General features: G+C 38.1%; 2 protein-coding genes across 2 annotated transcripts; one reads left to right on the top strand and one right to left on the bottom strand.

Annotated features, from left to right (window-relative positions):
• Window positions 1-5875: 5875 nt before the first annotated feature.
• On the bottom strand, window positions 5876-8401 carry LOC149383169 (putative aarF domain-containing protein kinase At1g71810, chloroplastic). The gene is made up of 8 exons (XM_089629397.1): window positions 8287-8401; window positions 8177-8215; window positions 7501-7671; window positions 7229-7381; window positions 6968-7003; window positions 6767-6810; window positions 6400-6490; window positions 5876-6110 (listed from the first exon to the last, which is right to left on the bottom strand). Exons 3-8 carry the CDS (start codon window positions 7585-7587, stop codon window positions 5958-5960), a joined length of 564 nt encoding a protein of 187 aa, XP_089485523.1. The 5' UTR covers window positions 7588-7671; window positions 8177-8215; window positions 8287-8401; the 3' UTR covers window positions 5876-5957.
• A 19583-nt stretch (window positions 8402-27984) lies between these two features.
• Window positions 27985-28715, top strand: LOC149383168 (uncharacterized). The gene is made up of 2 exons (XM_089627699.1): window positions 27985-28489; window positions 28618-28715. The coding sequence occupies exons 1-2, from the start codon at window positions 27985-27987 to the stop codon at window positions 28713-28715; spliced, it is 603 nt and encodes a 200-aa protein (XP_089483825.1).
• Window positions 28716-60948: the final 32233 nt, after the last annotated feature.

The raw sequence follows: 60948 nt of genomic DNA, 5'->3' as shown, positions 1-60948 counted from the left end.
GCACTTACTCGAGAAAAGAGGACTTCGAAAAACCTAATCGGATAAAGAAGGACATCTCTAAAAGAGATAAAACCAAATACTGCGCATTTCACAATGACATGGGACACCGGACGGCTGACTGCTTCAACTTGAAAGAAGCTATAGAAGCTTTGATCCGAAGAGGATCTTTAAAGAAATTCAGATCAGATCAGCCTGAAGATGAAGAAAAAAGAGAAGTCTACGGGGATATATCTTTAATAGTCGGAGGGCCCCACGTAGGTGGCAATACTCAGAATGCCTAGAAATACTATGTCCGAGAAGCCCAAGCTGGCCATCGACAAATCCTCTTCAATGCTACTCAAAGACCGAACAAGATCATCAAGTCAAGCACATGGCCAATCACCTTCACGACCGAAGACGCTCGAAATGTGATGTACCCGCACAAAGAACCCATTGGTGATCTCGGCCCATATAGGTAATCAAAATGTCCACAGGATTCTGGTAGATACGAGAAGCGTAGTAGACGTCCTCTATGAAGAAACGTTCACAAGAATAGGACTCAAAGAAGACTTACTAGCCCTGTCCCCGGAGAATCTATATGGATTCACTGGCGACTTTATTCGGCCTCGAGGCACTATCTCGGTCCCAATAACTGTAGGAGAAAACCTGAGATCCAAGACTGCAAATCCCTTATGGGTAGTGGTCCCCAGCTCGTCATCTTTCAATGCAATCATCGGTAGGCCCACATTGCAAGCACTCAGAGCCATAACATCTGTGGAGTACCTAAAGATGAAAATCTCGACTAGCCAGGGAGTGGGCGAAGTTCAAGGAACCCAAGCGTTAGCAAGAAGCTGATAATGCTGATTTCGATCCACGTCTGCCGAGCCAAGATGCAATCAAACCCAGAGACGAGATTGAAGAAATCATGCCTGATCCAAATCAGCCGCTAAAAAAGCTCAGAATCGGGAAATATCTCGAGTCAAGTACGAAATTAAAACTTTCTAATCTATTGTCTAAGAATTTAGATATCTTTGCATGGTCTCAAGCTGATATGATATGGATAGATCTCGAGCTAACATGTCATAGGCTGAATATAGATCCCAAAGAAAGACCGATTATACAAAAGTGGAGAGCTCTAAATAATGAGAGATATGCTGGTTTAAAAGAAGAAGTAGACAAATTAGTCTTGAACAAATCAATTCGAGAAACAAAATATCCGAGCTGGGTAGCTAATCCCGTATTGATTAAGAAACCAAACGAAAAATGGCGAACTTGTGTAGATTTTACAGATCTTAACAAGCGTGTCCAAAAGATAGTTTCCCCATGCCGAGAATAGATCAACTGGTTGATGCCACAGCTGGACATGAAATCTTGAGTTTCATGGATGCATATTCAGACTACAACAAAATCCCAATGTATGGCCCAGACTAGGATTATACTGCCTTCATTACTGACCGATGACTTTACTGTTATACAATAATGCCTTTTGGTCTAAAAAATGCAGGTGCTACATACCAAAGATTGGTAAACAGTATGTTTGTAGACCTGCTCGGCAGTACGATGGAAGCATACATCGATGAACTGCTAGTGAAAATTCGCAAAATAAGTGAACATACCAAAGATCTAGACAAATCTTTTGAAATCTTAAAAAAGTATTGCATGAAGCTTAATCCTTTAAAATGTACTTTTGGTGTTTCTGCAGGGAAATTTCTCGGATATATCGTTCATGAAAGAGGAATAGAAGTAAATCCCGAGAAGATCAAGACATTACTTGATATGAAGCCCCCAGAAACATCAAGGTGGTGCAGAAGCTCACTGGGTGCATTGCAGCCCTACGTCGTTTCATCTCAAGATCCACAGACAGAAGCGTAAACTTCTTCAACACTTTGAGAGGATCTAATGAGTTCGAATGGACAGAGCAGTGCAATAAAGACTTCGAATCCTTAAAGGAACACCTCGCCGGGCCTTCGACCTTAAGAAAGGTATAAGATGGAGAGCCTCTCGACATCTACTTGGCGGTATCAAAATATGCTGTCAGCTCAGCCCTCATCAAGAATGAGGGAAATCATCAACTCCCGGTTTATTATACTTCTCGGCGTCTGAATGATGCCGAAGGAAGATATCTGGAGTTGGAAAAGCTTGCATACGCAGTGGTGAAAGCCTCAAGGAAGTTGAAGCATTACTTCCTGGCACATCCGATCACGATCTTCACCAATTTTCCACTCCGATAAGTCCTTCTGAAGCCAGACGCATCCGGTAGGCTCATGAAATGGTCGATCGAGTTAACTCAGTACGACATCCAGTTCAGGCCCCGACCAACAATCAAAGGTTAGGCCGTGGCAGATTTCATTGCCGAATTCACCTTTCGATTAATAGAGCACCCTTTATGGGGCATGCATGTAGACGGAGCGGCTAATGACAAAGGGGCGGGAGTCGGAATAACACTCACAGGACCAGACGGCGATAAGGTAAAAGTTGCTTTAAAATTTTTATTTCCCGCTTCAAATAATGAGGCCGAATACGAAGCCATGATACATGGCCTACAAATAGCCAAAGATTTAGAAATAAAAAAGCTAAAAGTCTACTCGGATTTTCAGTTAATAATCAATCAAATGAAAAACGAATTTCAAGCTAAAGGCGAAAATATGTCGCTCTATGCCGAGAAAGCTAAAAATCTCGCGAAGGAATTTGAGCTCTGTGAAATTACGTAGATTCCGAGAAGCCTGAATGAAGAAGCAGACGCATTGGCAAAGCTTGCCACTCAAGGATCAGCCTTTGAGCCCATACCGGTGATACAAGTCCAATAATCAAGCATCGCAGAAGAAAGTTTGGTCTTCCAGGTTCGAAGCTCGGAATCATGGTAAATGCCAATCTGGCAATTTCTAAAACATGGGATTCTCCCACAAGACAAGGCTGAGCTCGGAACCTAAAGTTCCGAGCAACACGCTATATCCTGGATAGAGAAACTTTATACAAGAGAGGCTTCACTAGTCCACTGCTAAGATGTTTAGATGAAGATAAAACAGAGTATGCGCTCCAGGAAATCCACGAGGGAATATGTGGAAGTCCAATAGGGGCAGACGCCTTGGCCTAGAAAATCATCCGACAAGGATTATTCTGGCCGACACTAAGAAATGATGCCCGGGAAAAAGTTCGAAAATGCATTAAATGCCAAAAGTTCTCAAACATTCCACGGCTCCCTCCGAATACCCTCGTCACACTCACATGTCCGGTACCATTCGCATAATGAGGGATTGACCTTATCGGAGCTCTACCGATAGGAAAAGGCGGATGCAGTCCGACAACAGTCCAATGGATTGGTGGAAGCAGTCAACAAAACATCAAACATGGTCTAAAGACAAAGTAGAACAACCACAAAGGAGAATGGGTGGAGATGCTCCCAAGAGTACTGTGGTCATACCGAACCACCGACCACTCCACAACTGGAGAAACGCCTTTCTATCTGGTGTACGGTTCAGACGCAGTTATACCACCAGACATCCTCATTCCGACACCCAGAAGGGAAAATTTCTCCTTGGAGGTAAACATTTCAAACCTAAACCTAAGTCTCGATCTATTAGAAGAAAGACGAGAAATGGCAAGACTCGAAAAATTAATTAATCATCGAAGAGTTGCTCGACCTTTTAACAGGAAAGTTTGACTCCTGAACTTTGAAATCGGTGACAAAGTCCTCAAAAAAGTTTTCCTCCACACAAAGAATTTGCAAGATGGAGTTCTCGGAGCCAACTGGGAATGACCATACATCATCAAAGAAAATTGTGGAAACGAAATTCATAAGTTAGACTGAGAAATGGAGAAAAATACCTGGAATGCCGAGCACTTAAGAAAGTTTTATGCTTAATTTTTATTCAAAGAGCGGCTTGGTCGCACTACATGTAATTAAAACATTAAAAAAAATGGCTTGGCCGTAATGCTTGTAATTCCGAAAAGCGGCTTGACCGCATAGCTCAATGAAATGGATTTTCAACTCATATTAGTTCTTTTACTATTTACTAATAAAAAGTAAAACAAGGGAAGAGCAAGATATATACATATAATGAAAAATCCTCATCTGTTGATCTCGGCCAGAGCTAATATTACCGACAACTACAAACAAAAACTGCTCGGAAAGCATCCCGAACCAGGTACATAAAAATACGTAAATAATGTCTCACTTTGTATAATCATAATAAAATTGCTTCACATATTTTTAATCCGGAATAAGATCGATTAGAGAAATATTTATAAGGATTCCCAAGTATAAGATAGAAGACAAAATACATTGTCGAACCAAAATAAGGCCCGACCACGAGCCAATAGTCAAAGACCCAAACAGGCCAAACAAAAAAAATATTATTACAAACCGGTCCAACCACATACCAATAGTTCAAAACCCTTTCGGGCCATATAAAAAAAGAAGAGTACATCCCCAACTTTAACTTCTTCATTGTTGCACCTCGGCCTTGGCTCCCCCCGCCACCTCTTCTGGAACGGTCTCGGTCGACTCCACGTCGGCATCAAAATCTGTGGTATCCAAGTTAGGATTCCACTTCCAAAGAAGTTCCCCACCGTAATTCATCCCGGCCGATAGAGGTCATCCCTCATATCCTTGTATTCCCGGGAGGCTTTGTAAGCCTCCACGTCCTCGGAAGCTGCGGCTTCTTCGGCTCCTAGGATCTCGGCACGAGTGGTTTCAAGCTAGGCGTTCTTAGTCCGAAGCTCGGCCTTGACTTTCCTCGCCTCAGCCTTGGCCGCTTCCTTCTCTTTAAGATGTTGCTCATTACGAGAACGGAGGGAAGCAAGATCGGACCCGACGGTGCCGGCTAGCCGAACCATACCGATGAAAGCCTATTAGAAAGATAAAAAAGTAATTAGTAAAATACATAAGAACATAATGACCGTAAACGCAAAAATGTGTTACCTTGGCAGAGAGCTCGGCATAGAGCGTCATGGCCTCCTTAGTGGTCTTCTCGCATTGGGACTCGACCTCCTCGGTGGTAACTCGTTCCTGAAGGAATGAGAATGCCAGAGCCAAGTGCACCTGAGCATAGGAAGGCTCCGGTGCATCATGTGAGACAACTTCCACAGGAGGCTCGGTCGGCTTTAGGGGGCTGAGAGCAGGGACCCTGGTTTTCTTCTCCGGAAGATCCCTGCCCTTGAAGGAAGAAGCCTTTCTCTTAGGGTTTCTAGAAACCTCTTCAGGGGCAGCTTTTCTTCCCATCTCTGAAAGGGACCAAGTAAACCTCACTAATAAGAAAATAAAGTAACACTAGTACAAAATAGACCTTTGAGTGCGACTTTTTTCGCACCCAAAAGTCAATTTTCGCACCCAAAGATATCTTTAGGTGCAACTTTGGGTGCGACATTTCCGCACCTAAAAGTCTTGGGTGCGAAAAGTCGCACCCAAAGGTCTTGACTTTCGGGTGCGACATTTCGGTGCGACTTTCCGCACCTAAAGTCGCACCTAAAATGTCACCAAAATCCGTGGAAAAGACGGGTAAAAGAGCATTGGGTGCGACAAAGTCGCACCTGATAGTCAAAAGTCGCACCCGATAGTCAGTTTTGGGGAAAAGAATAGTGCTTTAGACGTCGCTCTATTATAAAGTGACTTTAAATCTTTGAAAAATGTAATTGTTAACTGTGATTTAGTTGTCATCTGATTTGAAAGTGACTTTGATTCTTAATTTATTTATAAAATAAAATGCAATTAAATGACATTACTTGATTTAATTTAATGAAACCTGTTATAAGCAATTAAGCAATTAAAAATAAAAGGCTAAATGAAACTTGTTATATTGAATTGCTTGATTGAAAAATAAAAATTATACCTAAATGGTCCATAATACACATAATACACAGAATGAAAAATAAAAATTATACCTAAATATTATAGTTAGTGCAACCAACATCCTATATCTAACAAAACCGCTCCATTGAACAAGAACATCATTGTCCTTCATCGTCTCCCGAACAATATTTCAATTTTCGTCTTCAACTATGAGAACCTCTTCAGGTTTAGCCATGCGACAAATCATGAGCATTCTTAGCTTTGACATTGGTTCAGCATACAATAGCCGTCTCTTCTGCTGAAGTTGGTTCCCAAGACCTTCGGTCATTCCAGGAAGCGGCATCTGCTTTCTCAACACAAACAGAAGATTGAGTTAAGTAACTCTGCCTACGCTGTAAAAAACTAATGAAAAGTAATCTAGCACCAAAATCCATCTTAACCACAGCAAACGGAAACCACAATATCCTAATTCATCAATTTCTAAAATTCACATCATACTTTCACCAAACACCATTTAATACTATCTGAAATTATTATTCGATGAAAGCGATATTATTACCTACCTTGTGGAATCTACCGCATGAAAAATTATTCAAAATATATTGATGACATCAAATTTGAAAGGAAAGTACCTCGATCCATTCCATGATAAAGACACGCTGAGTTGTTTGTTGGGTGTACATTTCTGGAACCACGACATCTTGTAGATTTCCATAGAGCTCTCTGTTCAAGCACAATGGAGGGATTCAGAGAACATTGCTTAACATTGGTCACATATTTAATAAAAAAGTGATCATACTTATGTTGTAGGTAGAAATATATTTGAAATAAGAAAACCAGTGGATACAAACGTTTTGCTAAACCTAGTGCAACTAATCCTTTTTCCGGAACTTGAGAAGTTTCAGTTAATAAAGGGAGAACTTTAGTGAAAAATTAATTGATGGAGAAAACCAACAAAGAGAAAATCACAACAGAATCAACAGTCAAATGTGCCCTTACCTAAACTTGACTCCATTTTTGGCTTCTAGCCTGTAGTCCATCTCCTGCATTCAATTGGATTTACCTGTATTCAATTTAAAGTTCAAAGAATATACCTCATAAGAGAAGCTAAAGGAAACATGAGCACCAAAACTTAATTTCCGCTTCACTTTTTTCTCTATTTTAAACACTATTGATGGCATACAGATGAAAAGTATGTACCCGAAATAGACTCGATGCCCATTCGTCCACAACTGCCTGCAAACAAAAATTAATTTCAAGGTTCAGAACACAGAGCTACAAAATTTTATGCCAAAAATAAATGAAAAGAACCACCATTGTATCCATTTGATACAAAGTGAAGGACACATGATTAGAAACGGCGTTTGGTAACCACCACAATTAAACACGGATTTCATTCTTATCTAGATTTATGCTTCTACTTTATCGGCTCAGGTGGATCCTTTATGCATTTTACAACACCTGTAGATCAGTGTTCAATTTTCTAGCTTTCTTAGCCGCTCCTGCCAGAAAACGCAGTATAAATATATCCAGGGAAATGGCAGCTTGTACACCAGGTCTCTGCACTTTGACTGCAACAACCTTTCCATTTCGGCGGAGCCTAGCTTGATATACCTATCATACAAAGAGAGATAAATTTTACTAGCCACACCCTGAGCCTGTGACGTAATGAATAGATGACCCATACGTATATTATGATAGATATAAAATATTTTCAATAAATAAATAAAAACCTGGCCTAGCGATGCTGCTGCTACGGGTTCTGGTGAGATTTCCGAAAATACTTCCTCAATTGGCAAACCAAGTTCTTGTTCTATCATATTGAAAGCTACTTCAGTAGAAAAAGGAGATATTCGATCTTGCAGTAGCGAAAGCTCATCCAAATACGCCGGCGGTACTAAATCCTTCAGTGCAGAGTATATTAGGTACTTGTCAAGTTTGTCTTCCGTTATAAATTTAATTCCTTTCATATTGAGTACAAGCCTGAGCTAAATACTGTATAGAACATTCCAGCTTCTTATTCTTTTCACTCTTCCTCATATGTTATGAGGAAGAGTGAAAAGGTATAAATAAGGACCAGTTTTCAATTTCAAAATCCATAACATAATGAACATGTACACCAGCAAAGAAGAAGCAGCTCTAGACTCCTAATGAAAAAGACTATAGGTTTTTTTTCTTCCCCCTCCAGTAGCTTTCAGATTTGTAAAAGGAACTTTTCCAAATTCATTACAATACCGTTGGCACTAAACTCAAAGAACGAGTGAGCCTTACTCAAAAGAATATCAAAAAATGAGTAATCCCTATTCCATAGTTTGTTACAACAGGCCTAGTTTGAAGATTAACTCACAAATTAACAAGACAACAACATTTCTAGCTTAAAGACATCATAAAGCTTTAGCCATTACTTACCGCTCGAGACGAAATTGCCTGAGCAATCTTTATATATGCCTGCAGTTACAAGCATTGAAACTTCAGATTAGAACAACTAATACATATAATTCAACACCACATACACATACTTCAGCGACGAGCAGCGGTCGGCTCCTGAAAACGGCGGCGATTTTTGCGGCGTCGTAGCCGGCGAGAGAGTCGGTCTCCGACGCGCCGAGGGAGAAGAGGTAGCCGGACTTCTCCGTGAATGAGTCCCCATCGGCACGGAAGATTCGCGTCCGAAGAGCCGCGCGCAGCGGAAGACGGCGGCGATGGACTAGGGTTCAGGGCCTGGAAGTGGCGGGAAACCAGTGGAGTGTTGGGAGGAGAGTGGCCTAAAACAGCCAAAAATGAAAACTGGACATAATTCAAAAAAGATTTCACCTAAAACAGACAAGACGTACCTCAGTCAAACATTGAAGAGTGAGATTCCTATACGATGGAATAGGAAAAAACTTCAACAGTGTTTCAAGCTGCACCACACACACAGGAAAATCAGATACATTAATTTATGAACATCCTTCGCACGGTGTTTCCTCCGACAACAACCGCGTCGCTGCGACCACGCAACTCGAAAACTCTCAATGAACATCACAACCAAGCCAAAACCTCAGATTTCACTCCGAAATCAAAACCCCCAAATCAAACTCTTAACCCTAACTTTCGAAATTCTTGGCTGAGAATGAAATCTCCTTACCTTGCTCGCGAAATCAACTCCCGGACGTTACTTCTCTCGCTCTCCGGCGTCTCCTCGTGGGCGGCGCGCTCAGCAGCTCGCGGCGGCGCTCGCTTCTTCTCAGCCCGCGCGCGCGTCCAGTGGCCCGGTCTCGGTGGCTGTCGGCCTCGCTCTTCCTCCGCGGGCTCACTCCCTCGCTCTCTTCCTCTCTCTCGGTCTCTCGGTCTCCATCGGCCGATACTCTTCTCTCGGCTCTCTCTCTCTCTCTCATTCTCTCGGTCTCTCTCTTTCCCTTTTCTCTCTTCTTTTCTTTTCTTCTTTCTTTTTTCCTTTCCCGATTCTTTGGTGAAAACAAATAAGAGGGAATCCCTAAAAAAAAAAACAAACAAATAAGAGGGAACAAAATCCCGCTAAATTTTTAGACCAAATGTTTTGGACTTTTGGGTGCGACTTTGTCGCACCCAAAGGTATGATAAACTTTTGGGTGCGACTTTTCGCACCCAAATTTAAAAAAATCAACGAATTTTTTTTTGCGACTTTAGTGACATTTTGGTGCGAAAAGTCGCACCCGAAAGTAATTTTGGTGCGACTTTTAGGTGCGAAAAGTCGCACCCAAAAGTCATCCGCACCGAAAAACTGTATTTGTTGTAGTGTAATAAAAGCTCATAGAATATAACGCTACTTAGTCCGCTAAGGGCGGCCGTAAAACTTGTCGAGGAAATCCGGATCAAGAACGGTATACCAAGAACGATCTTGTTCGGACAGGTAAAAAAAAGTAGAATGATCCTCGAGCTCGTCCGGACCGTACATGGGCAGCTTGTTGGAATAGATCTAGGATTAAGAAAATATTTATCGCTTCTAGCAAGCGGCAGAATATAAAAAATTTCTTTAAAAACTCGTAAAACGTTTTTACAAACTAGACAAAGTGCATGAACATATAATTTAAAATTTTAAAACTACATTTAGTTTTTACTCGGTACCAACCTTGAATGGAGCTTAAACGTTGAGAAGCCTTAGAAAGGTTGAAACGCTTGTCTCCCCAATCAGCTCGCATCTCCCACTAGTCTTCTTTAACCTGTGAGCTTCTACCACTAGAGTCTTTAGAGTTTAGGTTGGATTTAGTGTGTGAGAACTTTTAAACACTATGAGTTAAGAACAAGTCTTTGAGCCAAAGAGCTAAAACAAAACACTAGGTCTAATGAGGACCTAGGTGCCAAAACAAAAAAACAAGAAGAGATTCTAGAGAGAGAGAAGCTACCAATCTAAAAAATTGTGTGTTGTGAATTGTGAATGAAGTGGGGTATTTATAGGAGGAGGATTACCTTCAAAAGGTAGTTTCCTCTTTTCTATTGAATATCACATATTCATGAGCACATTTTATTTCTTCTTCTCCATCCCATTTGCACGTCCAACCTAGTGCCATTAAGGCCTTGGATTTGTTTCCTCTTTTGCTTGCTTCTCTCTTGGCCGAAAATCCCATTGCTTCTGGAAGCAAATTTGTTTCCTCTTTTCCTTTTGACAAGTATCTTCATACATCAATGCACAAAATAAACTCCCTTTCTCTTTTATGATGGCCACGGTTTTGGGGCTCTAGAACAAGCTTCTAGATGTTTCTTTATTTGTTCATGACAATATAAGAAAGCCCATGTAGAATTTTCACATAAAATTCCATGAAATGAAATTTAATCCTCAAGGCTCAAATACCCTAATTGTGGCCGTGTGGAGTATTTCATTGTCATCATATGACAATGTCAAAAAACTTATTTATTGACATTCATACCATCTTATGTCCTCGTGGAAAAAATTACCCTTTAGACAATTTTCGTAAAACTTGTCTAGTTCAACATTTGAACTTGTTTTGACTTAGCTTCTAGTTTAACTAATCCTTCTCTAATGACTTGTGGTAGTGACCTCATGGATCCAAATGAACAAAGCTTGAGCTAGCATACTTTTTACAAACCTTTTACAAGTTCTAGCTTAATGTCAACTGACTCCACTAAAGAGTTGACATTAAAATCTCTCAGTTCAAATGAATATGTTTTCTACTCAAGAATTCTACTTAATGGTAATGAGTGGATCCACTGAATATTATCTATGTTTACCCTTCATGAATATCATCAGCTAGATGATATTTACAAAATTACAATTTTACCCTTCTAGCTGTTATTTTCTCAACTCCTTTGTCGCTTGTGAATAAGTTAGAAACAATGTATTGACGAGGAGCTAACAAGTCATATTGATTCATCAAAAAGTGGCATGACTAAATTTGGAAACTGGCCAGTTCATTTATTCACAGTCTAAGGAACAAAGCATTAAGTGATATACATTGCATTTCAACAATCTTGTACATGAATTCCATATCTATGAGATCTTCACAAAGTTACTCATGACATTTCATAACTTAGTACTTCACCAATAGGTCTTGTCTATATCACATAGTGAATATAGAACTCTGACTTTCTCAAATGAGAATACGTAAGCTATGAAATGACATGTCTCATTTCAGGATTAAGGTAAGCACGATGCAATTCATACTAGTGACTTCGAGACATAAGAGGTTAAATGGTTTGTTCTTATTCTGTCTCTAGAGGTGCACTGGTCAATTCAGTACCTTCAGAAGATACCTAGAAGAAGTATAGAGTCTCAAACTCTCAATGTCCCATAACCAGACATCATAGATTCTCCATGTTGTCAATGGTGCCCATAAGAAGAGTAGTAGTGTCTATTTATGTAAATTTGATGTCATATAGTCTTACGAAGACTCCTGCTTGTAATTGCTTATTCATTAATAAAAAGTTGAAACGTTCATTCAATCTTCCTTGTCTGAAGCTTTATGATAAAACCCTAGTCTTTTAGTCCATAAACAAACCTAACAACTTACGAAGAGACAAATGTAGATTTGCATGAACAAACTCTTCGTAGTTTGCTTAAAACGATATATTCGCAATCTTAGGGTCAAAGGACTATTGACCTCAGTATGATTGTTAGAAGAATCTATGATGTCTGGTTATGAGGCATTGAGAGTTGGGGACTCTATAGTTCTTCTAGGTATCTTCCGAAGGTACTGAATTGACCAGTGCACTTCTAGAGACAATATAAGAACAAACCATTTAACCTCTTATGTCTCGAAGTCACTATGTATGAATTGCATCATGCTTACCTTAATCCTGAAATGAGACATGCCATTTCACACCTTAGTATTCTCATTTGAGAAAGTCAAAGTTCGAACTCACTATGTGATTCCGAACAAGGCCTATTGGTGAAGTACTAAGTTGGGAGTCTGTCATGAGTAACTTTGTGAAGTTCTCATAGATATGGAATTCATGTACAAGATTGCTGAAATGCAATGTATGTCACCTCATGCTTTGTTCCTTGGAGTGTGAATAAATGAACTGGCCAGTGTCCAAATTGAGTCCTGACTCTTTTGGATGAAACAATGTGACTTGTTAGCTCCTCGTCAATACATTGTTTCTAACTTATTCACAAGCGACAAAGGAGTTGAGGAAATAACAGCTAGAAGGGTAAAATGGTAATTTAGTAAATCCCGACTAGCTGATGACATTCATGAAGGGTAAACATAGATAATATTCAGTGGATCCGCTCATCATAATTAGGTCGAATTCTTGAGTAGAAAACAAATTCATTTGAACCGAGAGATTTTCAGTGTCAGCTCTTTAGTGGAGTCAGTTGGCATTAAGCTAAACTTGGAAAATGTTTGTGAACTTTTGAGTCCAAGTTTTTAGCTCAAGCTTTGTTCATTTGGGTCCATGAGGTCACTGTCACGAATCACATCGATAGGAATAGTTAAACTGGAAGCTAAGTCAAAACAAGAACGAAAATAGTCAAAAGGGTATTTTTGTCTTTTGAGACATAGGATGAAATGAATGTCAATAAATTTTTTTGACATGGTCATTTGATGACAAGTTTCACTCGGCCAAAATAAGATTTATTGGGCCTTGTGGATTAATTTCATTTCATAAGAATTTTATTGAAAATTCTTAATGGGCCTTTTTCATGTTGTCATGAACAAGTGGAAAAGCTTCTAGAAGGCCTTTCTAGCATTAGAATAGGCGCCCACTACCCAAGAGGAAAGAGAGTTTATTTTGTGCATAAATGTATTTAGATACTTGCCAAAAGAAAAAGAGGAAACAAATTTGCATGTAGATGCACTAGGGTAATCGGCCAAGCAAGAGAGAGTCAAAGGCATGGAACAAAATAGGAAACAAATCCAAGGCTTATTGAAGCCTAGTTTGGCCGTGTGACTCAATAAAGGAAATAGGGAAATTAGCTCATGAATATGTGATATTCTATAGAAGAGGAAACTACCTTATTGAAGGTGAGACCTCTCCTATAAATAGGAGCCTCATTTCCTCACATTTCATTCATCCTAAGTTTAAGAGATTGAGAGACTCTCTCTCTAGAACTTGGCCGAAAATCCTCTCTCTCTCTCTCTAGTTTATTTTCGATTTTTTCTTGTCTTGGAACCTAGGTCCTCACTCGACCTAGTGTTTAGCTCTGCGACTTCGAGACTTGTTCTTAAGTCGTAGTGTTTAAAAGTGCCCACTCACTGATTCCTTCTTTTCGAGTGATTTAGTGATAGAAACTTTCGTGGTTGCTCGAGGTGCCGAGGAAAGAAAGAGAGACGTGCTGCGAGGGGAGACGAGCGTTGCAAACTTTCCACAAGCTTCTTCAAAGTTCAAGCTTCAAGAAAGGTTAGTAAACTTCTAGCTCATATTGGTTTTTAATTACATGTACTTGCACTTGTCTAGGTTAGTAAAAACTGTTTTACTTGTAAAAGAAAATTTTTAAAATTCCGCCGCTTACCGAAGCGTTAATTATTTTCTCAAACCCTAGATCGATTCCAACAAATGGTATCAGAGCTATGGTCAAAGATTAGCATGTACATGTTTTTAAAATTATGAGCTTGAAAATCGTTTTCGAAAGTTTACTAATTTTGTGACAAGTTAGAATTGTAATCTTAGTTTTTTTTTTAATTTAATGCTCTTGTCTTTAAATTAAAAAGCATGTTGTTTTTCTATGAGTTTGGGATGTTTTTAAAACACATTAGAATCAGTTCTAAAAGTTTTTAATTTTTTATATTGAAAAACGTGTTTTAAAGGTTTGAGAAATTTCGGTAAATTTTGTGACTAGTTACTTTGTCTTTCTAGTTTCTTTTATTTACCGTATTCGTTTTATGCTTGTTGTTATTTCTTTTATTCTATGTTATTACCCTGCTAATAAAACACAAATAAAAGCTTTAAACAACATCTTAAAACGTTCCGTTACACTTGATTCTTTTTCGCACCTAAAAAGGACCAAAGTTTTAATTTATTTCTTTTTCTTCGAGCTGGAGTAAACCCGCATTAAAAGTTGCATAACTCTCTGCTCAGAAATCGAAATTTAATGATTCTTGAATCAAATTAAAGCTCTGTCTGTCCTCTGTCCAATGCCACCGGTTTCGGCTCAAAAGGACATTGGAGCCGCCAGATATGGCGATTTTACTCCGAGGTGCGCGGCTGTCTGAAACTCCAGTTTTTTAGAAATCCGGATTTTTAAACCCCACTACCATGAGTTATAGAACTCTAATGAGAAAATTTTCTTGAGCAAAAATGTTTTTCATATGATTATAAACATGATGTGTAAGATTAAAATGTTTTGATTTTTGAAAGTTTAATTGAAATTGAATTTTTACAAAACTAGTTTGAATTTTGAAAAACCGTTTTCACTTTCAAACTTGAAAATATTTTGTCATCCAAATCAAATAAATTTTCAAAATGTTTTCAAAACTATATCTATATCACATATGTTCAAAATCTATATGCTCTTGAAAATTTGAGTGGGAGGTCTCTTTGTAGACAAGCCGAAAAATAAAAAGATGTGTAATCTCAAACTTTCAAGTGTTCGAGTGAGTTGAAGTTCACACTTCCCTCATGCACTTTCCCGAAATAGAAAATAGGAAAAGATCGAGTATGTACCTTGTGCATTTATGCACTAATACTACTCTGAACATGTCGATCTAGGATTCTCTTCTAGTTGTCTGCTCTGTCGCTCTCTAACTAGGAAATTTGTTTCCGAACTTATAAGAGTCGATGAACCAACTCCAAAAACTAAGTGGGAGGGTTATACTTGTTGTTTGTAACCCACGATCTCCAACACTAATGAAAAGTGCAAGTGTCGCCAGACTAAGAGTCACCCTCGTGGCCCTCTCTTAAATGAGAGTACTCAAGGGCGCTTTGCACTGATCATTGCTCAATGAGCTAAATCCGAAAGTGAGATAATGAGACAAGACCTCCCCTCGGCGGATTGTTTTTCAAAGTCAATCTTTTGGACTAAGTGGTTGGTTACACACTTAGACTCAATCCCTAGTAATCCTCCCTCGAGGCCCTACGAAAGGATGTGAGTGATCAAACCAATTTAAAAGGTGGCTAGTCAAAATTGGTGTATTGACATCTTGGCTTGGCATTAATGATGTGTCATTTACTTATAAATGGAGATTTTTTGCGGCCTTCCCTCGAAGGAGTAAATTATCGTTTGGTTTATAACACCTTTGGATTTTATCAAAGTCTTAATAAAACTTAAATCCTAAACCAAAGACTAATCATAAACTTGTTTCAACTTTTATAGGCAATATGTCTCCCAACTCTCTCTCTTTCGTCCTTTCCTCGAACAAACTCGAAAACGAAAACTACGTAGATTCGAAACGTAACCTCGACATAATACCTACCGTTAACAAGCACAAATGGGTACTCACCACCCCGAGTCCTCCTCTGACGAATGATGATTCAAACTCAAGAGGACAATGACGCCTTAGCGGCCTGGCTTCGATCCGATGAGATTGTGAGGTGCTATATCTTGGCATCTATGAACAATATGCTGAAAGAGTAACATCGTGACATCGAGACTGCCGCTGACATGCTCTACAATCTCCTTGAGATGTTTGAAGGGCAAAGGCGTCAAACAAGGCTACAAGCAGTCCGACAGTTTATGAACTGTCGCATGAAGGCTAGGACTCCTGTTAGGGACCATATGATGCTGATCATTAGTTACCTAAATGAAGTGGAAATCCTAGGATCTGAGATTGATGGGAAGAATATCATAGATATGATCTTAGAAACTCTCCCCGAGTCTCTTGATACCTTCATGCTGAACTACTCCATTACAAAGCTAAAGTACACTGTTACCGAGCTTATGAAGGAGCTTCACACTGCTGTAGGTCTCAATAAGAGAAAGAGGAATCAAGGAGAGGCACATGCTACTGAGCAAAAAGCCTCCGCCTCTGGAACTAAGAAGAGACCTCACAAGGCCGATAAAACGAACTGTCCTGCCTATCTCAAAGCAAAGGAACATAATATTGTACTAGTTACTGAAGCATGCTTAGTAGCTGATAATGTATCAACGTGGATTCTTGACTCCGCTGCTACTAACCATATTTGTTGTTCCTTGAATGGTTTCAAGAAAACCAAAAGCTTAGAGGAAGGCGAGTTCTGTTTCAAATGGGGTGATGGGAGCCTGGTGTCTGCGAAGGCTGTGGGATCCGTGACGCTGTCTTTTGAAGACCGCACTTTAAACTTGAATAATGTTTATTTTGTTCCTACCTTTGGGAAGAACTTAATATTCGTTGCTCGTCTTCGTGAGCAAGATTATTGTTTAAAGTTTATTAAGAATGGAATTCGCATTTCGTTTCCTGATAATTCTTTTGTCACTGATGCATGTATGAAGAATGCTCTTTTTTACATCTATCCCACTCAACCTTCTCTTTTAGACACCGAAATAGATAACGATCTAATTAGGGAGCCAAAGAGGATCAAACTTTCTGAATCCTCCGATCTAACAAAATCAACATACCTATGGCACTTAAGACTTGGTCATATCAGTCTAGATAGGATTAAGAGACTTGTGAGGGATGGTCCACTCCAAGCCTCTGCAATAGGTTCGCTACCTACTTGTGAATCCTGTATAGAAGGAAAAATGACTAAGCGACCTTTCTCCGATAAGGGTCGAAGAGCCACTGAGTTGCTGGAACTAATACATTATGATGTATGTGGTCCGCTCAACCAACAGGCACGTGGAGGATACGAATACTTCGTTACCTTCACTGATGATTACTCAAGATATGGGTTTGTCTATTTTCTTAAACACAAATCCGAGACCTTTAACGTATTTAAGGTCTTTAGGGCTTTAGTGGAAAAGCAAACTGGCAAAGTGATCAAAACCCTTCGATCTGATCGAGGTGGTGAGTATATGTCTGGAGAGTTCGATGACTTTCTTAAAGAAGAAGGTATCGCTTCTCAGCTTACTGCACCTGGCACACCTCAACAAAACGGAGTGTCAGAGAGAAGAAACCGAACTCTTATGGAGATGGTTAGATCAATGATGAGTTACTCATCACTCCCGCTTTCCTTTTGGGGATATGCCCTTGAAACAGCCGCCTATATTCTGAACTAAGTTCCGTCCAAAACGGTTCCTGGTACTCCTTATGAACGATGGACTGGCCGTAAAGTGAATCTTGGCCGCATCCGAATTTGGGGTTGCCCTGCACATGTGCTGAGGCAAAAGACTAGCAAGTTGGCTAGTAGGTCAGAATTGTGCCTGTTTGTGGGATATCCAAAGGAAACCAAAGGTTTTACTTTCTATAGTCCCGAGGACGATAAGACTTTTGTTAGCACGAATGCTCGTTTCCTTGAGGAGGACTTTATGAAAGATGCAAAACCTAGAAGCAAAATTGTGCTTGAAGAAAAGTTGGGTGAGGAAGCTTCTACCTCATCTGTAAGAACTGTTCTTACCCCAACTGAAACACAACCTGACTCATCAGAATCTCGTCAAGTAGTACTTAGACGTAGTGGGAGGGCTACTCAAAAGCCTGACATGTACATGTCTTATGGAGACTCTCTTGTAGCCGTCTCCGACATGGATGATCCTGTTTCCTATAGCCAAGCGATGGCTTGAGCTGAATCAAACCTTTGGCTTGACGCCATGAAAGTTGAAATGCCCTCGATGTATGTCAACAAAGTCTGGAAACTTGTAGACCTTCCTGAAGGGATTAAACCCGTAGGGTGTAAGTGGATATACAAGAAGAAAATGGGTCCTGATGGGAACGTTGAGACGTTCAAAGCACGACTTGTGGCGAAGGGTTATACCCAACAAGAAGGGATTGACTATGAAGAAACCTTCTCGCCAGTCGCGATGCTTAAATCCATCCGCATACTCCTATCCATAGCTGCAGCTCTCGACTATGAGATCTGGCAAATGGATGTCAAGACAACCTTTCTGAATGGCAATCTTGACGAGCGCATTTACATGGCTCAACCAGACGGTTTCGTGGATAAAGGTCAAGAGACCAAGGTTTGTGAGTTGCTTAAATCCATTTATGGACTAAAGCAAGCATCTAGGTCATGGAATATTAGATTCAATGAAACTGTAAAGAGCTTCGGCTTTGAACAGTCAATAGATGAGCCTTGTGTTTACAAGTTAATACACGAAGGCAAAGTTGTGTTTCTGGTACTATATGTCGATGATATACTACTCATTGGTAATGACGTGGGTAAGTTATCTGAGGTTAAGGTCTGGCTGGCAAAGCAATTCGATATGAAGGATCTAGGAGAAGCCGCATACATTCTGGGAATCCAAATCTTTCGAGATAGGAAAAACCGGACCCTGTCGCTCTCTCAAGCATCTTATATTGATAAGGTGATGGATCGCTTCTCGATGCAAGACTGCAAGAGGGGTCAAACACCCTTTAGGCATGGAGTTTCACTCTCTAAGGACCAGTTCCCCAAGACTGCACAAGAGATTGAAGACATGAGGAAAATTCCTTACGCCTCTGCCGTAGGAAGCCTCATGTATGCTATGCTTTGCACTAGACCTGATATATGTTTCGCCGTTGGCGTAGTTAGCCGTTTCCAATCCAACCCTGGACCCGAGCACTGGATTGCTGTTAAGCATGTTCTTAAGTATCTTCGAAGAACTAGGAACTTGATGCTTACATACTCAGGTACTGACCTGACTATGACGGGATATACCGACTCCGATTTTCAAGCGGATAAGGATTCCAGGAAACCCACTTCGGGATCTGTGTTCATCCTTAATAGTGGAGCTGTTGTGTGGAGGAGTATTAAGCAATCTTGCATTGCTGACTCCACAATGGAAGCAAAATATGTGGCTGCTTGTGAAGCATCCAAAGAGGCTGTATGGCTTAGAAAATTCCTTAAGTATTTGGAAGTTGTTCCAAACGTCGACGAGCCCATGACCCCTTATTGTGATAATAGTGGGGCTGTCGCTAACTCAAAGGAACCTCGAAGCCATAAGCGCTCTAAGCATATTGAGAGGAAATACCATTTGATTCGAGAGATCGCGCAGCGCGGAGACGTGGAGGTGAAGTAGATCTCTGGCAGATCCATTCACCAAGGCCCTAGCGAACATGGTCTTCGACCAACTTCGACAGGGATTAGGCATGTAGGACTACTCACATCTTCTTTGAGTCAAGTGGGAGTTTGTTGTCAATGGTGCCCACAAGAAGAGTAGTAGTGTCTATTTATGTACATTTGATGTCATATAGTCTTACGAAGACTCCTGCTTGTAATTGCTTATTCATTAATAAAAAGTTGAAACGTTCATTCAATCTTCCTTGTCTGAAGCTTTATGATAAAACCCTAGTCTTTTAGTCCATAAACAAACCTAACAACTTACGAAGAGACAAATGTAGATTTGCATGAACAAACTCTTCGTAGTTTGCTTAAAACGATATATTCGCAATCTTAGGGTCAAAGGACTATTGACCTCAGTATGATTGTTAGAAGAATCTATGATGTCTGGTTATGAGGCATTGAGAGTTGGGGACTCTATAGTTCTTCTAGGTATCTTCCGAAGGTACTGAATTGACCAGTGCACTTCTAGAGACAATATAAGAACAAACCATTTAACCTCTTATGTCTCGAAATCACTATGTATGAATTGCATCATGCTTACCTTAATCCTGAAATGAGACATGCCATTTCACACCTTAGTATTCTCATTTGAGAAAGTCAAAGTTCGGACTCACTATGTGATTCCGAACAAGGCCTATTGGTGAAGTACTAAGTTGTGAGTCTGTCATGAGTAACTTTGTGAAGTTCTCATAGATATGGAATTCATGTACAAGATTGCTGAAATGCAATGTATGTCACCTCATGCTTTGTTCCTTGGAGTGTGAATAAATGAACTGGCCAGTGTCCAAATTGAGTCCTGACTCTTTTGGATGAAACAATGTGACTTGTTAGCTCCTCGTCAATACATTGTTTCTAACTTATTCACAAGCGACAAAGAAGTTGAGGAAATAACAACTAGAAGGGTAAAATGGTAATTTAGTAAATCCCGACTAGCTGATGACATTCATGAAGGGTAAACATAGATAATATTCAGTGGATCCGCTCATCATAATTAGGTCGAATTCTTGAGTAGAAAACAAATTCATTTGAACCGAGAGATTTTCAGTGTCAGCTCTTTAGTGGAGTCAGTTGGCATTAAGCTAAACTTGGAAAAGGTTTGTGAACTTTTGAGTCCAAGTTTTTAGCTCAAGCTTTGTTCATTTGGGTCCATGAGGTCACTGTCACGAATCACATCGATAGGAATAGTTAAACTGGAAGCTAAGTCAAAACAAGAACGAAAATAGTCAAAAGGGTATTTTTGTCTTTTGAGACATAGGATGAAATGAATGTCAATAAATTTTTTTGACATGGTCATTTGATGACAAGTTTCACTCGGCCAAAATAAGATTTATTGGGCCTTGTGGATTAATTTCATTTCATAAGAATTTTATTGAAAATTCTTAATGGGCCTTTTTCATGTTGTCATGAACAAGTGGAAAAGCTTCTAGAAGGCCTTTCTAGCATTAGAATAGGCGCCCACTACCCAAGAGGAAAGAGAGTTTATTTTGTGCATAAATGTATTTAGATACTTGCCAAAAGAAAAAGAGGAAACAAATTTGCATGTAGATGCACTAGGGTAATCGGCCAAGCAAGAGAGAGTCAAAGGCATGGAACAAAATAGGAAACAAATCCAAGGCTTATTGAAGCCTAGTTTGGCCGTGTGACTCAATAAAGGAAATAGGGAAATTAGCTCATGAATATGTGATATTCTATAGAAGAGGAAACTACCTTATTAAAGGTGAGACCTCTCCTATAAGTAGGAGCCTCATTTCCTCACATTTCATTCATCCTAAGTTTAAGAGATTGAGAGACTTTCTCTCTAGAACTTGGCCGAAAATCCTCTCTCTCTCTCTCTAGTTTATTTTCGATTTTTTCTTGTCTTGGAACCTAGGTCCTCACTCGACCTAGTGTTTAGCTCTGCGACTTCGAGACTTGTTCTTAAGTCGTAGTGTTTAAAAGTGCCCACTCACTGATTCCTTCTTTTCGAGTGATTTAGTGATAGAAACTTTCGTGGTTGCTCGAGGTGCCGAGGAAAGAAAGAGAGACGTGCTGCGAGGGGAGACGAGCGTTGCAAACTTTCCACAAGCTTCTTCAAAGTTCAAGCTTCAAGAAAGGTTAGTAAACTTCTAGCTCATATTGGTTTTTAATTACATGTACTTGCACTTGTCTAGGTTAGTAAAAACTGTTTTACTTGTAAAAGAAAATTTTTAAAATTCCGCCGCTTACCGAAGCGTTAATTATTTTCTCAAACCCTAGATCGATTCCAACACTCCGAACAATCATACTGGGATCAATAGCCCTTCGATCCTTAGATTGCGAATATACTGTTTTAAGCAAACCGTGAAGAGTTTGTTCATGCAAATCTATATATGACTCTTCATTTGTTGTTAGGTTTGTATAAGGACTAAAGACTATAGTTTATCATAAAGCTTCAAACAGACAAGGAAGAACGAATGAACGTTTCAACTTTTATTAATAATTCAGTAGTTACAAGCAAGAGTCTTCGTGAGACTTTATTACATCAAATGTATATAAATAAAGACTACTACTCTTCTTGTAGGCACCATAGACAACACAACTCACTAAAACACACATGAGAAAAAATTAATAGAGCAACAGGTAAACGTAAAGAATCTATAAACAAAATATTTTCTACTCAAAGTCGCACCGAGTTCAGAAAACTTGGAGGGACGACCTTGTCCCCCAAAAAGCAGTCTCCCATCCCCAAAAGAAATAATCTTTCCAGTTCTTCTGACTAGTCGGAAGGAAGGTTACAATTCTCTCAGAATTCTTTCGAGCACAAGCATAATAAAAACCATGCTGACCCGGAGAAGCCTTGAGACTGTAAAACTGAGTGAAATCCTCTAGAAGAGGAGTGCACTTGTAGTGTTTTGCCCAAAGGGCGATAAGGCCTAGAAAAAAATTTGTAGACGGATGGTACGAGCTAAGTAAGAGCTAGTCTTATTTCTGATAGAAGCTCCGCCACCATGGGATGGACTGGCAAACCTCCGATCACCCTCAGAATCGAAGCATCAAACGCTACCTTTCCTGGAGGAGGGTTGCACCACGCTCGTCATCCCGAGGAGCAGACAACTTAATCCCTACAGGGATCTTAAACTCTTCTTACATGCCATTGATATAACTATCACCGACCCGAGAAGTCCAGTGCTCGACCGAGAACTGTCCCTCTTTCCGTTCACCAGCCTCAGACAAACCCTCTTCCTCCTCATCTCCGAGGACTCGGCCACTCGGGCCCGGAGAATCACTTTCTTGCGGAGGACTGGCATCTCTCGCTTGGAGCTTAGGAGAACGTGCTTGATCAGGATCGTTTTCAAGTCTCTTATCCCATTCATGAGACTCTGACACGGTCGTTTCCGATGACATTTCTTCACTACAATCAAATTGGAAAGGATCAAAAATCTGATCTTTTAGGTCCCGATCCACGAGCGGGGATGAAAGGGTGGACGATGGAAAACCAAGGAGAGCTCTATAACGAATACGGGTCGGTCCCAGCCAACCTTAGGGACGTGGTACCATTTAAAATCCCGAAAAAAGGGACACTGAACCCAGAAGGAAGTACCACTTCCTTGAGATCAAGCTCAACCCTTCTGACTATTCTGGGATCAACTCTCAAGTCAGGTCAAAAGGAACCTCCCATGTCTTATAAATAAGGGAAAATTAAATATCCTAAGACGATACGATTATTCACCTCGGGACTCCAAATATTCAAGAAATCTCAGCGCCCAAAATTTGTTAAATCTATCAAAAACTAACACGCATTGCAGGAAAACAAAAGATACAAATAAGAAAAAACTTACCCAAAGATTTGTAGTAACAAAGGCGTTGAGAAACGGATGATCGAAAAATAAATCCTCACCGAAAAGATCGCCGAAATACGTGGATATGTGGAGCGAAAAAAGAGGAATGAGAGAGATTTGAAATCAAAAGTGAAAATGAACAGAACCGACAGCCTCTCCCTCTTTTATACTTGGCCCTGATCGATTGAAAGAACGGTCAGGATTAAGCGTGTCAAAGAAGCCGCAACAATCCACGACGAATGCGAATGGTCGAGACTCTCCATGAGTAAAACGATCATGTTTAGAAACAAATACACATTCGACAAAAATAAATTGGACTTCTAGTCGACATAGATCTGAGAAGAAGAAAAGAAATGTTCTTTGAAAAATTCAAGAGTACTTCTCAGGTTAAGCCCGAGGAATGAATGTTAGTAAAAGTGTAACGGTTTAATTGAATTGAAGATTAAACTTATTCTAGTTCCTTACCATTTTTACTAAATATTAAGAAACTAGAAGGCTGCTATTACTCGTAGAATTCGCTGAGATCAAACGATCTAGTCGGTATTCCGAGAATAGAGGTATCCAGCACTGGAGTTTGTACCCAAAGGTCCGAGAACTCATGAAGGTTAAGGAGCGAACGTTCAAATTAGCAAAGAACGGACCCTATCTATCAGAGAGAGAGAGGGTTCAGCCGTTATTGTTTGAGAGGGAGGGAGAGAGAGAGAGAGAGAGAGTTGAAGAAGAAGAAGTAGAAGAAGAGACGATGATGTGGTAGGAGTTAGGAGATAGGGTTTTGGAAGTGTGGGGCTACGTAGCGGCGTTGAGTGTGGCGGTGTCTCTGATTGGGTGCTATGCAAGCGCAGTGTACCTACAGCGATGGCGGCGACATGACCAGTCTTCCTTGCTTCCTCGATGATCACCACAGCCTGACCACCTCCAATTTGCAAACACACACTCTTCTAGTCTCAATTTGCAAACTTTTTTTTTTTTTTTTTTTTTTTTTTTTTTTAACTATATGTAGCAATCAACAATTTCAAGAAACCTAGTACCGCTGCTGCGAGATTTTGATATTCTTATTGACATCCATGGCTACCATGTTTATATCTATCAATGTACACAGATTGCGTTTTTTTATACTAGGTATGTTTAATTATACCATCTTCTCTATCTACATGCGCACGCATAACCGTGTACTCAATCCTTTATTAATTATGATCAAAGTTTAATACTATGTGATGGTAATTGCTCAATTAATTATTTGCCCATGCATACATGGTTCCCACAGGCAAATTAAGTATGTGTTGTGTTATTGGGGTTAATACAAATAAGTACTAATTTGTGAACATTCACTTTTCATTACAACTTTCTCTTCTTGTGGCATATTTTGTAGCAAATAAGTATCCTGAGGCTGTCGCGTATAAATTTTGGATTCAATGAACTTATACATGCGACATGTCATATATAATTAAGGGTATCATTGAAATTCCTAAAAAATGCGGTGATTTTCTAGTTATAAATTTATGGAATGCCCTAAAATTTTCTTATGTTGTCATCGGCATGCGCCACTTCACACATACGTACACACTTATTCACACGTCAAATATTGAAAATATTTATTTGATCAAATTTTAAACTGAAAATTACCATTACTAGTTTATCATAAAATAAAATGATCAAATCAACAAAGCATAAAATAACACGCATACTTATAATAACTCACTCTAGTAAATATGAGAGCTTCGTACTTGTGACCATAGATATCTACTTTGCCAAAACTCTTTGCTATGTCGCATGATTGATCAAGATGTGAGTCAACTTGAAAACTCAAAGCAGGCGACTGCAAGGATAGGTATTGGCTCTCGCCTCCATCTATCAAGGAACCCTGAAATATTTGCTTCTAATGTTGGTTGAGAGGAATTTGGCTAAGTAAGCGATAGAGATGCTTTAAGTCAAAGATAATACACATAGGCTCGGAGCGCGTCAAAGAGGTAAAGGTGCAAATTTTGAAGAGTGAATTCGAGGTATTTCGCATGAAAAATGGTTAGTCGGTGGATGACTTTTACATAAAGTTGACATCGGTCATCAAAGCATCCGAGCATTGAACGCCAAAGTACAAAAAGTATACGTCGTCAAGAAACTTATCCGGGCAATCCCGCCAAATTGTTTACACATTATGACGTCGATCAAGCAATTTGACGACTTTAAAACTACGATCATGGAAGCAATAATAGGTCATCTCAAGGGCCACATAGAAAAAGCTTCGTGGCTATGACGAGAAGGAAGAATGACATTTTCTTCTCACACATTCGTGGTGGGTATATAATGAATGAAAAGGAACGACAGAAACGGTGGTGATAACGGTGACCGAGGTCGAGATAAAACAAGATCAAGTAGTTTTAATTGCTTTCTCCACACACAAACTGAGACTAAAAACATCACTAGCTTTCTATCTCTCTCACCATGTCTAAAACAAAGTTCTATTTGGCATTGCTTATTAAGTCATTTTTATTTTAGTTTTTTTAAAAGCTTAAACGGTTTGAACTGTTTGGTACAACAGTTTTTTATAAAGTTATAAAACATGATAAATTCAATGTAATTAACTTCTAAAAGTCTAAATTTGTAGCTCTTTTGAAAACATTAACTCTTTTTTACGAAAAAAGAAATCTAAAAACACTTTTGAAAAAAGCATAGCAACGCTAACGTAACCAAGATATAAACTCGTGATTCTGGCGTAACAAAATTCGAACCTAAGACCGACTCGCATTATTACTTTATAAAATAAAATATGTTAGAGAACAGCTCTCCACTACAGAATTTATAAGCTTTTAATCTCCTAGGGGTTATTATATTCTATTAATAATTGTTTTCAACTTATATACGGATAGAATTGATATATAAGGTTATACAGAAGAATAATAATAATAATAATAATAATAATAATAATAATAATAAGAGTTAATGGCGGCATAAATGCTCATTGTTTTAAAGTAGTGTCACTTTAATGCCTTAACTTTTTTTTTCACGGGACAAATACTCAATGTTTGGTTTGTGTATCCCCGTTAATACCCAGGGGTTTATTTTAACAGATATCCCACGAAAGCATTATTTTTATGCTAATACTCAATTTTTTAATTCAAATTTCGTATTTATTACTTATTAACATGTTTAATGTTGTAAAAAAAAGAAAAAAAACCTAAAAACCCCAAGTTCAAACAGAACACGCGGGTTGAAGACGAACATACAGAGCAAAAAAAAATTTAAAAAGCGAAACATCGAAATCGAGCTTGAAGAAGAGCTTGGGAACAAAGATGGAAGACGAACATGGAAGTGGGAACGACGACGAGTTTCTGTTGGCTGAGGAAGAGTTCGGCGACGATGGCGACGAAGAGGAAATGCCGAACACGCAGAACACGGTGAATGATTCGGACTGGCGTACGGTCGTCGAGGAAGTATGCAATAACGACCAACATGTTGACGAAAGTGAAGATTCTGATGGCTTCAGGTCTGGGAGTGACCTTGATAGCTTGTGCAGCGAAGGAGAAGAATATGATGGCGTGAGGTGGAGTCGAAGACAATACAATCCACGGTCAGGTATGGATGATTTCAAATTCAAGCTTGGAATGGAATTTCCATCTATTGAAGATTTAAGGAATGTGCTGAGAGAGGTGTTTATAAAGGAAGATATAGAATTCAAGTTTTTGGCAAATGATCAAAATAGACTAAGAGCTAAGTGTAAAGGAAATGGATGCAAATGACTTTTGTATGCTCGGGTTCAGGGATTAGACACCAAGACTGTGAGGGTGAATACTTTGATAGACAAGCACGAGTGTGGGATAGTCTTCGACAATAAGCATTTTTTGGAGCAATTTCGGCTTAATCCGAACATGGATTATCAGAGCTTCAAAGACATGACTGCCATTGCAAAGCTGAGAAACGTGACAAAGACTATGTTCTACAGGGCCAAGAAATGTGCTAGAGACATGTTGGAGGGGTCGGTGAGAGATCAATATGCCATCCTCGCAGACTATTGCAAGCAACTAACATCCACCAACCCAGGTTCAATTCTAACTTTGAATGTTCAATTCTAACTAATTATGGTACACTAATACAAGTTGATATGTTCATTACTAACTTTGAGCGTTATCAACTGCTAGGTTCAAGTGCTATACTGAAAACAACTCTAATGAATGAAAAAGAGTATTTCAGAGGGTATACATATGTTTAGAAGCTTGTAAACAAGGTTTCAATAAAGGGTGTCGGCCAATCATAGGCCTGGATGGCTGCTTCTTGAAGGGGTATTGCAAGGGTATGCTTTTGGCAGCAATAGGTATTGACCCTAACAATTCACAATTTCCTGTTGCTTTTGCTGTGGTTGAGAAGGAAAACACATCGAGTTGGACTTGGTTTCTAGAGTTGCTTAGTGAGGACCTCAGTATTCAGAATCCAAGCAGATTCACGTTCATGAGTGACAGACAAAAAGGCTTGGAAAAGGCATTGGCAAATGTCTATCCGGGAGCTGAGTTCAGATTTTGCGTGAGGCACCTTCACGCTAACTTCAAGCAGAAGCATAGTGGCTTGCTTTTGAAGCAAATGTTGTGGGCTTGTGCTCAAGCAATGACCCGTGTAGAGTTTAGTAGAAAAATGAGTGTGCTCAAGGAAGAAGATGAGAAGGCGTACGAGTGGCTCTTGAAGAAGGATACCAAAGAATGGAGCAAATCACATTTCAGAGACACTGTGAAATGTGATATGCTACTGAACAACTTATGTGAAAGCTTCAATGCTGCAATAATGTCTGCCAGAGACAAACCGATTGTAACCTTACTCGAGAAGATAAGATTTTGGCTCATGTGTCGTTTTGCCAAAAAAAAATTAGAGGTTCAAAAATGGAAGCATGAAGTTGGAAAACGTATCATGGATGTCATTGAGAAGAACAAGGGGGTAGCCAGGTATTGTCAGTCAACACAAGCTGGTAATGGTAAGTTCCAAGTGATTGTTCGTGGAAATGAATCATTTGTTGTGGACTTACGAGCTAGGACATGTACGTGTAGAGGTTTTGAGTTGAGTGGCATACCATGTGGACATGCCTTGACTTGTATTTGGTCCTCGGGATTAGATGTTATGTGCTTCATCGATGATTGGTATAAGAGAGAGGCATATATGGCAGCATATAGTGGGATAATTGAGCCCACGACTAGTCCGGATAAGTGGCCTGAAGCAGGACTGCACCCTATCCTCCCACCACCCAATCAACCTCTCCCTGGAAGGCCTAAAAAAAAGAGAAACATAAGCAACGATGAGCCTCCTCCCGAACATGCCACAAAACTGTCAAGGAAAGGCCAACAAAATCGTTGTAGCAACTGCAAGAAGTCAGGACACTCAAAGAAGACATGCCCTGATCCAATTGTAAAACAGGCATGTAATTTAACCTAAAATTGATTTGCTTTGATTTGCCTTAATTTGCTTTAATTTAACCTAAGCCAGAACATGTCACTATGTTTTATTTGCTTTAATTTAACCTAGCTCGCGACTATGCAGATTAAACAGCAACAAAGAGGGGCAGACCTCCTAAAAGTGACCCTAATCCTGAAACAATAAAGAGAAAGAAGAGAAGGTTGAAACAAAAAGCAAGAGAGGCTTCGTGACTAGAAAGCTGCTGTTTTTGGTTATTTGCATTGATGTTGAATGAAAGCAGCTAAAACTGCTGTTTTTGGTTATTTGCATTGATGTTGAATGAAAGCTGCTAAAACTGCTGTTTTTGGTTCTTTGCATTGATGTTTAATGAAAGCTGCTAAAACTGCTCTTTTTGGTTATTTGCATTGATGTTGAATGAAAGCTGCTAATACTCTTTTGGTTATTTGCATTGATGTTGAATGAAAGCTGCTCTTGTGATATTTTGGTTTCTATGCTGTGATATTTTGTTTGCCTACGTTTAGGGATGTCTATGGGTGTGTGGTTTTTAAAATTTAAGACAAACAAAGCTCATATCAGCTTAAATTCATAGGTTCAGTTGGATTGATAAAATTTGTGACCTATGCTGTGATCTGGATTGAGAAAATTTGTGAACAATCCAAGTGACCTATGCTGTGATCTGGATTAATCAGAAGTGACTCTACTTGCATAACTGCAGTGAAGAATAAGTGGTTTTGAATTTTAGACTCTATAAGTCTTTAGATAATGTCAATGGTAATGTGCAGTTAGGTAATGTGAATCTATGAATGACTCTTTGGCTTTAGATCTTATATGGAGTTCAAAGACTTTTCTTTGGAGCATTTAGTTAGGGATTTTTGTCCACTGCTCTGTAACTCCAAGGCAGGGTCTGTTTCAACAGATGTATGTACAAAAATCTCACAAATTATACGTCTGTTTTGACATGCTCAAACTATAGTACATTATCATCACAATTCAGTACAAAATCTCAAATTCATTATCATCACAATTCAGTACATTATCAAACGAAATTCAGTACAGTAGCATCACAATTCAGTACATTAGCATCATAAATTAGACAATCACATAAATTACAAACAAAATAGTCACTACTCCAAGCATACAAGCAGTCATAAATAATCTCCAATTTATCCTTTGGCAGTTCGAACATCGTCGGTCTTCAACACCGCCTCTGAGTTTTTCATTCTCGAGTTCCAAAGTGTTCAATCTTCGCAAAAATCCGGGAATGACTTGCTTCGATCTGTCGCAAATTTCCGGGTCCACCCAACTAAAATACGTACAACCACCGTCGATCTGTAGAACAATTGATTTTTTTAAAAAAAAAACAAACATAACCTCATTCCAGACCAAACCTCAAAACGAAAAAAAAAACCCAAAACGAAATCGCTTGTGGCAACTCAAAACTCAAAACTCAAAAACTCAAAACGAAAAAAAAACTCACTTTTCGCTTGTTGCAACTTTTGAACCTTCTTCCGGGATTCGAAATCGTCCTCGCCGTTTTCTCCGTCACTGGAATGCCACAAAAACAATTCCATGACGAAGTCCTCTTACTTGCGCATCGATTCTTCCCAGACGATGAGGACGACCACTGCTCATCAGCCATTTCCGACTTCGGAGAAGAAATCGGCAAAGACGAAAAGAAGAACGAACGCAGAAAAACAAAATGAGATATTAACCCTATTTCGATGAATTTGGGGCTTTTTAAAGTCAGGTGTTTAGTTTGTTTTCTTTTTAACTATTTTATATATAAATTAATTCATTTTTTTAGTTAAAAACATGTGTGTTTCTCGTTTCGACAATGCCACGTAAGATATCTGTTAAATATAAACGCCTGCGTAGTAACGGAGATACACAAACCGAACATTGAGTATTTGTCCCGTGAAAAAAAAAGTTAAGGCATTAAAGTGACACTACTTTAAAACAATGAGCATTTATGCCGCCATTAACTCTAATAATAATAATAATAATAATAATAATAATAATAATAATAATAATAATAAGTCATCATAGTTGGTAGTACGTATTACGTAATAGTGTGTGTGTATACACACATATATATATATATATATATATATATATATATATATATATATAGATATGTATATATAAGTAATAGTATTATACACATAAGCGGTTTATTCGAAGTTTGTAGATTAGGGATATATATTATAAAAACAAAACAAAAAATGAAATATACGCGCAGGTCGTAGGAAGATGGGAAGAAAGAAAGAACGCGTATAGATTTATAAGAGGATGCGAAAATCTAAAGAAGAGGAGTTCGACCATTTTTTGTTCGAGAGAGAGAGAGAGAGTGAGCAACTCCAATGAAGTAATCAAAGTTGTTTTTATTACTTATGTGACAATGTTATGTCATTTTTTGTTTACATATTAGCATTGTAAGTTGTAATGATTATGACAATGGTGTTACTTTTTATCACCGATGTTCACTATTTTTTATAATAAAAAAAGTAATAAAATAATAAACACTAATATTTTGGGTTGAGTGAGACTCACTTCTATCATCTTTTGGTGCTATCACTATTGGAGTGATTTTTATCACAAGTGCTATAATTGATGATATGAATAAATAAAAACAAAAATATATTTTCTTTTATAATGTGATAGGAGTTAGGGGTTTTGGAAGTTTTGGGCGGAGTAGCGATGCTCTGTGTGGCGGTGTTTTTGATCGGGTGCTTCGTGGGTGGGGTCTACTTGGCGCGATGGCAGCAACAATACCATTACGATGATGATTACGAGAACGAATTAGAGGCCATCTCGGAAAAAGTAAAGGACGTGGCGGTCCAGATAATGTTAACCATAGTGACGTTGGGCGTTGTGTGAATGACTTGGCTTTTCATCTCTACTTTCGTCAACTTGGTCGGCCTAGGTGTGGTGGGAGAGGTTTTCAAGGTGGTGGGAAATGTAACCGCATCATGTTTGGTTTTCCGATTGGGTGATGTGCGGTCTACCTGAGCGAAGAGGCCGCCTACGAAAGAGTATCGAAAGTGGTTACAAATGTCGAGTTCATAGTAGGTTTCGTCTTTGTTCTCGGCCATGTTTGAATGCTTTGTCATCTTCCTTCTTCCTCTCCAACTATTTCTTCATTGATGAACCAAAACTTGATCTCGGCTTCGTTGATCCATTCTCTCAACAACACCCAAACAACACCTTTGCTTACCTCTTATTATTATTATTATTATTATTATTATTATTATTATTATTATTATTATTATTATTATTATTATTAGCTATATAACCATTTGACTTATAGCATTTTGTATAATAGCCAACATTTTTGTAAATTTTCTGTAAATAACCACCTCAAATTATTTACGGCACTCAAAAAGACAAAAAAAAAACCAAAAAATAGGCGGAGAATGTTTTTGGGTATTTTTGTCTTTTCGAATGCCGTAAATAAGTTGGGGTGGCTATTTACAAAAAAATTACAAAAGATTGGCTAATTAGCAATTTTTAGACTTTTCGGTAGCTTATTAGGCTAATTTTTTGTCATTATTATTATTATGCACGCACGTACGTACTCATTGAGCTATTATTTCATCAATGGATTTTATTTATATATTTATATTATAACTTATATATTCGAATCGAATTTGAAGAACCTTAGTGCTGTGAGATTTTGATATTATTGTTAGCATCGATCGCTATCTTCGTCGTATATCATATGTTGACACACAAAACTAGTACAACAAACGAAGAGCACTTGAGTTCGAGAATGCAATCCCGAAAACTCTGAGCGTCTAGGAAAGATTATCTCTAATTATAGACGAATCTAGTAAAAGAGAGAAAATAAACTAGGGTGGTGAACGATAGGTGAAATTTCTACCGAGTGCTTGTGTGTGTAAAAAATATGTCGTCCTCTCCTCAATGAACTCCTCGTCTATATATAGGGGTTTTTGGGTCGAGTACATGGGTCATTGTCGGCTTTGTCCTCGTCCCTGCGCAGCCTTCCCCTCTCGCGGATCATTCGGCTTTCGTAATACTCCTCAACCAAAATGTGTTACGTTGCCTAAGAAATGAGCTCCGTCATCGTTGTGGGTCGTTGCTTTACCAGCGACGTCAAGAGGTCGCAAGCACGGAAGCCATCGATGACGGCGTAGATGGCGTCGCTGTCTTCGTAGTCATCCACCTTGTTCAATTCTTCGATGAGCCGGTTGAGGTAATGTTGGAGCGCCTCAGTGCTTCCTTGCTTAATTGTCAAGAGATAAGACTTCTCTTTCTCCGTACTTGTTAGGCGGAAACACGTGTGAGGTATCTCTCTTGGAGATCCTCGAAGGATTGGATCGATCATCGTTCGAGCCTTTGGAACCACTTGAACGCAGTTCCGATGAGCGTGAGGCAAAATATCGTCGATGGTGACTGTCCTGCCATTCTCATATTCATTTGGTATTGATGAATATGGTAGGGTGGGTCTATGTTCCCATCGTAGAGTGGCATGATAGGCGGGCAAGAGTTCCCCACGGCATCGTCGATGAGCACGTTCGCGAAGAACGACGAAGCTACGCCTTCGACCATACTTCTAACAAGTGTCTTGGGATCTCCTATCGGACGTTAAGGTGGCGCCTCAAGTCCAGGTGTGGCTCTAGGGTTTCTGGCGACCTTGTGCTTCAGGGTGGTGAGAACCTCATCACGCCTCCACTATTGGCAACCTCATCTCCTTGTCTTATTCGTTCGAAGGTGGATCTTCATGATTCGGTCCTTGCTCCCGCAGCAAAACGAGTGACTTAAGGAAGGCTGGCGTGGGTCCCTTTGCCCCTCGGTCCAACGTGCTTCTGGGCGTTGGGGGTGCTTGTCCTTGCTCGCAGATGGTTCTCCATTCTCTAACGTCTCGGATGCTCGGATCGGGAACGTCGTCTTGGCCACCCTCGTCGTGGAGTTCTTCAACGGGCGCTTTTCCTTGCTCGCGTCCATGGCCTCCCGAATAGACCTCTTGTGCTTGCTCGTCTCTTGCACGAGCGTGGCACCTCAGAGCTCGTTCTTCCCTATCTTTGGTGAGCTCGCTCGTTAGCAAGACAATGCTATTCTCGAGACGTTCCATTCGATCGTCTCCTTTGATGAATACCAGGATGGTATGGTTCGTCATGCCGATGGTGTTTGGATTGGCCGTCGCGGTCGCGCTCGTCGATGGGCCCGCGCTCTCCGTCGGGGCCACTTGTGCTTGTCCATGTCTTGTTTGCATTCGTGCTAGCATTCGGAGTGCTACGCTTTTTGTTCGTCAGGGGTGTCCCTTTTGGAAACGGCCGCGCGGTTTGACATGATGGTTTCTTGGCATCTTGAAAAGTTATTGGTTGTTGTCGAAGCTTCTTCCTCTCGGAGAAAAGAGAGTTTTCCAGTGGAGAGCCCGTACGTGGTTGTTCTTGGGATCCCCTCATTCTAACGCCCAAATGTTAAGCCGTTTTTTTGGACTTAACGTTCTTGGACATGCGGCATGCTTGGATTGGTCATGTGCTTGGTATCGGATAGGCCCAAATCGCTTTTCATGAGTCCAAAGGGCTCAAAAAATTCGGGACAAGTCTCAACGCATCTGAAAGCTTCAGAGGATCCTAGAATTGCAAAGTGGAGAATGGTGTCTCGCATCGTTCTTTGTCGAGAGAGCATTCTTTGTTCTTGATTTCTAAGAAAATGAGAAGAAAAAAAATGAACTACGGGGACGCGGAGGGTGTCCCCTCGATGCGTACATCAACGGTCAACATTAGTCTTTGTGACGTTTGTGTGAGTGAAGATAGCCTTGATTCTCTTATTTTAGTCTCAAATGTGTATGAGTGAGAGAATTTAGTTGAGTAAAAATTTAGCCACAATATAGTTAGAGAGATAGACTTACCTTGAATATGATGAATGCACGAGGTAATTATAAGAGTTTGTGATTGTGTTTGGTGTTTTAGGATTTGTTGGTGGGTCCCAATTGAAATAAATATTTTAATCCCATCATTTGTGTATATTTGGACATGTGATTTTGTGCTGAGCAGGCTGAAAAAATTATCCAAGGTGGATAACGTGGAAAAAATAGTCTTTCGCTTTGGTTTGCATGTGTGATCTCCATCAAGCGAAAAGAATTGGTCAAAGAGAAATAAATAATGGATGGTTTCTTTTGGCGGATGATGTGGCACATAGACATTGTTTGGGTAGACCGTGTGGCGCAGCTCCTTATTTCTTTCGCTATGCTTCAGCTTTTTCCTTTTTTTTTGTTTTTTTTTTTTAAATTATCATTCTCGCAGTCTCGCTTAACAAAACGCACTCTCAAAAAGGCAGAGCGATAATTGGTAGTCAATTTTACGAGACGATTAAAAATGAAAAAAAACATCAGTATTATTCAATGTATCTTGTGAAAATCTTTTCAATTTTATAAGACTTAAATTGAATCACTGGACAAAGAAAAAAAAGAAAAAAACTGACGGCCACTCGCTAGATAAAAGATAAGAAAGTGTAGTTAAGGCCTAGGGGCCGACATGTTGAGTGTGTGTGGAAGCACGGGCGCCGCCGTGTTGGCCGGTAGCACCTGCTGATTCGTCCTTCCACCGCAGCAGAGAATGGTCTTCAGAGCCCGAGCCCGAGCCTGGCGTCGCGCACCGCCTTGAGAAGGTGCACTTTGTTGGTGCACGCGAGGAGGAGAGCGATGAGAACCATGAGAATGGTCTTGAAGGTGACGAACGCCGACAGGACAGGATACACCGTGTTGACGGCGGTCTTTTCCTTCTCGGACGCCGTCGCGTTCAGAGAGAGGAAGTGGAATGTCTTCCTGGTGTCGACGGTGAACTGGGCTGAGAGATAGGTGGCGTTAGGTAAGAAGTCGACAGAGCTATTGACAACCTTAGAGATGTGCTTGATGAACGACTGCGGAGGGATCGCCGTCGAGTTGCGTTCGTTGGCCGAGAGATTCATTCCCAATGGTGGAGGCGAGAACACAATCACGAGGAGGGTGAAGAACACACACGACTGGACCACCTTCAAAACAAACTCCATTTTTCCCTTCTCCGCAAATTTGCACGTTTGAAACAGTTGGTCTTATATAGGTTTGCTTGAAATTATGTGCAAAACAACTTTGGTGCGGATCGCCCTTCAATTCCGTTTGAATCGGAAGGTTCCCATTGCGTAGAAGGTCTCGATCCCTACCACTGTATCTGATTGGCTCAGCTCGTCTCGATCTGTGTCAACCATCGACCAATGAAGCTCGAACCGTTTGATCTGTGCTTTCTGCTCGCTTGCAACGAGTAGATCCAACGGTCGATTCGGTGCCTTCCGCGATCCGCGTCGAAGCCTTTGGTGCGTTATGATTGGCTGGATGTGCGTTCTGAAAGCCTTTGATGAGTTATCGATTCGAGCCAAAGAAATCAATTAAATATGTTTCTATTTTTTTCCGTTCGCTCCAATCTTCGATACTGAAATAAATTATTAATGAGTGCGTTTAACGGTTTAATGTGTCTCAAATAGTACTAGAACTATTTTCGGTTGTATGTTTCGAATTCCCATTCACTCCAATTATGTCTATATGTACTTGTGTAATTTCAAGTTTTTTAGTTCTCTTGTCTATGTGGGATATTTTTATGATGTAAACTCAATTATGTAGGCTGCCTCTTTAGTCTTTCATTTTCAAAAGAGATTTGTGATTGACTAAGCCAGATCAAGCTTAAAAATTTTATTTTGTCATACGTTTCACTTTTTTTTTTCTAGCCATTCTTCTTACGTGGCGCATGATTTATACCATTTTTACTCTTATTAATTAGTTAATTATAAATTATTTTCAAAATTAAAAAACTCAATTTATTATTCAAATCTTATTGCTCTCTCTCTCGTCACATTTTTAGCCATGGACAAAAGTCAAAAAGATGAAAGCGCAGTTAATAGTCGTTAATAACTATTAATCGATTTTTTTTAATTAATAGTCGGTAATAACTATTAATAGGTTTCAGAAACCTATTAACAATTTATCGATTATTAATTGCGATGATATTATATTTTACTTCCGTCATGCCTAAAAATGTAACGGGGGGGGGGGGAGAGAGAGAGAGAGAGAGAGAGAGAGAGAGAGAGAGAGAGAGAGAGAGAGAGAGAGAGAGAGAGTATTTAGATATAGATAAATTATTTTCATTTAATTTATTTTTGGTAAGGAATGAGGGAAAAAAAATAAGGAGCTAATTACAAAATATTACTTAAATATTGGCTATTTTATAATTCTATATTTTAAAAAGACTAGCAAACCACTACTTAAAAAAAACCCTTAATCTTTAGTATCAACATTTTTATTATTATTATTATTATTATTATTATTATTATTATTATTATTAGTATTATTATTATTATTATTAGTATTATTATTATTATTATTATTTTAAACAACAACGTTTATCATGTATGTGTGCGTGTGCATTATATTTGCTTATATATAGATGTCTTTGATGAACTAACTAACATATATAAGCCTACACCATATTGTTTGATCTTATGTGTGGCATGGTTTAGTTTGAAAAACAATTGTATTAAGGTTATTCGAGTGAAGCCAAAAGAAGAAGTTGAAGACCCGAGTTACTTGTTTTACATGTCCTCTTGCGTGAACAGAATAGGAAATATCCTGTTTCCTATTCAGATCTTGAAGTTGAGATATTCTCGGATATTTGGTTTCCGAGAATAATATATTAGAGAGAGATTTTGTGGTAACCTAATAAAGCTCCTTGTGGGTCGAATTAGGTTATTCACTATTCGCTGTTAGGTCAATTCACACCACCTTAAACTTTGAACCAGTCTCTCTACTCTGGAGATCTTCATTGACAACTTGTTCTTGGTGCTTGCAACTGCTGTTTCTTTATTTGATTAGATTTTGTAAGTGCACGTGTTTGCATTGACGTGCTTGATAATCTTCGAGAGAAGATTGGGTGAAACATAGCGAGAGTGTCTCTAATCTGAGGGGAGCTCGGATTTACATTCATTGAAAAATTCAAAGACGAAGGTGTTTGTGAAGGAGTCATCATATTCGATATTCGTATTCATTTGACTGATTGATATAGTGGATCACATTCTGTTTGATTGTTTGTTTGATTATCACTTTAATTGAACATGTCTAAGACAATAAGTTGATCCACACACTAGTAATTATCACTTTGATTATCCATTTGTTTGTTCTATCGTAATTACGTTATGTAATTTCAATTGGTATTAGAGCTGGTCACTCGATTCACTGAATGTGATCCGGGTGGATTACTAACATGTGTTTCTTTTGTTAAGATGAACATGAAAGAGGAGCACAACATAGGTCCACCTCCATTCTTGGAAGGTACAAACCACGGATATTATAAGGTTCAGATGATAGCTTTTCTGAAGGCGATTGATGAGAAAACTTGGCTGAAAATTGAGAAAGGATGGAAGGCTCCTACAGTAACTGACGCAGCGGGAAAAACTACCACTCTTGCTTAAGATAAGTGGTCAGAGGAGTAACACAAAACGGCCAATGGAAATTCCAAAGCTATGAGTGCCATATTCTCGGTCTTAGATGAGAACATATTCAAGCTAATCTCAAACTGTGAGATTGCTAAAGAAGCTTGGGATATCCTGCTAATAGCTCATAAGGGCACATAACCGGTCAGAGGTCAACGTCTTTAAATGTTCATTACCATATTTGAGAATATCCTGATAAAGGAAGAAGAAACAATTTTTGAATAGAGTGTTAGAATCTATGATTTATCTAAGAAAAATTAGTCGATCTAAGCCACATCAAACGTTGCAATTGTAATCTAGCCAACGTTTCGTTTAATTTTCGAATCTAGCCAAATTTGATGACGTGTCATATTTATGTAAGATGGTATTTACAATATTAGCCTTGGTTTGGTTTCAAAAATACTAGCCCACGTTTTGAAACTTGGTTTTGTAGCCGAATTTGTTATATTCGGTTTATATTTTGAATTTTAAAAAAAATTCTATACTTGGCAAAGTTGGTTATTGAGCGTTTTTTTCTTTAATGAACATTATAGCCGTGTAAGCAAATACAGTGTAAATGTTCGTAAATTTTTGTTAATCTTTGTTGCTTTGTTAATTTCTGTTAATTATGGTAAATTTACATATGTGCAGGTAGAGCCAATTTCTTTCATTTCCTTTAATACGCATTTAATACGGTATTTTTGTTTTCCAAATTTATTTTCTAATTTTGAACGGGATTTTATCATAATTACGTGTATTCATTATCTTGTTTGACTTATTCAATCAAATAAATATGTTATTTCCCTTTTAATTACATCACCGAATCTCATATTATGAATTCAAAAAACTGAAATTAAATTGCTAAAATTATAGCCGTGTAAGCAAATACAGTGTAAATGTTTGTAAATTTTTGTTAATCTCCGCTGATTTGTTAATTTCTGTTAATTATGGTAAATTTTTTGTGCATTTATTGCATTAAATTTTCTCTTTTAATTGCATCACCGAATCTCCTATTAAATTAGCTAAATATCCAATTAAATTGCGAAAAAAATCTGAAATTAATTGGCTGTATACATTTCATACCGGTCAAACGTGGGCTAGTGTTTTGATCAAGTAAGTATAAGAAAAAGGGTAAATTCGGTATTTTATATCCGTAAATTTCAGTAAATGGCTAGATTGCAAAATTTACCAAACGTTGACTAGATTACAAAAACCATGTTTCAAAATGGCTACGTTGCTAGTTTACCCTTTATCTAATGAATCTTCTTTTTTTGTGAGAACCTATCGACAATGCTAAGCTTGTGAGCAAGATGCTGAGAACTCTTCTTGAAAGATTCACCATAAAAGTTGCTGCTATAGAAGAAACTCATGATCTGAAGGAGATGAGACTGGATGAGTTGATGGGATCTCTCAAAACCAATGAGATGAGGAGGTCAAGAACAACAATCTACACCGAACTCTCAGAATAGAAGAGAAGAGAATTTTCAAAATAACAATGATGAAAGCAACAACAATAGAGGAACATATTTTTACAATGGTTTACCATATTTTTTTAGGTTATACCTTGAGTCCTGGTTGAGAGAGTCGGTCACCGTAAATTTGTGCTTGGTGGCTCATCAGCGTAACTCGATGTTAACCCAAGGTATAATTTGTATTTTGAACCTATACATAAACATATGAAAATTGTAGATTTCTCATTAATATAATAGTAACCGGGGTGTTTTTCTACATGATTTGACAAGCCAACTATTTTTTGTCTACTACTAATTTTTTTTTTGGGTATTTTGGTGCACAGTCCATCGAGTCCAGTTTCATGAAGATCACAAACCCTAGCTTGCCAATGGTTTTTTCAAATCTGAGGCAAAGGAAAGAGCCAAGATATTTTGGAGAGATTAGCAAGTGAAGGATGAAATTTTAGTTGTCAGCTATGAATTGTAATATAGATTTATGTAATAGGCTGTCCCTTAACAATTTTGTATCTAGCATATGACCTTAATATTTTTAAGGTGATTTTCTTTGATCAATATTGAGTCTGGTATACGTGAAATTTTTTTTTCTTGTTCAGGAAAGAAATTTAAATTAAAAAAAGTTCAAAAACAAATTAGGGAAGTATCCACGTAAGATATGAAAAAAAAACGTCTTAGTAAACGTCTCCATGTCAGCTATTTTTTGCCTACGTGGACCATTTTTAAGACTTTTTTTTATAGATTCGAAATCGTTTTTATTTTACATTTAAAGACGTTTTTTACAAATCTTTAAAACTTTTCCATGTCAGTATTTTTAGCATACGTGGACACTTTTTAAGTCGTGTTTTTAGAGATTTGGAGTCATTTTTGTTAAAAATTCGGAGATTTTTTTATAACGTCTTAAAAAATATGGACTTTAAGTCACTCATTTAGAGGTTGTTTTCTGGAATGACTCGAAATATTTTTTAAGTCATCCTTTTAATGTCTTAAAATGCAATGTATGTAGTAGTGGAATTCTAGAAACCCAGCGTGGTGCATACAGGATTTTGTACATGTTCTCGAATGATAATGACTAACAGTCGTACTTGTTCGTTTGAATGACAGTTATAGTCGCAAACGACACGACCGTTTGCCAAACGACCATTTGTTTCCCAGACGACACAACAGTTTGTTCAAACTTATACTAACAAATAACCGTCATGCTAAAAGATGCGACTGTTGGAAAGGCAACCACCACAGTGAGGATCGACGCAAAAAGCCCGCGATCCGCACTGTTTTGCTGGACTCACAACTAGCCTACGTGGCGTCGTGCTGAAGTGCCTAAGTGCGCCTAAAAAGCGCAACTAACAGCTCTACTTCCAAGCCGAGCCCAAGCCCGACGTCGACGTCGCGCTCGCGCTCGCTTGCGCAAGCAAAGCGCGAGAGAGTGACAAATGGCACTCCCTAGTCTCCATAGCATTTAATAATGGTTATTAATTACAACATATATAAGGAGCTCAAATCCTTAGTATTTGTTTCACGTGTGACTCTTTCCCACACACACATTCTCTCATCCATAACACATTATTTCATATTTTAGTGAAAAACCAGTAAAAAGCCACCATTTATAAAAAAAAAGTCTTTTAATTATATAGCTTTTCCAACACTAATGAGACGCTTTACACACTACTAGTCAAAAAGCTTATGACAACAATTTTTAATGCTACTAAACACAAAAAAAAAAAAAATGGCATTTCAAAAGTGTTATTTATGTGAGTTCTATTAAATATTATCTACTTTTTAGTGGCGGTCAAACTTTAGATGTCGGTCATTATTTAAATGCCATTAAATAAAATGAACTCCCACCAAAAGAAGTGCTTCCAAAAACATTTTCTACTAATATATTTAAGTGGCACTATCATTTAACCGCCACGTATTCGTAATTATTTTTTTATATACTAATTTATTGAATATATATATATATATATATATATTTTTTTTTTGATAAAAAAGTGATATATCATTTTTATTATAAAATTATAAATTTCAAATGAAATATTTAAATTACTTATTAGCATTAAAATTTTAGAAAACAAGTAGATAACTTATACTATAAAAAAACGTATTACAAGGATAAGTTTTGGTACGAACAAGTTTTAAAATACTGAAAATACACTAATGAAGAAACGATTTGCTAAGCTCTTAGAGAAACGGAGTTAGAGTATCTGCCCATTAATTTCGGAGTTCATCGATCGCTTTTTGCATTTATGTGATCTTCTGCTTGAGCTGAAAAAAAAGAAAAATATCCGTTAACACTTGTATTTTAAACGTGAAGACATTATCGATGTAATAGATTTTTTTCTTTCCGCATTTTCTATCAAATCAATAGCTTTTGTTGAAGAATAAACAAGTGGTTGCATGTAAGGCAAGATATTATATTCGCATTCCACATTCGTAGTTTGGCTGGGACACTATAAAAGAAAAATAGAAAATTTACCGATTAATCAACATAGCATACAATAAATAATTAAATAAATTTAAATAAACATACTTAAAAGAACTTACAACAACGCGTTTCCACAATAGCTTTTCAGTGTTGGATTTTCTTTGAAGAACATTGTTGAACATTCCAAATGCCCTATATTATAATTTAATACTAAATTTTTTTTGTAATAAATATTGTAAATATCTATCTATGCATTGATATTTTTTCCCGGGTCGAGCTCTCCAAAATTTATTGTTTCTTTAAGGTCGCACGGATAATCCTCTTCCAGTTGGAAGATCGTAGTAACCATTTTCTCGGCAGCTTTGTTGTTGATCCCCGACGTTGCATACCTTGGCCTGGGCTTGGTCGCTGGCCATGGTTCCGATTCCTTTTTCTGAAGGGAACTTCACTAGTAGATGATATGTGGACGTAATTCTCTCAGTCTGTTCAGCATGGGCCGTCCGATGATGACATTGTACGGAGACTCGTCTCCTAATCAACTACTAAGAAGAGGATCATATGAACGACTTCGATGTCCCGGGAGTCCCGAAGATGACTGGTAATTCAAATATGGGTGTCTGGATCGGAGTCGGGTGTAGCCCCCTCCCAAATGCGGCCCCTTTTTATTAAAAAAAAAGAAAAACAACTAAATTTAGGTTGTACATTTTTGAGGTATAAAGCCCATTCTTTGGCTGCTTTGAATTAAATACCAACAGTTGAAAGCCCATATGCGATTTTTTCTTGCTGAGGGCAATAAAAGCTGCGATTTTCAAGGCTAAAAATTGATTTTTAACATTAATAAAATAAAACAGATTATTATTGAAAACTCAAACGTTTTTTTAACAGATTATATAAATCGTCATACTTTAATCAATTACATCAATCAAAGTGAAGAAAAATAAAAAATTTCAAGAGAGGAAAAAAAATAAATATTCAAAACTGTTGCTTCTTGGCCCTGGCTGGAACATACCGACAATAGGTTGCTATTTATTTTTCAATAAGTTCAGTTTTTTTTTTTTTTTTTTTTTTTTTTTTGTGAATTGCAATTAAGCTTATTTTGAGGGTTATCTATGTGCCAAGAAATACTCAATGGACTTACTATTTTGTCAGTTGAAAAAAGTTGTTAGACAAACTTTGTATAAGGATTTAATTTATGAATTTGCATCTCAAAAATCAAGAAAAGTGAACTTTGTGTAATTTTCTTACTTTCTATTTTTTCATGTGATTTTTTTAATTAAATTGAATTTTCTTGTAATTTGATATTTAATATTTTATTTAATGATAAATTCAAAATATATTATATTTTTAAATAGTTTTGAAATAATGTAAAATATAATTATAAAAGGCTTTCATTTTTCTTCTAGTTCAAGGCCAGTTTCCTTGAGTCGGCTCTGCATACCAAGTCCCAGACCAATAAATCTGAGACTGCCGATGAAGAAAAGGACGGCACAACATGTCCCACCACGAAGACCTCAACGCGACCTCTCGATGCCATACCACCGTCGAACGCCAACCTCCATCCGACGTAACCGGTGTCTTTATCTTTTTTTAAACGTTAAAGAGAAGGGTGAGGAGTATTTTGGGTTATTTAATTTGTGACTTTCTCCTTATTAAATGTTTTAAAATGTCAAAATTACCTTTAATCTAATCCATATTTTCTAATTTATAAAAAATTTAAATGCTGCATCACGCAGCTGCTCACATCGACAGTTGTCGGTCCATTCGTGCTACTGGTAAAAGTTCATGCATGGGCTTCTGTTCAGATCAATCTCTTGTACGATCCTTTTAGTTGAAAGAACGGAAAGTACGGAAATTGATTGTTTCAGAAAAGAAAGTTTGATTTTTTTTTTTAATAAAAGATATGCAGACTTAGATAAACGGTAATTATGACATTTTAAAAATTTAATTAAGGAGAAAGTCAACATAAAGCATAATACCTAATTGATCATTGGAAATACGCTTAGAAACAGTAGTGGTTTACTATAGTATATCTAGCTATATACATAGGCGGTTTATTATATGTTTTAGAAAAGGAATAAAATATAGGAAGATGGGAAGAAAGACGCGTTATAAAGTCGGATTCGCAAGTGTATATAAAAAAGAGAGGGGGGGCTCAGCCGTTATTGTTTGATACATAGAGAGAGAGAGAGAGAGAGAGAGAGAGAGTAGAAAAAGAGAAAAGACGATGCTGATGTGGTGGGAGTTGGGAGGTAGGGTTTTGGAAGTGTTGGGCTACGTAGCGGCAGTGACTGTGGCGGTGTTTGTGATCGGGTTGTTGGCGGGCTTGGTGTGTTTGGCGCGATGGCATCGACATGACCACTCTGACGAGGAGTTCGAGAGCGAATTAGAGGCCGTGTCTGAGAAAATAGTGGACTACGTGGTGGGCCCGGTAGTGGTACTCACAGCGGTGGCGGGCGTGGTGTGGATAGCGTGGCTCCTCCTGTCCGGTCTGGTGGAGGCCTTCTTCGAGGTGGTGGCCGGAGTTGCGGCTCTGCTTCTTCTGGTGGTCTTCGTGTTGCTGTGCCTCGGAGATCATATAAACGGTCTCGTCCTCGTTCTAGTCCTCGCCTTTCTTTGCATGTTTTTCAATCTTCCTTCCGATGATCACTCACCGGACACCGTCGCCTTTGCCGATTCCTTCTTCCAACACCATACTTCTTAATACTCTCGCATAACCGTGTACCTAATATATTATTCAATTATCAATGTTTGTTAGTCTACGATGATATATAATAGCTCAATTTCTTATTTGCCGATGCATACTCACATGGTTCCCATACGCAAATTAATATTTAATAGTGAACATCCCCTTTTTGCTACAACTCTCTCTTCTTCTTTTACTTGTTAATACTTTTGTGCCATCCAATTTCATATTCCTCTGAAGATATCAATCCACTTTTAACCAAATATATTTTATTCTACAAGGAAGATTAACCCATCTCCCACGTGTTGTTTGTATGATATACTCTACCACAAATATTAGATTTCAAGACAAAAAATATACATGATTTTTTTAAAAATATTCAAAGTCACCTCTATGTTAGTAACTCAAAAAATACTCCATATATTTTAACACCTTTAATAAACTTCTTCAAAATCACTAAGAAAAAAACAGTGGAAACAATTATGAAGACTTCTAAAAAAACGTGTCCTATTCTCCTAAAGAGAATGCCTACGAATTTAATAAAAACAACTTTAATTAAGCGTTCATGTAGGCATGTAAATGGTGACCTGGAAGCTCTTATTTACACGGTTATTAACACAGTTATATAAAGAGTTTTACATGTTCTAAGAGCATCTTCAACACAAAAAATTATTGCAATGAATTGGGTAATGCGTATAAATTGTGTTAGCCAACAGTGGGGTAGAAGCGAATTTTTGTTTTCAAATGCAATATGTCCACAACCCTAAGTGATGAGACGGTGATCCGCTAGGGACACACCTCCATATGGAGGACTAGATGTTACAACGCGTGCCGGTTCCCAAAAGGCGAGAAAGTGATAGAAGGTTGTCATAGTTTTCGATTTGATTTTACAACAGTTTTATCCGCCCAAGAAGAGGGCACTGCAAGGTGAGAGGGTCAAGATGGGCAAGAAGATTGACCCGTTTACCAACAGTTTGGGGGTTTGGTACGAGCACATATTTCTCCCGCCACTTCATCGTGGAATGATGTTACGCAGCAACAACAAGCGGCGATTTTGGCTGGTCTTCACGCTGAATTCGATAGGACATGGAGACTAGGGAGCTTCGACCAGCTGATTGCCATCGCGCTCTCATCGACAAGACTATCGTCCACGATGCAAAGAAGCATTTTTGTGACGGAAAGGCCTATTAGAGTGTACGTCCTACGTGGCGCGGTTTTATATTCTCATTGGTCATTAGCAATGTATGTCCTGCGTGGCAATTTGATATTTCCCCATTGGTCAGCCTTGTGGTATAAAAGGCTGACTATGTGTATTAGCCAAATAGTTTTCGAAATCTGAAAAACTCATTTTCACTATTCTCTCCCGCCTTTTCCTTTGAGTGTTACTTTGAGTTCCTTTGAGTTCTTTCATGTTATCAGAGCACACTAGGTTGCTGAAATGAGTGAGCAAAATTTTTCCGCACAAACTGAGGTTGAATCCTCTGTTGCAATTGGATCCAAGATTGTTCCGATCGCCTTCAACAACGCCATTTCCGTGAAGCTCGATGTGACGAATTTCCTCGTGTGGCGAAAGCAAGTTTTAGCAGCGGTGAAAGGCTACAAACTCCATGGATTTCTTCTCGGCACGAAGGAACCTCCTCTTAAATTTCTCTCAGACTCCGACAAGAAGATCGGCAATGTTAATCCTTTGTTTGACGATTGGGAACAACATGATCAACTTCTTGTTTCCTGGCTCTTGTCGTCGATGACTGAGAGTGTTCTACGACGAACGATGAAGTGCGAATCCAGTGCTGAAGTCTGGAGTACTCTAGAGATCTACTTTGCAGCTCAGGTTCGAGCGAAAGTATCTCAGTACAAGACGGAACTTCAACGACTGAAGAAGAATTCGCTTTCTATGAACGAATTCTTGCTCAAAATCAGGAATCTAATAGATCTCTTGAGCCTCGTTGGTCATGATATAGGTGTTGGAGGTCATTTGGATGCTATTTGTGATGGATTGCCAGTCGAGTATGACACGCTTGTTCTTGCTACAACAGCACGAACCGATGAGATCAAAATTGAAGAGTTTGAGTAACTTCTCCTCGCTCAGGAAGCTCGCGTTGAAAGTCGCCTCAAGGATCTGGACTCCACAGCTGTGAAATCAGTAAATGTGGCCTCAGCTAATCAGGAGAAGAAGAAGGCTGATTCTCAGGTCTTCTCGACTTTCAACAACATCAGTCACTCCAATTCAGGTTCCTTCACCTCGACTGAAAGAGGTCGTGGCCGTGGACGTGGTTGTTGGAATCGATCTAGGGTTTAAGAAAAAGTTTAACGCTTCGTTAAGCGGCAGAATTTTAAAAATTTTCTTTTTAAGTAAAACTAGTTTTTACTAACCTAGACAAGAGCATATGCATGTAAATAAAAACTAATATGAGCTATAAAAGTTACTAACCTTTTTGATGCTTGAACGTTGATGAGCCTTTGGAAGGTTGGCAACGTTCGTCTCCCCTCGCAGCACGTCTCTCTATTCTTTCCTCGGGAACTCGAGCAACCACGATAGTTTCTATCACTAAATCACTCGAAAAGAAGGAATTAGTGAGTGGGCACTTTTAAACACTACGACTTGAGAACGAGTCTCGAAGTCGCAGAGCTAAAGACTAGGTCGAGTGAGGACCTAGGTGCCAAGACAAGAGAAAACCGAAAATAAACTAGAGAGAGAGAGAAGAGGACTTCGGCCAAGTTCTAGAGAGAGAGTCTCTCAAATCTCTTAAACTTGGATGAATCAATTGTGAGGAAATGGGGCTCCTATTTATAGGAGAGGTCTCACCTTCAATAAGGTAGTTTCCTCTTCTATAGAATATCACATATTCATGAGCAAAAATCCTTCATTTCCCATTCCATGTTGGGCGCCCAAGGCTGCCTCCTAGAGGCTAGGATTTGTTTCCTTTTTTGTTCCTTGGCTTTCCCTTTTCTCACTTGGCCGAATTTCCTACAAGCATGTGTGGGAAATTTGTTTCCTCTTTTTCTTTTGGCAAGTATCTAAATACATTTATGCACAAAATAAACTCTCTTTCCTTGGGTATTATGGGCGCCCATTTCACTTCTAGAAGGAGCTTCTAGAAGCTTCTTCATTTATTCATGAGAACATGAAAAAGGCCCATTAAGAGTTTTCAATAAAATTCTTATGAAATGAAATTAATTCACAAGGCCCAATGATCAAGTCATGGCCGAGTGAAACATGTCATAAAATGACCTTGTCAAAAAATTTATTGACATTCATTTCATCCTTTGTCTCAAAAGACAAAAATACCCTTTTAACTATTTTCGTTCTTGTTTTGACTTAGCTTCCAGTTTAACTATTCCTATCGATGTGATTCGTGACAGTGACCTCATGGACCCAAATGAACAAAGCTTGAGCTAAACACTTGGACTCAAAAGTTCACAAACCTTTTCCAAGTTTAGCTTAATGCCAACTGACTCCACTAAAGAGCTGACACTGAAAATCTCTCGGTTCAAATGAATTTATTTTCTACTCAAGAATTCGACCTAATTATGATGAGCGGATCCACTGAATATTATCTATGCTACCCTTCATGAATGTCATCAGCTAGTCGGGATTTACTAAATTACCATTTTACCCTTCTAGCTGTTATTTCCTCAACTCCTTTGTCGCTTGTGAATAAGTTAGAAACAATGTATTGACGAGGAGCTAACAAGTCACATTGTTTCATCCAAAAGAGTCAGGACTCAATTTGGACACTGGCCAGTTCATTTATTCACACTCCAAGGAACAAAGCATGAGGTGACATACATTGCATTTCAGCAATCTTGTACATGAATTCCATATCTATGAGAACTTCACAAAGTTACTCATGACATACTCACAACTTAGTATTTCACCAATAGGCCCTGTTCGGAATGACATAGTGAGTCCGAACTCTGACTTTCTCAAATGAGAATACTAAGGTGTGAAATGGCATGTCTCATTTCAGGATTAAGGTAAGCATGATGCAATTCATACATAGTGACTTCGAGACATAAGAGGTTAAATGGTTTGTTCTTATATTGTCTCTAGAAGTGCACTGGTCAATTCAGTACCTTCAGAAGATACCTAGAAGAACTATAGAGTCCCCAACTCTCAATGCCTCATAACCAGACATCATAGATTCTTCTAACAATCATACTGAGGTCAATAGTCCTTTGACCCTAAGATTGCGAATATATCGTTTTAAGCAAACTACGAAGAGTTTGTTCATGCAAATCTACATTTGTCTCTTCGTAAGTTGTTAAGTTTGTTTATGGACTAAAAGACTAAGGTTCTATCATAAAGCTTCAAACAAAGAAAGAATGAATGAACGTTTCAACTTTATTAATAATGAATAAGCAATTACAAGCAAGAGTCTTCGTAAGACTATATGACATCAAATGTACATAAATAGACACTACTACTCTTCTTGTGGGCACCATTGACAACAGTGGTCGCTATGGTCGTGGATCTTGAAATCGACCTGTGTGTCAAGTGTATGGACGTGTTGGTCACGCTGCTCTTGACTGCTACGATAGGTTTGATGATTCCTATCGTTCTCAAACTCCGTCATCTAATCGTGGAGGCTTCTCTCGAGGTCGTGGCGGTTATCAGAATTTTCAAGGTCGTGGATCTCATCCTATGGCAATGATGGCTGCTCCGTCCTCATACAATTCTGATCCTCATTGGTATCCTGATTCTGGAGCTACTACACATGTCACTGCCGATGTTGGGAATCTAGCCTATCACAGCGACTACTTTGGTCCTGATCAAGTGCACGTTGGTAATGGTAAGGGTTTATCTATTGAGCATATTGGTCAAACTCTTGTTGTCCCTCCTTTTACCTCTCGAAAATTGTCTCTCTCTGATTTGTTGCATGTTCCAGAAATTACTAAAAAATCTTCTTAGTGTCAGGAAGTTTTATGTTGACAATAACGTTTTCTTTGAATTTCATCCTTGGTTTTGTCTTGTTAAGGATCTAAAGTCTCGTACAATTCTTTTGGAAGGCAAGGTTAAGGATGATCTCTACGTTTTTTACTCCAATCAAATGTCTCTTTTGAAGTCTTCCTCAGATATGTCTTCTTTTCAGCGTCTGTCTCCGGCTAAGTTTGGTTTGTCTCCTGGTCATTCAGTAAATTCAGTCTCCATGCCTAGGGATTTAAATGTTTGGCATGCTCGCTTAGGCCATCCTTCATCTAAGATTGTCAACACTGTCCTTTCCTTGTGTAATATTTCTGCTACAAATAAGAGTAAATCTGATGTTTGTTCTTCTTGCTGCCTTGGCAAGATTCATAAGTTTCCATTTCCTAGGTCTATTACTGTGTATTCATCTCTTCTTGAACTCATTCATACTGATCTTTGGGGACCAGCTCATACTATTTCAAAGAATGGAAATTGTTATTACATTGCTTTCATTGATGTCTATTCTCGTTTTACCTGGATCTATATGCTTGAACAAAAGTATGAGGCATTTCATACATTTGTGAATTTTAAGAACCAAGTGGAATTGCAAACTGGTATGAAAATCAAAGCTATCCAATCTGATGGTGGTGGTGAGTTTCGTGTGTTTTCTAAGTTTCTTGAGACTCATGGTATCGTTCATAGGATATCTTGTCCTCACACCCATCAGCAAAACGGTTTAGTTGAGCGTAAACACAGACATATTGTAGAGAATGGCATTACTCTTCTTGCTCATTCGGGTATGCCATTTGAGTTTTGGGATGAGGCTTTTCGTTCAACGGTCTATGTGCACAATCGTTTGCCTACTCCTGTGCTTAACAACAAAACTCCCCTTGAACTTTTTGCTAAAACTAAGCCTAACTTTGCTCTTCTACGTGTGTTTGGATGTGCCTGTTTTCCAAACACTCGTCCCTACAATGCTCATAAACTTGATTTCAGATCAGAAGAGTGCACGTTCCTTGGCTATAGTTTGAATCATCGTGGTTACAAATGTCTCTCCAAAACTGGTCGTGTCTTTATTTCTCGTGATGTTATTTTTGATGAATCTCGCTTTCCTTTCAAGTTTCTCTCACCGCTGTCTATTTCTTCTCCCTTTGCTGAGCCTCCTTGTCCAGCTCAGATTCCTCTTGTGTGTCCTCGTTTTGAGTCTACCAATGTGCTTGATAACCCTGCTGCTTAGCACTCACCCTATGAGGTTATAGATGTGTCTCATGAGCAGGTTGTTGCTCCTGTTGAGGTCTCAGCACCATCGGTGTTGCCTGCATCACCTGAGCCGTCCCTTGTGCCTCTCTCACGTGTACCTGAGTCCTCTAATGTTCATGGCATGTTGACAAGGAGTGGCGGAAAACGAGATGTGAGGCTGCCATGTGTCAGTTACATACCAAGAAGCCAACTACTCTGCGACAGTGGCAACTAAAGTGTATACACATTCTCATCAGTACCGATCCAATAAATCAGCTCCAAATATAGCCATTTATTTCAAAAATCACAATTAAAGAGTGTAATATTTTGTTTCCCATTATTTTAGTTTCCTTTTATTTTTTCACATCTAAAAAACTATAAATAAGAGGTTTTGGCTTTGTATTTGACACTATATTTTTAGTTCTGAAAATTAGTTATATAATATCAGTTTACTGTATCATATTTTATCTATAATTTTGTGAAAATGAATTATGTTCTTGACTAAGGTTCTAGAAAGGTTAGGGGCGATCTTAGTTGTGCAAGTTTACCTACCGACTATGGTTCCACTTGTTGTTCTTTCATGTTTAATTTATTTATGAAACAAACTATTTTCTCCTCTACTAAAATTATGCTCTTTTATTTTTCATATGAATTTAGTCATGCTTGATTTATGTGGTTTCATATCAATTTCTTATAACAATTATTTTGTGGGTTTTTTTATTACAATTTTGTCGATTAGATATTATGTAAGTTTAATGATTGCCTATAAAATTTGTGAAAAGAATATTATTGTGTTAGACCAATTCATTGATGCGTTATAGTCACTTTAATATATCTTCGTTTTAATTTAGTCAACGAGATTTTATTCACGGTCTTAATTGAAAGAGTTTGATCATAAATAAATGCATTGTTTTATTGGTTGATCTTCACGTCTAATTTTCCAATTACTTGTTTGAGATGTGAAACTTGTGATTGAGTGATAGTTGTGGAATGGTATGAATAATTGGTAAACGAAGCAATCGAGTAACTCGACGTCTTGTGTTTTCCTCTATGTGATTTTATAAACCTTTTAATCTTAAAAAAAAATATTTTTCATTTTTATATTTCCTTTACCACTAGACGTTTGGTTTTAGTTTTCATTTTCAGTTTTTGCCTCCTCGTGGATATATACGACTCCGCTTAGTATGTACTATTGTCATAGTGACCTTTCCGATTGGCCTGGGAACATTCTTAGTACGTACTATTTTCAGTTTTTTATATTTTGTCATAGTGACCTTTCCGATTGACCTGAGAATAACATTCTTAGTACGTACTATTGTCGATCGTTCTCGTTATCGTCCTCGCCTTTCTTTGCATGTTTTTCAATCTTCCTTCCGATGTTCACTCACCAGACACCCGCGCTTTTGCCGATCCCTTCTTCCAACACCATACTTCTTAATACTCTCACATAACCGTGTACCTAATATATTATTCAATTATCAAAGTTTGTTAGTCTACGATGATAATAGCTCAATTACTTATTTGCTGATGCATACTCACATGGTTCCCATAGGCAAATTAATATTTAATAGTGAACATCCCCTTTTTGTTACAACTCTCTCTTCTTCTTTTACTTGTTAATACTTTGTGCCATCCAATTTCATATTCCTCTGAAGATATCAATCCACTTTTAACCAAATATACTTTATTCTACAAGGATGATTAACCCATCTCCCACGTGTTGTTTTGTATGACATACTCTACCGCAAATATTAGATTTCAAGACAAAAAATATACATGATTTTTAAAAAAATATTCAAAGTCACCTCTATGTTAGTAACTCAAAAAAATACTCCATCACTACAACAATTACAAGTTATCTTCCAAGTAGAAAACTTGTTTCGCTTGAGTTGCCAAAATAAATGGCTCGTCTTTGTACCATTCTTTTGCCACATACACGCTTGTCAAGTTATTGTCGTTGCGTGTCATTTTCCTCGGATCTTGGTCACCGAACCAACGACATTGAAATAAGATGACACGACAATTGTTCTGATACGTCAAGACAATGACGTTTTCTACTTGACCGTAGAAGTCGTGACCTCCTTCACTTGGTACACATACCCCGCTATTCTGAGTCGTTCTTCTGCTATCACGTTGACGGGAGATAAATTTAACTCCGTTCACTACACAACATGGATACGTCTGTGGTGCGAAATGTGGTCCCAATGCCAATGCATATAATTCGGAATTTAACGATCCTACCGAAATTTTGGCAGAACCTCCCCTATAAACTTAACAACCCGGCATCAAGCATTTAACTTTAAAACCTGCATAGAAACATCCTAAAACTAACAATAAATCCAACCTCAGTGGTTCGATTATTAAAATTCATAATCCATCACATTTTTAATCATTTCTAACAACAATTAAATACAATTCCATTTAATTTACATAAACTAACTAATTGTTTTTACACGTTTTTACATAATTTAACCAAATATAAATATTTATAACTAATATTAAAATTTATAACTAATTTAAATATTTGTGTAAACAAAACTAATTTAAATATTTATAAAATTTATAACAAATATATAATTCTAAAAATATAAATTATGTAAATATAACTAATTAAAATAAATTTATAACTAATATATAACTAAAGTTCTATATATATAAATAACTAATATATTAATTAATCCTATAACTAACTAATATTTATATATATGCATATTATATATAAAGTTTTTTTAAAAAAAAAACTTACCGATCACGTACGGGGAGGGAGAGCGTGCGGCCAGAGAAGGGGAAGCGGCCAAGGAAGGCGTCGGCGGGGAAGTGGCTACGGCGTCGGCGGCGGAGCGGCGGAGTAGTGGCGGAGCGTGGCGGAGGAGCTGCAGTGGGAGAGAGAGAGGCCGGTAAGGAGAGATGTGAGGAGAGAGAGAGAGTTACCGGGTACGACGAGGTCGGCGTCGGCGACACACGGCGGAGGAGGGCACGGCGACGGCGGGAGAGAGAAAAAGAGAGAGAATCGATTTAGGTTAAAGAAAGAGAAATGGGGAAGCTGGGTCGCGATCTGGTATTTAAAGACATTTACCGACGATTTTTTCGTCGCTAAATGATTTCATTTCATCGCTAAAAGAACTTAAATCGCCAGACATTTAGCGACGATTTGTTCGTCGCTATTAGTAAATTTCACATATTTAGCGACGATTTTATCGTCGCTAAATCATTTCGTTTTAATTTAATGGGAGAGATTTTTCCCTCTTTAAAATTCGTCGAAATTCGAAAACATTTAGCGACGATTATTTCGTCGCTAATTTTATAGCGACGATAAAAAACTATTTAGCGACGATAATATCGTCGCTAAATGTTTTCGTTTTAATTAAATTGGAGGCACTTTTCCCTCTTTAGAAGTCGAAATTAATTCTACATTATTAGCGACGATAATATCGTCGCTAAATGATTTCAAAAATAATTAGCAACGATTTTATCGTCGCTAATTATATTCCCGCGAACTTAGCGACGACAAAAAAGAATTAGCGACGATAAATTCGTCGCTAATTATCTTTGCCGCCAGACTTTAATATTTTTCGCCCCAAAAAATTAGCGACGATAATATCGTCGCTAAAAGGGTGATTAGCGACGATTTATTAACGACGATTAAGTCGTCGCTAATAGTTTCATCGCTAAATGTGGTATTTCTTGTAGTGCATATATTTTAACACGTTTAATAAACTTCTTCAAAATCACTAAGAAAAAAAGTGGAAACAATTATGAAGACGTCTAAAAAAACGTGTCCTATTCTCCTAAAGAGAATGCCTACGAATTTAATAAAAACAACTTCAATTAAGCGTTCATGTAGGCATGTAAATGGTGACCTGGAAGCTCTTATTTACAAGGTTATTAACACAGTTATATAGAGTTTTACATGTTCTAAGAGCATCTTCAATACAAAAAAATTATTGCAATTTTTTGCGCATTTCTTTTTTATATTAAATTGGTGTTGGACCAGGCTTCATTCCATAAAAAACGAGTGTTTATCTGCTGAAATTACAAAAATTATATGAGGACGAACATTTTTTTCCCAAGTAATCGAGTCATTAAAATTGAGAGCGAAACAGGAAAGAAGGTGGACTGGACTGCATTAAACCATATTTCATCTACAACTCAATACTCTAAATTTTACGCACAAAAAAGAAACCCTGATTGTGAGCAGCATTGAGCGCGACGACATCATCATGGTCGGGGAAGAATACGGGATGTATGACATTAGTTTTGAAAATTAATTCTTTGTAAATTAAATATTTATTTTCATATATTAGAAGCTTATCGGTAAAATAAATATTTTCATCACATATACGCCATTAAATATTATACTCCATGTCATGTTTTCAAAAATTTAATGTAGATGAATTGGGTAATGCATATAAATTGTGTGAGACAACTGTGGGGATAGAAGTTCATTTTTTTTTTCAAATGCAGTATATCCACAACCTTAGGTGATGGAGGCGGTGATCCTGCGGAGACACCTCCATATGGAGGACGAGGTGTTACGACGGGTTCCGGTTCCCAAACAATGAGAAAGGGAAAGAAGGTTGGCATAGTTTTCGATCCGGTTTTACGGTAGTTTTATTCGTCCAAAAAGAGGGCTCTGCAAGGCGAGAGGGTCAAGAAGGGCGATAAGATTGACACATTTGCCAACAGTTTGGAGGGTTTGGTACAATCACATATTTCTCTCGCCACTCCATCGTGGAATGTTGTTACGCCGCAACAAGAAGCGAAAATTTTGGCTGGTCTTCACGCTGAGTTCGACTTTGTGTCCGAGGACATGGAGACTAGGGAGCTTCGATCGGCTGATTGCCAGCGCGCTCTCATCGACAAGTCTATCGTCCGCGACGCGAAGAAGCATTTTCATGACGGAAAGGCAAAATATAGTTCCCGATTCAGGAATTTGTGTGGCAGCATTGTATTGATAGGATGGAGACCGAAGACTTCAAGGTAGCGCGCTCTTGCTGAATATGACACGATTTTTTTTTTATAAAAAAGGCTTGTCAAAGACGTGTCATATTGAGTATAGAGGATACGAGAAATCCAAGCGCATACCTTCACTTATTTAACAAAGCCAACCAAGCAAAAAAGATCACACAAAGTCGACAAGGGACGGTATCGTTTGCTTACTATCAATGGATGAACATAAGTTTTAATTAAAGCATAACGTATTCAACTTATTTAACAAGTATACTAATTCGTTATCTACTTTTGCAGAGACATGCTAATGGATTGATGCTGAGTCCGCTCATTGCGTGGGAGAGACTCCATCAAACCACTCACGGGGAACGGACGACGCCTACTACTAGACAATACTACATAAGTTTAATTTAATTTCCAGTAACGCTTCATGTTTTCAATTAATGTAATTAATTTTGTAACTATTGTATGCTGGCCCGGATCGTAGATCAGGTAGCTAATATACGACGACAAACTAAGGCGCGAGGGGAATTCCCGAGCCAAGACGCTGTGGAGGAGGCTGCCATGGCTATTTTTCTCGGCATGAGGCGTCATTGGGCTACGGGGATAGGTCTATATTGATCCCTCGTTTTGGATCTGCTAGAAGCCCAAGCTACCAATATCAAGGCGGGACCTTTAGCAGCTGAAATTACAGAAATTTCACGAGGATAAACATTTCTTACCCAAGAAACTGAGTCATTAAAATCGAGAGTGAAATACGCAAGAAGGTGGACTGGGGTGCATTAAACCATATATAATCCATAACTCAATAACTCTATTTTTTATAAACAAAAAAATAATCGATTGTGAGTAGCATTGAGCGCGACGACATCATTAGGGTCGGGGAAGAATACGGGATATATGCCATTATTTTGAAAATTAATTCTTTGTAAATTAAATATTTATTTTCAAATATTAGAAGCTTATCGCAAAATTAAAAATTTTCATCACATATGTGCCATTAAATATTATACTTCATGCCATGTTTAAAAAAAATTAATGTAGATGCATCGGGTAACGCATATAAATTGTGTGAGACAACTGTGGGGTTAGATTTGGCCCCAATGGATATATTGACATTCACTGCTACAAACTTTTCACAGCACTTAAATTAATAGTTGTTGTAAGTTGACATTTTACAATGGTTATTTTGTATTGACCTAACATCGAATAGTGAATAACCTAATTCGACCCACAAGGAGCTTTATTAGGTTACACAAAATCTCTCTCTAATATATTATTCTCGAAAACCAAATATCCGAGAATATCTCAACTTAAAGATCTGAATAGGAAACAGGATATTTCCTATCCTGTTCGCGCAAGAGGACATGTTAAACAAGTAACTCGAGTCTTGAACATCTTCTTTTTGCTTCACTCGCACAACCTTAATACAATTATTTTTTCAAACTAAACCATGCCACATAAGATCAAACAATATGGTGTAGGCTTATATATGTTAGTTAGTTCATCAAAGACATCGATATATAAGCAAATATAATGCACACGCACACATACATGATAAACGTTGTTGTTTAAAATAATAATAATAACAATAATAATATAGTAAATAAAAATGTTGATACTAAAGATTAGAAAAATTAGTCGAACTAAGCCACTTTAAACGTTGAAATTTTAATCTAGCCAACGTTTCGTCCAAATTTTCACTCTAGCAAAAAATGATGATGTGTCTTAATTATGTAAGATGCTAATTACTATAATATCCTCTACTAGAATTTGTCTTAAAAAACTTGTAGCCCGCGTTTCATCATTCAAAATTTTCGAAGTTAATACACGTGTATATATTTCGAATTTAAAAAAAAATTCTATATTTGGCAAAGTTGGTTATTGAGCGTTTATTTCTTTAATGAACATTATAGCAGTGTAAGCAAATACAGTGTAAATGTTTGTAAATTTTTGTTAATCTTCGTTGCTTTGTTAATTTATGTTAATTATGGTAAATTTACATATATGCAGGTAGAGTCGATTTCTTTCATTTCCTTTAATACACATTTAATACGGTATTTTTTATTTCCAAATTTATTTTTTAATTTTGAACGGGTCATGAGTAATTACGTGTATTCATTATCCTGTTTGACTTATTCAATCAATAAATATTTCATTTTCTTTTTAATTACATCACCGAATCTCATATTATGAATTCAAAAAGCTGAAATTAAATTGCTGTATACAATATAAATACATGTATATATTTCAAATTAAAAAAAAATCTATATTTGGCAAAGTTGGTTATTGAGCGTTTATTTCTTTAATGAACATTATAGCCGTGTAAGCAAATACAGTGTAAATGTTTGTAAATTTTTGTTAATATCCGCTGATTTGTTAATTTCTGTTAATTATGGTAAATATTTTGTGCATTTATTGCATTACTGGATTCACACGCATAATATCAAATAAACCAATTTCTTTTTTTCCAAATTTATTTTCAAATTTTGAACGGTTCATGACTAATCCCGTGTATTCATTGACGTGTTTGACTTTGACTTATTCAATAAATAAATATTAGCTTTCTCTTTTAATTACATCACCCAATCTCCTATTAAATTAGCTAAATATCCAATTAAATTGCGAAAAATATGAAATTAATTAGCTGTATACAATTTAAACCGGTCAAACGTGGGCTAGTGCTTTGATCAAGTAAGTATAAGAAAAAGAGTAAATTAGGTATATTTTATATCCGTAAATTTCAGTAAATTGCTAGATTGCAAAATTTACCAAACGTTGGCTAGATTCCAAAAACCATGTTTCAAAATGGCTACATTGGTAATTTAGCAAAAAGATTAAGGGTTTTTTTTTTGAAAAGTGTGCTCTGGCTTACTAGTTTTTTTAAAACATAGAATTGTAAAATAGCCAATATTTAAGTAATATTTAGTAATTAGCACCTTATTTTTTTTCCCTCATTCTTTACCAAAAATAAATTAAATATTAATAATTTATCTATCTCTCTCTCTCTCTCTCTCCCGTTACATTTTTAGGCATGACGGAAGTAAAATATAACATCATCGCAATTAATAATCGATAAATTGTTAATAGGTTTCTGAAACCTTAAACCATAAAAATATTAATAGTTATTACCGACTATTAATTAAAGCAAAAATCTATTAATAGTAACGACTATTAACTGCGCTTTCATCTTTTTTACTTTTGTCCATGGCTAAAAAAGGTGACGAAAGAGAGAGAGAATTGAGATTTGAATAATAAATTGAGTTTTTTAATTTTGAAAATAATTTATAAGATGAAAGCAGAATGGCTAGAAAAAAAAATTGAAACGTATGACAAAATAAATTTTTTTAAGTTTGATCAGGCTTAGTCAATTACAAATCTCTTTTGAAAATGAAAGACTAAAGAGGCAGCCTACATAGTTGAGTTTACATCATAAAAATATCCCACATAGACAAGAGAGCTAAAAAACTAGAAATCACACAAGTATATATAGACATAATTGGAGTGAATGAGAATTCGAAACATACAACCGAAAATAGTTCTAGTACTATTTGAGACACATTAAACTATTAAACGCACTCATTAATAATTTATTTTAGTATCGAAGATTGGAGCGAACGGAAAGAAAATCGAAACATATTTACTTGATTTCTTTGGCTCAAATCGATAAATCACCAAAGGCTTTCAGAACGCACATCCAGCCAATCAAAATGCACCAAAGGTTTCGACGCGGATCGTGGAAGGCACCGAATCGATAACTCACCAATGCAGGGTTTGGCGCGAAACGACATCCAGCCAATCAGAACGCACCAAAGGCTTCGATGCGGATCGCGGAAGGCACCGAATCGACCGTCGGATCTGCTCGTTGCGTGCGAGCAGAAAGCACAGAGCAAATGGTTCGAGCTTCATTGATCGATGGTTGACACGGATCGAGACGAGCCGAGCCAATCAGATTCAATGGCAGGGATCGAGACCTTCTACGCAATGGGAACCGCCCGATTCAAACGGAATCGAAGGGCGATCCGCACCAAAGTCGTTTCGCGCATAATTTCTAGCAAACCTATATATGACCAACTGTTTCAAACGTGCAAATTCGCGGAGAAGGGAAAAATGGAGTTTGTTTTGAAGGTGGTCCAGTCGTGTGTGCTCTTCACCCTCCTCGTGATTGTGTTCTCGCCTCCGCCATTGGGAATGAATCTCTCGGCCAACGAACGCAACTCGATGGCGATCCCTCCGCAGTCGTTCATCAAGCACATCTCTAAGGTTGTCAACAGCTTTGTCGACTTCTTACTTAACACCACCTATTTCTCAGCCCAGTTCACCGTCGACGCCAAGAAGACATTCCACTTCCTCTCTCTGAACGCGACGGCGTCCGAGAAGGAAAAGACCGCCGTCAACACGGTGCATCTTGTCCTGTTGGCGTTCGTCGCCTTCAAGATCATTCTCATGGTTCTCATCGCTATCCTCCTCACGTGCACCAACAAAGTGCGCCTTCTCAAGGCGGTTCGCGACGCCGGCTCGGGCTCGGGCTCTGGGCTCGGGCTTTGAAGACCATTCTCTGCTGCGGTGGAAGGAAGAATCAGTAGGTGCTACCGGCCAACACGGCGGCACCCGTGCTTCCACAATTAGATCACACTGAACATGACGGCCCCTAGGCCTTAACTACACTTTCTTATCATTTATCTAGCGATTGGCCGTCTGTTTTTGTTTTTCATTTTCTTTGTCCAGTGATTCAATTTAAGTCTTGTAAAATTGAAAAGATTTTCACAAGATACATTGAATAATACTGATATTTTTTATTTTTAATCGTCTCGTAAAATTGACTACCAATTATTGCTCTGCCTTTTTGAGAGTGCGTTTTGTTAAGCGAGACTGCGAGAATGATAATTTAAAAAAAAAAACAAAAAAAAGGAAAAAGCTGAAGCATAGCGAAAGAAATAAGGAGCTGCGCCACACGGTCTACCCAAACAATGTCTATGTGCCACATCATCCGCCAAAAGGAAACCATCCATTATTTATTTCGCTTTGACCAATTCTTTTCGCTTGATGGAGATCACACATGCAAACCAAAGCGAAAGACTATTTTTTCTCACGTTATCCGCCTTGGATAATTTTTTCAGCCTGCGCACAAAAGCACATGTCCAAATTTACACAAATGATGGGATTAACATATTTATTTCAATTGGGACCCACCAACAAACCCTAAAACATCAAACACAATCACAAACTCCTATAATTACCTCGTACATTCATCATATTCAAGGTAAGTCTATGTCTCTAACTATATTGTGGCTAAATTTTTACTCAACTAAATTCTCTCACTCATACACATTTG

This window comes from Urtica dioica, chromosome 10, assembly GCF_054948205.1.
Source record: "Urtica dioica subsp. dioica isolate 48M chromosome 10, U.dioica_male_clone48M_v1_H2, whole genome shotgun sequence".
Lineage (NCBI taxonomy): Eukaryota > Viridiplantae > Streptophyta > Magnoliopsida > Rosales > Urticaceae > Urtica > Urtica dioica.
This window is presented reverse-complemented; position numbering and strand designations above follow the sequence as displayed.

Coding starts and splice junctions, on each gene's coding strand:
- LOC149383168 (XM_089627699.1), top strand. CDS start 27,985: ATGGATGTCATTGAGAAGAACAAGGGGGTAGCCAGGTATTGTCAGTCA. Junction 28,490..28,617: donor TCCAATTGTAAAACAGGCAT/GTAATTTAACCT, acceptor CAGATTAAACAG/CAACAAAGAGGGGCAGACCT.
- LOC149383169 (XM_089629397.1), bottom strand. CDS start 7,587: ATGATAGAACAAGAACTTGGTTTGCCAATTGAGGAAGTATTTTCGGAA. Junction 6,811..6,967: donor GGGCATCGAGTCTATTTCGG/GTACATACTTTT, acceptor AATTGAATGCAG/GAGATGGACTACAGGCTAGA. Junction 6,491..6,766: donor AAAAATGGAGTCAAGTTTAG/GTAAGGGCACAT, acceptor GTGCTTGAACAG/AGAGCTCTATGGAAATCTAC.